The sequence below is a fragment of the Oncorhynchus gorbuscha genome, linkage group LG03, assembly GCF_021184085.1.
Source record: "Oncorhynchus gorbuscha isolate QuinsamMale2020 ecotype Even-year linkage group LG03, OgorEven_v1.0, whole genome shotgun sequence".
Taxonomy (NCBI): Eukaryota; Metazoa; Chordata; class Actinopteri; order Salmoniformes; family Salmonidae; genus Oncorhynchus; species Oncorhynchus gorbuscha.
In genome coordinates, this window is record NC_060175.1 from 17,416,715 (window position 1) to 17,488,803 (window position 72,089).

Genomic DNA, 72,089 nt, shown 5'->3' on the forward strand with positions numbered 1-72,089 from the left:
TGACACACCGCACCAGACCATGACGGACCCTCCACCTCCAAACCGCTCCCGCTCCAGAGGCCTCCATCTAACGCTCATTCCTTCAACGATGAACGCGAATCCGACCATCACCCCTGGTGAGACAAAACCATGACTCATCAGTGAAGAGCACTTTTTGACAGTCCTGTCTGGTCCAGCGACAGTGGGTTTGTGCCCATAGACAACGTTGTTGCCGGTGATATCTGGTGAGGACCTGTTTTACAACAGGCCTACAAGCCCTCAGTCCAGCCTTTCTCAGCCTATTGCGGACAGTCTGAGCACTGATGGAGTGATTGTGCGTTCCTGGTGTAACTTGGGCAGTTGTTGCCATTCTGCACCTGTCCCGCAAGTGTGATGTTCGGATTTACCGATCCTGTGCAGGTGTTGTTTCACGTGGTCTGCCACTGCGAGGATGATCAGCTGTCCATCCTGTAGCGCTGTCTTAGACATCTCACAGTACAGACATTGCAATTTATTGCCCTAGCCACATCTGCAGTCCTTATGCCTCCTTGCAGCATGCCTAAATCATGTTCACACAGATGAGCAGGGACCCTGAGCATCTTTCTTTTGGTGTTTTTCAGAGTCAGTAGAAAGGCCTCTTTACTGTCCTAAGTTTTCATAACTGTGACCTTAATTGCCTACCGTTTGTAAGCTGTTAGTGTCTTAACATGCACCCGTGGAACAGTTGTTAATTAATTGTTTATGGGTCATTGAACAAGCATTAGAAACAGTGTTTAAACGCTTTACAATGAAGTTATTTGGATTTTTACTAATTATCTTTGAAAGACAGACAGGGTCCCGAAAAAGGGACGTTTCTTTTTTTGCTGAGTTTAGTTCCTGAGTCACTGATGCAGGATGAGTCGGTGACAGCTCAAGGAAGTCTAAAAACATTTAGTTTGACTTGTAATAAACCAAACGGCATTACCTGTTCAGTTTTCAATGCAAAGTACTAAGAATACTGTATATGTCCATTGAATGTAATCAAGTTAATGACTGATGATTGTTTGAGTCTAAGATGAACAAAAACCTGTACTTCTAGTCGAACATGTTTCAACACAAGACTCCATTACAACAGAGGCGGTTAGGGTCATTATTTGCAGAGGCAGGAATAACATGACTTGTCATTGTGAGTCACAGAAGTTGTTGGCTGTTTTCTGGTAACAATCACAGAGCACGTAAAGTTCGAGGTCACTTTATCTAGCCCGCCTTGGCTACATTTCCTTCTGTACCATAAAGGTTTGGGAGAAAATCGGAGACCAAATGTTAAGTGGTTTTGGGGTCTTTGTACAGTATGTTTGCAATCCTTGACAACTTCATTCTCAGTGAGAGGAAAAGGCCTTGTTCTTTATAATTATGGGCCCTAATCTCAAAAATAGAGAACAGGACTAGAAATGTTTACTTACAAATTTATTCAACCCCTTTGGACTATTCAGGTATGTTGCCACAGATTTCTAGTAACTAACATGAATTACTCCACCTTAAATAAACTCTGGGAACACTGATTAACAGGGATGGTGCTCTGTTTGTTTGAAAAGCGCTCAATGATAAACAGACAAAATAATTTAATCATATCTCCGTTAGATTGCTTTTCAATTCAACTGAGGGACTACAAAGCTAATTAAAATACATAGTCCAGAGTTGCCATGGCAGCATGTGCAGGTGACACCGTTTACACACCCAAGCGAAAGACAGAACCACTAAACCCAACAAAAGCTTCACACCAGTCCAGGCTCTTTTGATCATGACCGCCACTAACTGGATGAATAGGACATAGCAATTGATACACAAATCTGAACGGAAATACCCCATTATACATTTTTCAAAACATCCTTGTCTGAGATATAGGGGAATGAATGGGAGCCCACTTCAACGTGGTTTGATCGACTGTGGACGACGAATGAAGAGGATTAAAATAATCTCATCACTATGAAAACCACACACCCACCTTGTACTGAAAAACAGTTCTCAGCAAACAGCATATTGGTTTTCCTAAAGATATACCTCAGTTCAACTGTTTATATACAAATTCCCCCCTCCCAATACACCTACTAATGGTTTATGATACACAAGTAATGAAATGCTGATATAGTCTAGTCACAGATCTGTTTGTGCCAGGACAAACCTGGTCTGAGTGGAAGCCACATTGCTGGTCCTTTCCAGTAAGGAGGAAACGTCATAGCACACTGATAAGACTTTTCACACACCCGATTCCCGGTTATGTACTCTGATCTTATCTCAGGAAACTAAGGTTGCTAAGGAACGGCCAAACACCCGATATTTCCTTAGGTACTTTCCCGTAAACCGGACATACTCTTCTCACATGCACAAGATTACTCCATCAACCACTAAACCCACTAGGAAACCACATGGAACAGGTCGTTTCATGATAGAAGCTAAAATAAAAGTAACATCTTAAATTTCACTGACACAAACAAAAGAGTCAAGACGATAGTTTGCATGTTGACATGGTCTTTCAAGACTTTAATCAAAAGTGATCTAGAAAAACGGTGATACCAGTGAAGCAGTCATTAATACATTTTGACCGGTGTCACTGCTCAACAGTAGGCAGAAAATAACTCTTAAATACTGTCCTCTACCAGATTGGATACATTTTACATACACAACGCAGAGGCAAACAAAACAGCAAGATCAAACTGATACAAAAGAAGCATTTATTTCATTATCCACTGAAAACTTTTAAAGTGTGTGTGCGTGTGTGTCAAATATATACAATAAATCACTACAATTCATGTTTTATGTATTCAGTCATTGGGGTTACTAACAGTGTTTTCTGAAGCAGGACAGAGATTTGAATCATGGAGGTTCTTTCTTTTGACTTCTCCTACATGCACCTTTTTGGTTCACACTTTGGTAGAAGTTGGAACTGGGAGTTTCCTTTAAAGTCGACGATCCCGATGTGGAGAAACGGCAAGTTCGACACCACGAGAAATACTGATATTTTAAAAAATCCATTGCACCACATTAAACTTGATTTCAATTTTCCATTTCTGAGATATCGGACAATATACACTTCTGATGAGAAATAATGCCTGGAATGTTGATGGCTTGCCAGAGAAGAGACGTGATGACAAAAGAAAATAAACACATCTTAGGACATAGTAAACTTCCACCGAGTAAAAATGATCAGGCATTTCCACCACACTGGATCAGAGAATTATTGTATCCATTCAGCTGTTAACATACTACAGGAGTCATTATACGCAAGTGTGTGTAGATGTGTGTGTGTGTATGTGTACATGTGTGTGCAGGTGTTTAAGTTTGGACGAAGGGTTCGGTTCACCCCTGGTGTCTTTGGACAGAGGGACATCAGTTCTAGCCCACCACAGTGATTGGGTTAAGGGCCAGCACGTCAAACAGCACTCACCCATCCCTAGAGATGGGTGGTGCACCTCTGAGGAAGACACACACAGGGTGCATTGTGAAAGCAGCAGAGTAACCCCGCTATTTAGCAGGCTGTCCCATAGATAGTTAATCACCTCATATGTCTTTTATGTCCACACTACAGGCCCCCCTCAGAGCATTTATTGGCTCAATCTTTCCGACAGTATTATACTGACCCACTGTTTCCCCACCCTTATTCCCAAATGTGTGGTTTCATCCGTTCAGACTCCCCCCCACCTTATTGGTTTTTCCTGAGAAGCGATTGGTCTTGGGTATAGAATTTGAGGGGGCCAGGTTGGTGCAGAGCTACGAGGTGAGAGATCTAAGATGGAAAACAGGACAGCCCATTAAACAAGCAGGGTTTAACCTCAGCAGCCCGTCTGGGTGATGTCACCGCCTGAGCTCTTGGTCACCTCCATGGTGGTGAAGATCTGGAAGAAAAGAATAAGCAGAAAGACTGTTGATCTGCATCATAGCAAGGTAGCACGACTCATTCGCAATAATTGTTTTAAATGGTCAGAGCCAAGCTCAAACCATAGAGATGGATAGAGAGTGTGCTTGCAACAAAATACTGATGTCATTAGCCTTGAACATTACCTAGTTACCTATGACAGGGGTTCTCAAAGTGGGGTACGCAGACAAAGTACTGCAGGGGTCTGCTGCCAGATCTCTATATAGATATACAGTGCCTTGCGAAAGTATTCGGCCCCCTTGAACTTTGACCTTTTGCCACATTTCAGGCTTCAAACAAAGATATAAAACTGTATTTTTTTGTGAAGAATCAACAACAAGTGGGACACAATCATGAAGTGGAACGACATTTATTGGATATTTCAAACTTTTTTAACAAATCAAAAACTGAAATATTGGGCTTGCAAAATTATTCAGCCCCCTTAAGTTAATACTTTGTAGCGCCACCTTTTGCTGCGATTACAGCTTTAAGTCGCTTGGGGTATGTCTATCAGTTTTGCACATCGAGAGACTGACATTTTTTCCCATTCCTCCTTGCAAAACAGCTCGAGCTCAGTGAGGTTGGATGGAGAGCATTTGTGAACAGCAGTTTTCAGTTCTTTCCACAGATTCTCGATTGGATTCAGGTCTGGACTTTGACTTGGCCATTCTAACACCTGGATATGTTTATTTTTGAACCATTCCATTGTAGATTTTGCTTTATGTTTTGGATCATTGTCTTGTTGGAAGACAAATCTCCGTCCCAGTCTCAGGTCTTTTGCAGACTCCATCAGGTTTTCTTCCAGAATGGTCCTGTATTTGGCTCCATCCATCTTCCCATCAATTTTAACCATCTTCCCTGTCCCTGCTGAAGAATAGCAGGCCCAAACCATGATGATGCCACCACCATGTTTGACAGTGGGGATGGTGTGTTTAGGGTGTTGCTTTTACACCAAACATAACGTTTTGCATTGTTGCCAAAAAGTTCAATTTTGGTTTAATCTGACCAGAGCACCTTCTTCCACATGTTTGGTGTGTCTCCCAGGTGGCTTGTGGCAAACTTTAAACGACACTTTTTATGGATATCTTTAAGAAATGGCTTTCTTCTTGCCACTCTTCCATAAAGGCCAGATTTGTGCAATATACAACTGATTGTTGTCCTATGGACAGAGTCTCCCACCTCAGCTGTAGATCTCTGCAGTTCATCCAGAGTGATCATGGGCCTCTTGGCTGCATCTCTGATCAGTCTTCTCCTTGTATGAGCTGAAAGTTCAGAAGGACGGCCAGTTCTTGGTAGATTTGCAGTGGTCTGATACTCCTTCCATGTCAATATTATCGCTTGCACAGTGCTCCTTGGGATGTTTAAAGCTTGGGAAATCTTTTTGTATCCAAATCCGGCTTTAAACTTCTTCACAACAGTATCTCGGACCTGCCTGGTGTGTTCCTTGTTCTTCATGATGCTCTCTGCGCTTTTAACGCACCTCTGAGACTATCACAGTGCAGGTGCATTTATACGGAGACTTGATTACACACAGGTGGATTGTATTTATCATCATTAGTCATTTAGGTCAACATTGGATCATTCAGAGATCCTCACTGAACTTCTGGAGAGTTTGCTGCACTGAAAGTAAAGGGGGCTGAATAATTTTGCACGCCCAATTTTTCAGTTTTTGATTTGTTAAAAAAGTTTGAAATATCCAATAAATGTCATTCCACTTCATGATTGTGTCCCACTTGTTGTTGATTCTTCGCAAAAGGTCGCAAAGTTCAAGGGGGCCGAATACTTTCGCAAGGCACAGTATATATATTTTGTTATTTAAAAAAGGTACTAAAAGATTAAATGGACTTTGGCCAAGAAATCTGTGAAATAAATGTAGAGGGTGTAACACAATGCAATATAATATTATGAATCTACAATGCATGTTGTTAACCCTGGGAAACATGGGCCTGGGGGCTCACTGGGTTAACTGAGTATGAAGCCACTTTTTTGCACTGTGGAGGGACTTACTATACCTGCCACACACACACACACACACATACATACATACATACATACATACATACATACATACATACATACATACACATACATACATACATACATACATACATACATACATACATACATACATACATACATACATACATACATACATACATACATACATACATACATACATACATACATACATACATACATACATACATACATACATACATACATACATACATATATATATATATATATATATATATACACATATATATATACACACACACACACATGAAATGCAAACTGCAGCTGGTCTGGGATCAGTCTTACCTCAGCGCAGGTGGGGTGTATGCCGACAGTGTTGTCCAGCTGCTCTTTGGTCAGGCCACATTTCATGGCCACGCCGTATCCCTGCGTCACCTCTCCCGCATTGGGCCCCAAGTAATGGAACCCGATCACGCGGTCCTGCAGGGAGACAGAGAAGGGTGTTACAGGGTCTGATAGTACATTACCGATACACTTGATCTATTTTGTTATGTTAGGCAGACCCTGCATGGAGGAACTTGTGTTCGTCTTCAACATGTTGAATTTCACATTCTAGAATAGCTTTCAGAAACAAGTGACAATGGGTTCGCATTGTCAGGGTGGCAGCCTTTTGTTCCCAGTTTTATTTATTTAACTAGGTAGGCCAGTTGAGAACAAGTTCTCATTTACAATGAGTTTTATTTGTCTGGCTCCCAGACATCCTCTGTTTTCAATGTGAGAAAGTCTGAACTCTATATGGCGAAACAGGTGACAATAATTGCTGTATCTATGAATTAAAACAGGTAGTCAGGTAAGTTTGGAAAGAAGGTGTTCTTACATTGTCCAATTTATTACAGATGATCTTTGAGTAGCACTTGTTGTTGTCCCTGTTGGGGACAGTGAACTCCAGAGGCCAGAAGAGACTGTGGTACACCTACACAGTTAACAAGGACATTAAAATGCACATACCGTAATGGAAGAATAACATGCATTTTATTAATAAGGGGGGAGAAAAAAAATGTCTGTTAAGCATCAGTTAGAAATCATAAGTGAACACAGAACCAGGACTCTGGTTTCCCACTGTCTAATAGCTAGCCATTTTAGCTGGTGTGTCAAAGGCTTTGTTTCAGTGTCCACATTTCAACTGGTATGCTAGCTAAGGTGCATATGTGAGCAGAGCCAAAATGTCAGTTGATATCGGTCCAATATGTATTATTCAGTGCCAGTGGGCTGCGAGTGTGTGTGATGTGGCTGAAGTACCAATCAGCGCCTAAAACTAACTTTGGCTACCAGCCACTGTGGCAGGTAGATATATATATATATCTATTTTTTAATCTACCAGTCACTCAAGATTATTTTAACCAGCCAATTTTGTGTTTCCATAATTACATTTTTTGTTTTACATTATTTTTTAAAGATTGACATGCTTAGTAATCTTTCTAAAACAAGAAATGTATTACTAGTAAGATAATGTGGTATATTGCTCAACTCAATTTTATGTGACCTGTATTTTAACCAAAATATCACAGAGAAAAAAACGCAACTGCCCCTTTAAGCTTACCTAGGTAACAGGGCCAATAGTCATGTGTGCCTGTGAGGAATCTCAATAGCAAGGGCCAATTGCTGTCTCTTTGCCAGCAGTAAAAGCAAACTCAAACATTGAAAAACAATGTAGCGTATATAATGTATACTGAACAAAAATATAAAAACACAGCATGTAAATGTGTTGGTCCCACATTTCATGATGAAATAAAAGATCCCATCAAATCTTCCAAAGCTTATTTCTCAAACTTTGGGCACAAATTTGTTGACATCCGTGTTAGTGAGCATTTCTCCTTTCCCAAGATAACCCATCCACCTGACAGGTGTGGCATATCAAGAAACTGATTAAACAGCAGGGTCATTACACAGGTGCAACTTGTGCTGGGGGCGAAAAAATGTAAACCACTAAATGTGCAGTTTTGCCACACTCAAGTTGAGAGCGTGCCAGATAATTGAATGTTCATTTATTTCTCTACCATAAGCCACCTCCAATATAATTGGAGAATTTGGCAGTTGTCCAACCAGCCTCACAACGTGCAACCAGCTACCCGGACAGCTGATGAAACAGAGTATCTCTGTCTGTAATAAAGTCCTTGTAGGGTTAAACTCATTGATTGGCTGGGCCTGGAGCCCCAGTGGGTGGGCCTATGCCCTCCAAGGCCCACCCATGGCTCCATCCCTGCCCAGTTAGGCCCTAATCTATGGATTTCACAAAACAAATTTAGGGATTTGTGATTTCCTTGTATGAACTAAGTCAGTAAGATCTTTGAAATTGTTGCATGTTGTGTTTATATTTTTTGTTCAGTATAAATAGCCAAGAAACAAGGAAAGTCTCTATTCAGTACACTTCAGTAAATTAGACCAACTAATGCGCATTGCTTCTAAAAACAAATATTTCTTGCTCGCACAAGCCCCCGGTGTTGCTGCACGAAAAGGGATAGCTATAATGTTAGGATTCTTATTTCTTTGTGAATTACCAAATAGGAAACAAAACGGCAGAAATGCTTCGACAACATCTACTGCAGCATTTATTTTGCTATAAAATCACAACTCACATTTGGCCATACTTGACTTTTGACTATTTTTATGAAATACTCCCATTGTAGAGTCCCGAGTGTGACCAACGTGGACGGTGAATTAAGACATTCTTACTCACAAATGCCAAAATCTACACATATTTGGCAGGGTGTTCATTTTTGGCCAGGTTACCAGTAGTCTGGAAGTGGAGCATGTGTTGCGTCAGTAGCTACCTCCAGGTTGTCTTGGCCGTACAGCTCCATAGCTTTCTCCTCAGACAGCCCACAGGCACCATACTCCAGAGGGGTGAACACCGTGGTGGGAACATTCACGTAGTCACACTGCACACAGAATTCAACCGCAATTAATAACAATTTACAATCTGTACCAGGTGGTGTCACAGAGGTTCACCAGGCAAAATAACCTACTGTATGATAGAAGCTAGGGAAAATCTGTACATGGTTTCTTCTAGTTTACACATTTTAGGTGGGGCGCAAAGACCCCACCACATAACACCAACATCCATATTTTCTTCTGAAAGAAACAAGCGACTCTTCTCAAAGCATAGGCACAGAGATAGTACTGCCGGAGGGTTACACTGTCAATCTGCTATGGTCTAGCAATAGAAAATGGCAACTCCTAGGGGGTAAATTGAAGGCCTGCTGTCTGACAGTTACCTTGAGCGAGGCGCCCGCGTACAGACGGCGTGCCAGCAGCTTGCCAGCCTGGATAGCCACGGGCGTCAGCTCCCACTTGCCCTCCAGGATGTCTCCGATGGCGTAGATGTGCGGCACGTTGGTCTGCTCCTCGTCGTTCACCGGGATCTTACCATTCCTGGGGAAGGTGGAGAAAGAGTGGAAGCTTAGCGAGGGGACATATATTTTTTATAAAATAACAACAATCACCAAAATATACAACGAAACAGTCAGGGAGAATCTGAAATTCATTCAGATACTATAAGAACACGACAAACCATGGCAAATGTGTAGAATTGCATGAGGTTAGCTTTAAAAATGCAAAAGTTCTCAGCCCCATGGCAAAATAAGCTTTAAAGACGACAGCATTTTAGTGGGCTATGCCCACATCACGCCCCCCACCTAAACCCCATTTTGATCCTGGAAAAAACGGTGTACCATTGTATTTGCATAATCTGATATCTGACCATGCAAAACAACTCTGACCAGGTCTAGTGTGTTTGGACAGAATGTGTGTGCCTCTATACAAGAGAATACTATACCACAATGAACTTCTCAAGTCACATTAAAAACGAGTAATTTCTCTGTTATTCATTAGACATTTCGCTTTTGTCAATAAACACTCCTGCACGACACGTAGCGCAACCCCGTACACGACACGTAGCGCAACCCCGTACACGACACGTAGCGCAACCCCGTACACGACACGTAGCGCAACCCCGTACACGACACGTAGCGCAACCCCGGTGGCCCTTTAGCCGTGTGTCTGTCAGCCCCGTGTTAAAATGCCGCTAGGGTCCCAGTCACATGGCTGACTCAGAGGTGCAGTCACTCCTAAACCTGCCGATTGCCTTATCCCTACGGCCTAAAGCACTTTATGGCATAACCAAACACCATGTTAGGAACAAATCATCCTCAATCCAGTTTACATGATTGTGAAGAAGTCCAAGGTTAAGATACAGTTGTGTCCTAATGTTACAGCATTTTACATTTGAGTAATTTAGCAGACGCTCTTATCCAGAGCAATTCCCATACATAGAAATTCAATACATTTTCCTATATTATTTTCCCCTAACCCTACCACCCCTCCCCTAATTGGAGTAAACTAATGAAGCACAAAAATCCCAACAGTGCCAGTGCCAGTTCCCCCCCCCCCTCTCTCAGGGGTGGCAATAGTGCTGAATCACCATGACTGGAGTCTTAAAGGTACAAGCACATCTTGTCTACATCTCCTTGGTGACGGCTGAAAGTGCGAATCGGTGGATGAATGAAATAAGGGAGAGAAAATAAAAGGAAGGAAACTTACTTGGGGTTGACTTTGACCCCGGCTTGATCCAGGCCGATCTTTCCTGTACAGGCATCGCGCCCCACAGCTATCAACACCTGAGTGAGGAGAAGCAAGTCACCTGGTTAACAGGACATTTCTCCAGCATGTCATTAAAACAAAGCAGGAATTATTCAATTTAACTGACAAAACATTTTTTTTTTAACAAATGCTCCAAGATGGACAACCCTGCAGAGTTAATTCCTAATGCAACATGTTTAAGTAGTATATTTTCAGATTTAACTCTTAGTTTCAGCCATAAGTGCTAGATTTACTTTGGGACTCCCAATCTATATTGGATATTGAGCATTATAGTGATGGCTACGTACAGTATTGTACTCTCCCTCGATGGTCTCGTCTCCCTCCGTGCTCTTGGCTGTCACCTTCAGCCTCCCAGGAGTACCTGCCTCCAGCTCCTCCACCTGGCATGTGTACACACACACAATTTTTTTTATATCTAGTTACAAAATGGCTTTAATGTTACAATGGCCAGGGCCGGGTGAAATGAAGGAATCTTTTTCTGAAAGAGCAAGTGGTTTTTCATTCAGTTTGCCCATACAGGCTAACAGCCATCAAAGTTAGACTTAAACTGATGACAACCCTTTAGATAGAGAGCAAAATATTACACAACTTCCCTGATGACAGAGCAATTTAGTACCAGGCATGTCCAAGCCATTACAGCTGAGGAAAGACACAAGATCCTTGTACACAGATCTTTGTTTAAATTATTTTAAATACTAGCTGTACTTCATTGAGTTTACCTGTTGAAATGGAACCAATATCTACTATCCACCTGGCATTTCAGGCAGCCAAAAGCTAAACGAAATATTTCAAAAAAGATTTTAACCCATGTATGGTAGTAGATAAGTCACGTTGACGCACCTTGACGGGGACGTACTTCCGGAGGAACTTTACGCCATGCTCCTCCATGTGCTTGCCGGCACGGTTGGCCATTTCCTGGTCGAAGCCCCTCAGGAGGATGGAGCGTACCATGACTGTCACATCCAGGCCCAGGCCCGCCAGAAAACCCCCGCACTCCAGCGCCACGTAGGACGCCCCGATCACCAGGGTCTTGCCAGGGCAGTGGGGCAGAGAGAACAGGTCGTCGCTGCGTAAAAAGGATGGAAACACACAGGAGGAGCAGCCAGAGTAGAGTGCACCTCCGTTAAAACCATAAAGCTCTTAGATGTATCAATGCCAAAATTCACCCATTATTTCTGCAATAAGCATGTGAAATACTTGAATGTCAGATTGATTCACTAAACAAAGTTATATCCTTAAAAATGTCAGCAGTTAATCTCCCAAACAATACACAGAAAGACTGGTTATGTAGTCTGAAATGAGCCGGGGTCTTTATGAGACCAGTAGATAAGTATGTAATCTGAGAATTTAGTTATTCAGTCACAATTAGGGCTGACCCCATTTAGTCAACTGGTCGATTGTTTGGTCGATAGGCTGTTGGTCGACCAAAATTTCTTTAGTCGAGCAAGTAGCAAAAAAAGAAGAAAATAATCATGGTGTATAAGACACCTGCCTGATTGGCACCCGTCTGAATGGACTAATCCATTGCGGAGGACATGGGGATGGCACAGTCCATCACTAAGACGCACTATTGAAATTGTATATGTTATATTATACAACACAAATAAATTATATTATTTTTTAACAAATGCGCCTTCTCCCACGTTGGAAAGCGGTCGCTGTCAGAACAACATGAACCTGTTTGGCAGAGACATAATAGGCACACCGTGCTGGCTCCTTACCTTTTTCTTGATCTCAAGTATTTTCCACAATTAGTCAAATTTATTCCACACATCTAACTTACTCTTTACCTCATGGGCAACCAGTAAACATTCCCCCGTTTCGAGTTTGTCACGTCCTCTCCATTTTGCGGTCACACGTTAGTGTTAAGGGTTTGTAATAACCAATTTATTGATGTAATTATGACATGCTATAGGTCAGGTCCTATTGGTCACATACGCATACGTGTCACGTAAAAAGAGCAAGTGTTGAGGGAAAAGGGAAGGTTTTGCCTAAACAAATTTTGGTAACAAATTTTCAGTCAGAAATGGCTGTTCCGGAAGTGTGATCACACTCTCCGCAGCCAATGTGAGTAAGATCTTTAAACAGGTCAACATTCACAAGGCCGCAGGGCAGAATGGATTACCAGGATATATACTGCGAGCATGCGCTGACCAACTGGCAAGTGTCTTCACTGACATTTTCAAACTCTACCTGTCTGAGTCTAATACAAACATGTTTCAAGCAGACCACCATAGTGCCTGTGCCCAAGAACACTAAGGTACCTGCCTAAATGACTACGGACCCGTAGCGCTCACATCTGTAGCCATGAAGTGCTTCACTATTATCCCAGAAACCCTAGACAATTTGCATACCGCCCCAATAGATCCACAGATGATGCAATCTCAATCGCACTCCACACTGCCTTTTCCCACCTGGACAAAAGGAACACCTATGTGAGAATACTATTCATTGACTACATGACTAAATGTGTGGGGAGAACTGAAAAAGCATGTGTGAGCAAGGAGCCCTACAAACCTGTCAGGAGGAATGGGCCAAAATTCACCCAACTTATTGTGGGAAGCTTGTGGAAGGCTACCTGAAACGTTTGACCCAAGTTCAACAATTTAAAGGCAATGCTACCAAATACTAATGGAGTGTATGTAAAACTTCTGACCCACTGGGAATGTGATAAAGAAATAAAAGCTGAAATAAATAATTCTCTCTACTATTATTCTGACATTTCACATTCTTAAAATAAAGTGGTGATCCTAACTGACCTAAGACAGGGAATTCTTACGAGGATTAAATGTGAGGAACTGTGAAATACTGAGTTTAAATGTATTTGGCTAAGGTGTATGTAAACTTCCGACTTCAACTGTGTACACACACACACGCTTTAACCTGTACAGTCTTGCTAGAGCTGGGTCATATTCACTAGGCTCCAAACAGAAGGACACATCCAAACAGGGAGGGATTACCTGATCTTGTCCAATTACAAATACTTGTTTTTCCATTCCCATTGCAAAAGGTTTTGCCACAGTGTGCACTACTGAATACAACCCTGCAGTGTATTTGTCTCTATTGTGGTGATGAGGGCTTTCCCCTGGCTGGACGGCAGTCTAAATGGATTGTGGGTTAAATAATGCCTGCGGTGTACTGTGAGGGAAGGGTCTCACCTGGTGATGCAGTACTCTTTGTCTCCGGGGATGCTCAGGTAACGCGGCCTCTCGCCTGTCGCCAGGATAAACTTTGCGGCCGTATGGAAGGTCTCCTTCCCTCGCTTGTTGGTCGCCTGGTAGGTGGAGTGGGTAAGTACGGTGTTAAACATTCTTCACAGATTTATTTCTCTCCTACACAAAATAATTTCCATTAAAATCAACACCTAGACTCATCTCATCTGTTGAGTGTGGTTAACAAGAATCAATGTGTCAAGTCAAGGGTGTGCATTTTAGAACCTCCCATGGGAGACAATAGCTGCTTTACCAAGTGCTGTGAAGTGTGTTTGTACAGAGCCATTAAATATCTTTGGGATTGGTTTGATTAGGTTAAGCCAAGGAACTAACATGAAGCAAGTTACAGCTCATTTGTTATTTGGAATCAAGACTTTTGCCAGAAATGCATCTTAGTAATCGTTAACTTTTATTCTGCTGGAGCGAGAAGTAAGAAGCATTCATTTTTTCACTTCATTTTAATTTTTCTTTACTCCGTTGTTGGGTTTGTTGTCTCTTGAATCCTGTCGGATTCTTTTTATGAAAAATGTATTGAGAATATAGTTTCAGAATAGATCATGTGCTTTGAATCTTAAAAAGTTCACATCCATTTTCATACCGAATTGACTGCCTTCTAAAATGGGTCAAATTTGAAGGCAGTAACTTCTGTATGAGAATGGAAGTCAATTTCGTATGAAAATGAAAGGTAGTCAATTCATTAACAACTGTTGTCAAAGATCTGCTTGTAAACTCAAAGGGCCGACCCACCTTGATTTTGTGCGACTCAATGAACTCAGCGTAGGAGTTGATGTAGTTGACGTTCTTGTCGCGCAGCGCCACCCGGTAGCCCCAGTTCAACGAGCCAATGTAGTTGTTCACCGCAGTCTTCATTGTCTCCCAGTTGTGCTTCACTAAGAACCAGATGAAAATTAAAGTCAACAATGACCACACAAGTCTTAAGTTCTTTATTACCATTACTGAAAAAGCCACTGAAAATGTAACATTGACATTTCCGTGACCTTAAGTTACCGCAGGCTCATGAAGAGGGCTTAAACAAGAATGTTTTTAAATCAGAAAGTGACTTATGCCTTCACATGTTTCATTCCTAGCACTGGCCGTGGCTCTGTTCCCAATACCCTTACTACTTTGGTTGTGTTGGGTAGAGGTGGGCATTTGACGGTTCCGAGTACGCACATTATAAAAATATTTTCAAGAGTACTCGGAACAGGGGGAGAAAAAATTAATCTACTTTAGAACAAAGGGAAGACCTGACTGGAAGAAAAAAACATTTGGGAATTTATCTATGCCAACAGCACACAACAATGCTAATTTATCATAACCATTAGCGATTACAAACCTTAATGGCCTCATACTGTATATTGAGTCAATAAAAAAGCAAGTGCCATTTTAAGATTAATTTACTGAAACCGTAATATCAACTGGTTATATATTATGGAACACAATCTTCAAAAAGGCAGTGGCACTTCCTTGAAGACTATGGCTGAGCAATGGCATAGCCTTGTTTTGTTAATTTAGCAGATAACACACTCGTTTTGAGCCGTTATCACTGTCAAGACAAACCTATTACATAGCAACACAGGAGGTCGATGGCACCTTAATAGAGGACAGGCTTGTGGTGATGGCTGGAGCGGAATGGTATGAAATGGGTTTCATGCGTTTGATGCCATTTCATTACATCCTCCCCTTAGCAGCCTCTACTGTTAATAGCAAAATACATTAAATATAGCAGAATAAAATAGAACCAAATATTTTTCCAAATGAATGAAAAAGTTGCCAGTGCGAAGTAATGCGCGTCTGGAATAGTTCTTCTCAAAAGCTGATAATATGAAACAGGGCTTAGTTTGGAGCGTTGAAATAGTTTTTTTTTCACGGTTACAAAACAAAAATCTGGTCTTCCTTTCCCTATATGCCTACAGACGTACAATGTAGTTTATTTTTCCTGTCTAAATGGATGAATAATTCCACATGGAACACTGCATGGTGATGAATTACAGCCACAACATGTTTGTTTGGGGAGTAGGACTAGGCTTAATGATTAAGGAAAATACACTTATCAAAATCACGTTTTGCAAATTTTCAGTGCGGAACCTGTTTAGGGGGTTATAGACCAGGCTAACCAATTCTAAAAATGACACTAGCAGTTTGAAAAGTAGCCTAAGCGGAAAATAAACATGATGAAATTATTCCAAACTGCAACTCGTTGTTGGAAACTGTTGTTATTTGTCAAGGAATGTAGCTTGTGTATCCCACCAGCTAAAGGCATTTTTTATGCCCACCATATTTAATAGGAATTTATTTCTGTAGGCCTAATGGGAGCTTGTGTGCAAACTCCGCATGCGTGTAGAGGGAGTGGTCCTAATGCAATTGAGGGAGTGAGAAGTGAACTGTGATGCTTGCAAATGCACATGTAGAAATGGAACACTAGAGTCAAAGCAAATGAACTTTAGCTGTGTTTGATTACACACACACTTAGTTCATTTTAGTATACTGTAATGAACGGTATCCATTCAGTTGAGCATACTAGCGCTTCCCCTGTCTACCAGAAGTTGATGCTGTTCCTCTGCAACCTCTTGCTAGCATAGCAAATGACTAGCTAGACATTTTATGACTTTCGTGTCTTATTCAAATCCAATCTGGAGTGCCAGAGTGCTCTTTGGGCGTTCGTAAATTCAGAGCGTTTCACTCTGCCAGGCAGTGTCACTGGACGCACCTCACAACGGCAGTCAAGCACCCACCCAAGCTAACTGGCTAGCTACTTCAAGACACAAATTAGACATTTTTACTTGCCCTAGCAGAGCTGGTTAGGCTGTTTTCAAGTTATCTAGAGCGGTGGTGACTAACTGTGCTGCTGGCAACAATTTAATTACGCCTTTTTGCCAACGATAACTGACACCAGCCATATTCAACTGGTGTTGAGTGTTCGTAAAATTCATCAGTCATTCTGTGCACTGGCACACACGGACGAGAGTGCTCTGAAATCAGAGTAGAAAGCCACAGCGAATGTACGAACGCAATACTGGACCTTGTAAACCATACATTTTCTCTGACACCTAAAAGCACTCGTTACATTTTGAATGCTTAGCAGGACAGGAAAATGGTACAATTCAAGCACTTGACCAGGGATGTTCTCTTGACATCTACTGCCTCTGATCTGGAGGACTCACTAAACACAAATGCTTTGTTTGTAAATGATGTGTTGGAGTGTGCCCCTGGCTATCTGTAAATTAAAAAAGAATGGTGCCACCTGTTTTGCTTAACATACGGAATTTGAAATGATTTATACTTTCACTTTTGACACTTAAATATATTTAAAACCCAATACTTTTAGACTTTTACTCAAGTAGTATTTAACTGGGTACTTTTACTTTGACAATTTTCTATTAACGTATCATTACTTTAACTCAAGTACGACAATAGGGTACTTTTTCCACCACTGCAATTGAGTGCAAGAAATGCAGAAATTATAGATGTGCTGAAATTTGTTTTGGTTGAATTGAACAGTATAAAACAATCATGAAGAAAGACTCATTGAAATCACTTAGAATGTGTGTGTTGCCACCCTGGGATCACTAACTACTCATAAAGCAAATGTACAACTTTTATTATTCAAAAACTAAAAACAGTCAAATACCATCCAAATTTTAAAAAAATACTGTGATATTTTGGGAATATCGCCCAGCCCTAGTTCGAAGTATTAGTAGCCAACTAACGTTAGGTAGCTAGATAAGATACAGGTACATACTGCTGTAATTATATTCTGTACGGTTTGTAAGAATAGCGTAGCTAAGAAATTGGTAACTTATTTGCTCAACATTTTAACATTTGTAATAATTAGTTAAAGCAGTGGATATGCATCAACTCTCGTTGGACTTCGGCTGCATATTTTCCGCCATTTAATTCAAATCTGAAAACGTTGTGACGCACGGAAATAGTGTCCACTGCTTGTATATTTGGTATTTTGGTGACTGTAGTACGATATCCGGGAACTTTTGGCATACTGACTATATCCATACTATCACCAATAAGCATGCTATGTACTCAATTTGTTACAAATAGTACAGTTAGTATGAGTATTGGAACACAGCCGTTGTCTTCAAGCCACAAAGCACACTCCACCAAACAATTTTACAGTACTTAAAATGTTTTTGTTATCGCTGGTTAGAGATGGAGTTTTAACGTCCGTTCGAGTACTCATGCCCGTCCCTAGTGTTGGGCATGCATTCCAAGTGACTAAAATGGACATTGGAACCTAAACTGCTGACGTTTGACCCAGACGCCAACCCAATTATTACCCGTCTCCTCCGGCAACTCCCAGCCAAACTTGCGGGCGTCCTGTATGGAAGTCCCTAGCAGGGCTGTCTGGTGCATCAGCTTCTTGGGGATGCAGCCCACGTTCACGCATGTGCCACCCAGGCCTGTCCCGAGCCAAAGAAACACAAAATCACACATTTGGAGATTTAATTTATCCACATTGACACATGCAGACATGTTGTTACTGATAACAGCAGAATTCTGCAAGCCATTATGAGTTGTGCTTCGGTGGGCCTGCAGCAGTGTGCTGTAGGGGATATGTTTGACACGCGCGACAGAACTCTTCAATGTCTGAAGAGTGTGACACGTGAAGCTCTACACACCCCATGTGTTCCCTTTCGGCGTGGGCACCACATAGTCCAACACCATCACCTTCTTGCCCAGCAACGCTGCCTCCTATGCCAGAAGAAGCACAAAAGGTCAGACGGCCATTTAGACAACTTGATTAAGAAAACCACTGGTCAACTAGCTCAGCTTTTATACTTAGTTTTATTGCTGTGATAATGAGCCATCTGAAATCCTCCCCGTGGCGCTCTGAAAATATTACTAGCCATCGTATTCTTGCTTCCTCCGTCCTAACTTCACCTCCAAGCTCTTTAGAGGAGGAACCTTGGGCCCTCTCCTCCAATGCACTTTGAGAGGAATTGAGGAAACAAGGACAGAGGACACATGGCTTGTACAGCTAGAAACGTCCTCAGACCGAGCCAATGATGGACTGGACTTACAGCCTTCCTTCATGGGCCTCGATACGACACTAGAAAGGTGCAGGTCTGGAGGTAAGGTTGGTTTGGAAAGCGTTATCTGGGAGGCTCTCACCTTTGAGCATGCTAGCCCTCCTGAGCCGCCCCCGATGACGATGAGGTCATAGTCGTATACCTCATTCTCCCCGCACAGCAGCTGCTGCAGGACACCATCTTTGTGGGCCTGAGAAGAGGACGACAGGTGGTCAGACACGATGGCGAAAACAATATTAACCCAGCCATCTTAAAGGGCACAAACATTTCTGCTTCTGGTGGGAAATAGACAAGTGAAATACAGTAAGGACACCAGCATGCTAATTTATGGTCCCAAAATGGGTCGTCTTGAAAAGTGTGCATGTCTACAAGTGTCGAAAGGTAGCCTAGTGGTTAAGAACGTTGGGCCAGTAACCAAAAGGTCGCTGGTTAGAATCCTTGCGCAGACTAGGTGAAGAAAATAATTTGCTCAATGTGCCCTTGAGCAAGGCACTTATCCAGAGCAACCTATAGGAGTGATTACAGTTAAGAGTGTCTGCTAAATGACTAAAATGTAAAAAAGGTATTCTACATTCAACAGCGATGCTGACACCATTCATGCCGGAGGGATATTCTCCGTGCCACATGTCAGAAATAAACCAGCATTTGCTAGAAAAGGGTAGGAGACAGAACACGTGGTGATATTGTCAGGATTATAATGTATCAGGAGAATGTTGCTGGCTTCAAGTGAAATATACACCATTGTGTCATGCTGTCAAAGTGCCAGCTTATGAAAAGCATGACCAGGCAAAAGAAATGGTTTCATTAGCTAAATTGCAGCTCAGTGTAGAGGGAAGAGAAGACTAGGTTTGGGTGTTCTTAAGTAGCCATTTTGATGTAAAAAGACAAATGTAGTGCATTTAGATGTAAATTGGCTTAACCATACTTGACCCAAATAGATCCACTCAACCCTTGTTTCTGGCAAACAGACAAAGACTCTTTCGTAATATTGCATCACAATTAAAACCTGTGGTGGGCATAATTTACTACACGTTAAAATGCAAGGGGAACGTATGAATAACACAAAGGTATCTTTGTTGCCAAAACCTGAGATTTTAGCCTAAGTTCGACATACGCTTGAATCTCAAGACAGGAAAGAACCCAAGACTAAAAGTCAGTGGCACTTGCAAAACCACGAGTGAAATGAGAATGATCCGGGTTCATGAAAGCTGCTGCGCCAATCCATACCTTCATTGTTTTGTCACAGCCACCGACGTGTGTCTTGTTGATGAAGACATTGGGGACAGTTTTCTGCCCGGTCATCTCAAGCAGCAGTTCTTGATAGTTTGATCCATCCTCTGGACACAACCATTAAGAGATGTTAGCAGAGTAGCAGCTACACGTACATGAAATTAATCATTCATCCTACTCTTCCTGTCATATCGCTGACATGAACACTAGTCATATACATGACAGCCTCTGCAGTCTATAATGTAAATGTACTTTGGTTCTGCAAACAAACAGAGCGTGTTTAAATAAATTGCATAATTCAGTACTGAAAGATATTTTCTATGCATTTGCCAGAGCAATAGTTATGCAATGCACAGTGTGTATTTATACCAGAACAGCTGTGACTGGTAAGAGATCAAATGGCAATGGGCAGAACGAGAGAGCGACTCAGCACGTTTTGTGGTGGCCCGTAACGTTGAAAGTGCATTCCGTGGTAAAACATAACATCTTCACCATGTAAAAACACTGTATATATTTGCAGAAAAGGCACCCATTAGCCTCTTTTTACCTTTCGATCAACCATCGACATTTAATAGCAGACAAAGCAATAAGGAAAAGCTAAAAGGTGAGCATGAGGAAACAAACTTAGTACAATAATAGGTCCTATACATGTACTACATCACCCAAATTAGTGGATTTGTCCATTTCAGCCACACCCGTTGCTGACCGGTGGATAAAATCATTTATGTGACGATTACAATAGTTGTAGACCTTACAGTGAAATGCTTACTTAGAAGCCCTTAACCAACAATGCAGTTTTAATAAAATCCCCCAAAAAGTAACAGATAAGAATAACAAATAATTAAAGTGCTGCAGTAAATAACAATAGCGGGGCTTTATACAGGGGATACCAGTACAGAGTCAATGTGGAGGCTTTATACAGGGGATACCAGTACAGAGTCAATGTGGAGGCTATATACAGGGGATACCAGTACAGAGTCAATGTGGAGGCTTTATACAGGGGATACCAGTACAGAGTCAATGTGGAGGCTTTATACAGGGGATACCAGTACAGAGTCAATGTGGAGGCTTTATACAGGGGATACCAGTACAGTCAATGTGGAGGCTTTATACAGGGGATACCAGTATAGAGTCAATGTGGAGGCTTTATACATGGGATACCAGTACAGAGTCAATGTGGAGGCTTTATACAGGGGATACCAGTACAGAGTCAATGTGTCAATGTGCAGGAGGCACCGGTGTCAAGGTAGTAGAGGTAATTATGTACATGTAGGTTGAGTTATTAAAGTGGCTATGCATAGACAATAACAGAGAGTAGCAGCAGCGTGGGGGGGGGGGGGGGGTTGTCAATGCAAATAGTCTGTGTAGCCATTTGATTAGATGTTCAGGAGGCTTGACCCCCAATGATGGGGTTCCATGGCCGGCCCAGCACATTTCATGAAGCTCCCGACGAACAGTTATTGTGCAGACGTTGCTTCTAGAGGAATTTTGGAAATCGGTAGTGAGTGTTGCAACTGAGAACAAGCTATTTTTTTACACGCTTCAGCACTCTGCTGTCCCGTTCTGTGAGCTTGTGTGGCTGAGCCATTCTACTGCCATAGTTGGTCTACGGAGATTGTGTGTTCGATGTTATACAATCTCCATAGACCAACACTGGCAATAGAATGGCCTTACTGAAGAGCTCTGTGACTTTCAATGTGGCACCGTCATAGGATGCCACCTTTCTATCAAGTCAATTCGGGAACTTTCTGCCCTGCCACGGTCAACTGTAAGTGCAGTTATTGTGAAGTCAAAACGTCTAGGAGCAACAACGGCTCAGCCGCGAATTGGTAGGCCACACAAGCTCACAGAATGGGACAGCAGAGTGCTGAAGCGTGTATACATTTTTTTCTCTTGTTCTCAGTTGCAACACTCACTACAGAGTTCCAAAATTCCTCTGGAAGCAACATCCGCACAATAACTGTTCATCTGGAGCTTCATAAAATGGGGTTCCATGGCCGTGCAGCCACACACAAGCCTAAGATCACCATGCGCAATGCCAAGCGTCGGTTGGAGTAGTGTCAAGCTCACCACCATTGGATTAGTGGAAACGCATTCAAGTGATGAATTACGCTTCACCATCTGGCAGTCTGACGGACGAATGCATAGTGCCAATTGTAATGTTTGGTGTAGGAGGAATAGTGATCTGGTGCAGGAGGAATAGTGATCTGGTGTGGTTTTTCATGGTTTGGGCAAGGCCCCTTTGTTCCATTGAAGGGAAATCTTAACTCTACACATTCTAGACAATTCTGTGCTTTAAACTTTATGCCAACAGTTTGGGGAAGACCCTTTCCTATTTCAGCATGTCAATGCCCCCATGCACAAAGCAAGGTCCATACAGAAATGGTTTGTTGAGATCAGTGTGGAAGAACTTGACTGGGCCTGCACAGAGCCGAACTCAACCCCATTAAACACCTTTGGGATGAATTGTGACACCGACTGCGAGCCAGGCCTAATCACCCAACATCAGTGCCCAACCTCACTAATGCTCGTGGCTGAATGGAAGCAAGTCCCCGCAGCAATGTTCCAAGTAACATCTAGTGGAAATCCTTCCCAGAAGAGTGGAGGCTGTTATAGCAACAAAGGTGGGACCAACTCCATATTAATGCACATGATTTTGGAATGAGATGTTTGACAAGCAGGTGTCCACATAATTTTGGTCATGTAGTGTACATGTACTGCAAATGTTTGTATGTTCGTTGATGAAACGTTGATCCTTAAGAGTACTCAAGACCTTTGGAACCTCGATTGAAGGCAATTTGGCAATTCAATGATATCCCAAAATGTTTGTGTGTGTATATTACATCACTGTTATTAAAACGTAACGTAGCAAGCGTAGAAAGATGCGACTATGAGGATTTGAAAAAAAGTCACATGAAAAGGTATGTGCTCTGCTCTGTTTCCTGCGCAGGCTGCACAGACTTCAGTCTCTCATTCACAATGACAAGCACTCGATAATATTACATTTACATTTACATGATGTGTGGAATATTTTGTATTCATCCTTAACCTGCACTGGAATAGTGAACGGAGGTTGTGTTTGGCTACATTTGTAATATGCCAGGTAGGCGACACAGGATTTATGTGCTTAATATAGCAGCACGAGAAAGCTGGGATCCTTTTATAAATAGCGGCCAGTCAAAAGTCAGTTTTCACACGTGACTGCATGGGCTTATGAGAACACATTCCCTAGGTTCTGTAGGTTATGGGCTCTCCAACCCTGTTCCAGGGGTCCCATCCCTATAGGCTACACTTAAAGTTATTTGGCCACTTCAGTTGTGATGCAAACCTTATCAAAACATATCTGCCTATGGGCTAGGCTACAAGATGCATGCAACAATGATTTGAAAAGTATAAATAAATAAAATGCATGTGCCTTTTCTTGACAACACACACTGGACATCAAGTGATAATATTCTCACCCAGCGAGAGGGGGGGGGGGGGGGGGCAACAACCCTTATGCACTTGAATAGCGAATAGTGTACACTTCTCCTGTGTTTCATTTTCATGCCAGCCAGGTAGATTACTCCGGTTGTAAAGCGAAGCAATGTGCTTAATATTAGGAAAGTTTTGACAAATAATAGGCCTGGCCTATAGAAAGCTGATGGGCTCTTCCACTTTTTAATAGAGCCATCAAAATGATGTCTTCATGCAACTGCATAGCCTATAGAAATGTTTCACAACATGGTCTTATAGGAACACTTATTTCATTCCATGCATCACCAGCTATGTGGAGCTGGCTCTCCCTGCGCAACAGCTGATCATCCTATTCCACTCAAACTCTGAATGCCAGGGCTCTCATGAAGTGTTTGATTTTCGATTTAATTTGCATTGATGTCAGCGTGATTAGAGGGACAATAGAGCGCTGAGTACAAGGCAAGTTTGGTAGGCAACTAATGACCATCTGAGCGCAGTTTTGGAGAAGCCTAGTTACCGTGACTTTACTGCCGGTAACAGTCACCCCAGACCTAGTTGGTACAATTGTGATCATACCAATCAATGACAACTACATGTGGTGTGACAGGCATAAATTGAGACTATACAGTGCAGAGTACACCCGTATTCCAAGACAGAAGCTTGACATCCTTACCAATTAAATCCAACTCCACCACATTGCAGTTCACGTTCAGCTCCTTGAACAGATCCTTTACCTGGAAAGAAAAACAGATATGCTGCTTGAACCCCGTCTGTCTGTCTGTGCGTGATTATCCATGGGCTATTACGAGCGATATACCTCGCTAGCCAGCGTGGTAGTCATCCAGCTAACTTTAGGTACACACAACGGGGAGATGAGTGGTGCCTCAGTCAATACATGGTTATAACGGAAAGCTAAAACACTTGTTAGTAACAAAAAAGCAATTAAAAGTTAGTTATGTTAAGTTTTCTAACATTAGCCCAAGAAAACTACCTAGCTATGGACCCGAGGACAATCTTCCCTAGACCCGACTAGTATCCTAACAGGTCCGGGTCTATACCCGATTGGGTGGACCCGTGAAGAACTCTACTTGCGGGAGAATGTGGCTAATTTACTCGCGGGAGAAATAAGTAAGACAATAGCTAGCTAGCCAGCTAGTTAGTTAGTTAAGACAAAAAGTAAACGCATATGTTGGACTTACCTTCACACAAAATGGACAGTTGCTTTTACTGAATACCAACACTTGATTAGAATCAATAAGCTCCTGTATCCGAGATTTTAGTTCATTCCTCCCGGTGTCATTGTCGATGGGAGGCATTTTCGGACTATTTCTGTCTGACTTGCCTCTTGGCAGCTTCAATTTGTGTCTAACAATGGAAGAGAGGAGCGAAACTCCCTCCAACTGGTTGTACTTGCGAATCACAGATAAAGACAAACTAGCTAGCTTCCTGGACCACTTGAGGTATGATATGGACTACAATTCCAACGGGACAACTTTCGTCCTCATGTCATTTCAGCGCCCGCCCAGTACATCAACACAGCGAAAAGTCGTGCGTAATTTTAGGGCCTGCCTACAGTCACGAATGTCGAAACCACGCCTATTTCTGCTAATAGTTTTCTTAAAATAAAATCCGAATTTAAACCTAACCTTAACCACACTGCTAACCTTAAATGAAGACAACAACAACAACAACAAAATAGTTGTCATTAATTTTTAAGATATAGACAATTTTGACTTCGTGGCTGTGGTATCTAGTGAAAACCCTGTGTGCTTGTGCGTGCGTAAAGATCAGTGTTTGCTTTCCTAAATAAATACTAACACTTGTTTCAAACATGATTCTGTAGAAATGTATTTATATGTGATCCAACCACATTATAAAATGAAACTGATGAAGCAGTGAAATTTATATAGATAATGCATGTAATATTATCGTTACAATATGAATTCATAAAATTATTGGAAGACCAACAGGCAATATTTTCAGACAGCTAAAACATTACATTCGGCGGCGTTCTGGGGGTCCTAAACCCCGGTATTTTGGTCATGTCTAGACGTAATCCCGTTTGTGTCGTCACAGGTTGATTTTTGGAGGGCAATTTAGCTAACCCTAACCTTTTTCCTAACCTTAACCCAATTCTCCTAACCCGCTACGTAAAGTCAATTTTGACAAAACCGTATCCCTTCAAGACTAAACCGACTAAATCTTCAATATATCTTCTTAAAATCTTATTTTAAACCTAACCAGAGAAGAACAGAAGCCTCAATCAATATAATAATGTATGACCTAACCCTAACCACACTGCTAACCTTATGCCTAACCCTAACCTAAAATTAAGACCAAAAAAATAATTTTACATTTGATCTATTTTTATGATATAGCCAATTTGGACATTGCCGCTTTCCCATCTAGTGGGAACCCTTTCTGGGTTTACTAGACCAACACTGTTAATGCAATGCAGTATCATTGGGATGTCCCTACACTATAAACCCTAACCTTAACCCTTACCTAACCCTAATCTTAATATTTTTAAATGTCAACTTCAATGGAGGGTAGGGACGTCCCAAGGATTCTGGATAGCAAGGGAAAATTGATGGGGAGAGCAAAAAAAAAAAAACATAAATATGTATTTGCATCGTTCTATATACTACATCTGTTTACACATGTATGTATTACTCAGGATAAGGATTTTTTAAAGTCTTAGACCATAAACTTAAATTCTCTGGATCTGTACTTTTTTATGATACATTATTTTTTTGATATATGGCCGATATAATCCATTGCAATAAGAAAGCATAACTCAGACCCAATGTTTTGGCTCATAGCACCGTCTGCTGGAAAGCAAGTATACATCACTTTCCCACTCCCAGTGTCCCAACCATAAAATGAGCTTTAAACAGTAAATTAAACCACATACTCTCTTTTCATTATTGTTTAAATTAATTATTTATAACTTAAAATGTTCACTAGTAAATCACATATCATCATCACCCACCCCCACCCCCCTCAATTAAGGAGAATGAGCTTCGAACACACCGACTGTGTTTTGCGTTTTGGTACACCAGAAGTACATTAACGCTTCAAACACACCGACTTTTTGCGTCTTGGTACACCAGAAGTACATTAACGCTTCAAACACACCGACTTTTTGCGTCTTGGTACACCAGAAGTACATTATCGCTTCAAACACACCGACCTTTTGCGTCTTGGTACACCAGAAGTACATTAACGCTTCAAACACACCGACTTTTTGCGTCTTGGTACACCAGAAGTACATTATCGCTTCAAACACACCGACTTTTTGCGTCTTGGTACACCAGAAGTACATTATCGCTTCAAACACACCGACTTTTTGCGTCTTGGTACACCAGAAGCACATTAACGCTTCAAACACAACGACTGTGAAATGCGTTTTGGTACACCAGTACATTATTTTCCAATGGAACGCTGTGTTTGCCTTGCAGCATTGCATTGCAGAGGCAGTTGCAGTGTGTTCAAATTGTATGCATAGACTTGACAGAAAGTAGCAAAATGTGAATGTTACATTTTTGTTGAACACATATGCAGTAAAAAAAATGTGGGATTACATAATAAAAACAGTTTGATTGCATACTTTCTTTACATATTTTATTCATTTATTTGCCAAGTAGCATACATATTATTTATTCGATGACATCTACAATTTTATTGTCAGAGCCTATAATATAATTTACTCCCAAAATGCATAGTTTTGGAGCGAAATGCAATAATAAATACTCAAGATAGCAAAGAGTAGTCTCTTTCAACAATGAGACTAACGTTGAGGAAGGTGGTTTTGTTGTTGGACTGGGACCAGCCCCGCCGAAAGCGCAGGTCTGTGTGGGTCCAGAGATGGTTGAAGTCCCGAAAGCATGCAGGGGAGATCCACCGTCTCATTCAAGTGCTTCAACTATTTCGAGAGGAATTTCGAAGTTACTTTCGTCTGGATTGAAGCGAGTTCGATCACCTACTCCAGATGGTTGGAGCCAGGATTGCCTGGATGGATAACAACTACCGGGAGTCCATTAGCCCAGTTGCAAGCCTGGAGACCGGGAGTCCATTAGCCCAGTTGAACGCCTGACGATTTGACTCCGGTAAACTAAATTCAAGTGAAATTTTAAAGCCTTTGATACCGTAATTGATTGATATTAGATATATATATATATATTATTTTATTTAAACTTTATTTAACCAGGTAGGCCAGTTGAGAACAAGTTCTCATTTACAACTGCGACCTGGCCAAGATAAAGAAAAGCAGTGTTGACAAAAACAACAACACAGAGTTACACAAAAACAAATGTACAGTGAATAACACAATATAAAAATCTATGTACAGTGTGTGCAAATGTAGAAGAGTAGGGAGGCAAGGCAATAAATAGGCCATAGAGTTGAAATAATTTCAATTTAGAATTAACACTGGAGTGATAGATGTGCAGATTATGATGTGCAAGTAGAGATACTGGGGCACAAAAGAGCAAGAGGATAAGTAACAATATGGGGATGAGGTAGTTGGGTGTGCTATTTACAAATTGGCTGTGTACAGGTACAGTGATCGGTAAGCTGCTCTGACAGCTGATGCTTAAAGTTAGAGGGAGATATAAGACTCCAGCTGCAGTGCAATTTGTTGCAAATTGCAATTTTTGCAATTTGTTCCAGTCATTGGCAGCAGAGAACTGGAAGGAAAGGCGGCCAAAGTAAGTGTTGGCTTTGGGGATGACCAGGGAAATATACCTGCTGGAGCACGTGCTATGGGTGGGTGTTGCTATATGCTGTTGCTATGGTGACCAGAGAAAAGGTAGGGCTTTACCTAGCATAGACTTATAGATGACCTGGAGCCAGTGAGTTTGGCGACGAATATGTAGTGAGGGCCAGCCAACGAGTGCATACAGGTCGCAGTGGTGGGTAGTATATGGGGCTTTGGTGACAAAACGGATGGCACTGTGATAGACTCCATCCAATTTGCTGAGTGTTGGAGGCTATTTGTAAATGCAATTGCCGAAGTCGAGGATCGGTAGGATAGTCAGTTTCACGAGGGTATGTTTGGCAGCATGAGTGAAGGAGGCTTTGCTGCGAAATAGGAAGCCGATTCTAGATTTAATTTGGGATTGGAGATGTTTAATGTGAGTCTGGAAGGAGAAGGAGAGTTTACAGTCTAACCAGACACCTAGGTATTTGTAGTTGTCCACATATTCTAAGTCAGAACCGTCCAGAGTAGTGATGCTAGTCGGGCAGGAGGGTGTGGGCAGCAATCGGAGCATGCACTTAGTTTTACTAGCATTTAAAAGCAGTTGGAGGCCACGGAAGGAGTGTTGTATGGCATTGAAGCTCGTTTGGATGTTTGTTAGCACAGTGTCCAAAGAAAGGCCAGATGTATACAGAATGGTGTCATCTGCGTAGAGGTGGATCAGAGAATCACCAGCAGCAAGAGCAACGTCATTGATATATACAGAGAAAATAGTCGGCCTGAGAATTGAACCCTGTGGCACCCCCATAGAGACTACCAGAGGTCCAGACAACAGGCCCTCCGATTTGACACACTGAACTCTATCTGAGAAGTAGTTGGTGATCCAGGCGAGGCAGTCATTTGAGAAGCCAAGGCTATTGAGTCTGTCGTTAAGAATGTGGTGGTTTACAGAGTCGAAAGCCTTTTCCCAAAGTTGGTTTAAAATCCCTTTTTAATGATGCAATGTTACTAAATGAAAAGAACGTTGGGGTGCCTTCTGCCCCGATGAAGGTAGGCTAGGTAGGCAAGGACCCCTTGTTGTTCAAGAGAGTTACAGTCATTCATTACATTCCTGTTGAAATCATGTAGTCTTAGAAAAAAGGGTTTAAAAAAGTGCTGCAAAAAAGGTTCACTGTTATAAGCTTTTTGATGAATTTAATAAAAATTCCCAAAATTACAGGGCTTAACTTCCCATGGAAAATTTCCGGAAAAAATCTGGAAATTTACCGGAAAGTTTCCGACCCTTTGCAACCCTAATCTGTGTAGATGAAGGTGGAGGAGACAGGTTAAAGAAGGATTTTGAAGCATTGAGACAATTGAGACATGGATTGTGTATGTGTGCCATTCAGAGGATGAACAGGCAATACAAAATACTTAAGTGCGGGGTATGGTATTAGGTGCCAGGCACACTGGTTTGTGTCAAGAACTGAAATGCTGCTGGGTTTTCTGTGTATATCAAGAATGGTCCACCACCCAAAGGATATCCACCCAACAAGCATTAGAGTCAACATGGGCCAGCAACCCTGTGGAATGCATTCAACACCTTGTAGAGTCCATGCCCCGACAAATTGAGTCTGTTCTGGGGGGGAAAAGGGGTGCAATTTAATATTAGGAAGGTGTACAGTTTACAGTTTATAAAAAACTGGAAACTCCAGAAGGGTGCGATTGCAGTCCACAATTCGGGGAGTTCCTGCATCTGCAAGAACCCTTTCTTTATAATTCTATTGGTTCATTTTTAAGCTAGGTACACGAGCAGGATGCACTCCAGTACAGTCGGTGGCAGTAATGCACCTTAACATTGGAAGAAGAGGCGGGGGTGACAACAGTAGCATAGATAGAACAAGGAGCAGTTAGAGTAATTTATAAATATGTAGCTTTGACAGTGTCCAGGAGCTTTGACAGTGTCCTTTGTCCCCACCCATCAGGCACCACTTTCCAGAAGTTCTGTTAACAATGGCAGGTGTTCAGCAGGCGGTCTAAGATACTGTGTGCTAAGTAGAAGGACTACAGTAGGCAGGTGAAATATTTATTTTACTAGGCAAGTCAGTTAAGAACAAATTCTTATTTACAATGACAGCCTAGGAACAGTGGGTTAACTGCCTTGTACAGAGGTAGAAGGACATGTTTTTACCTTGTCAGCTCAGGGATTTGGTCTAACAACATTTCAGTTACTGGCCCAATGCTCTAACCACTAGGCTACCTGCCACCCAATGCCCTAATGGCTGGCTGCAATCACACTCTATTCGGAAAATCACGTTTTTAGCTAATTTACCATGATGTCACCAGGGCTGCCTTCAGAAGTTTTGTACGTTGACGTTTTTACGTTCTGGGATATTCAATTGAATGGAAACAGTGGTGTCCTCAACGTCCAGTTTAAAAACGGGGAGGGGTTGGGTTGTGGATTAGAGAATGATGTCAGCATGGCCTCTTCTCTTTTAAAACGTCACTCATTGCTTCAAACCACACCCATCAAACGAGAGGAAACATGCCTCAAGAACGTTTTGGGGGTGGAAAAGTGTCGTTCAGTACCAACCATTCAAGCGAACTGAACCCACCTCTAGATATAGAACAGGAATAGAACAACAAATTAACGTTTTGTATTTTTCAGGTGATTAATATATTCATCCTGCGATCTACCTGTGTTAGGTTGCGCAAAAGCATTTCGTGTACTTGCTGATGACGGGATAAGCATGGTGTGAATCACGGAGGTGAGTCAAGTGTAGCCTTTATCATGTTGAAGCAATTTCTTGAATATTGGGTGAATATCTCTAAAGACACCGCCTTCCTGCCGCAACGTAATATTCACTGACTATTTTACAAGTTTGAACAAAAGGATCGAGCATGTTTCATGTTGTTTGTCGACTTATTTTAAAACCAGCACGTTATTACCCGTTTCATTGCAAGATAACATTTTAAACAAGCAGTTAGCTGGCAAAAATATTATATGGGTATACTACAGCTAAGGTGCGTGTGTGTGCTAGAGAGAGTCCTGTCTGAGATCGGTACTGACTCTCCCTCTCCGCTCCCTAAGTAACTCAACAAATATATAAGTACAAGAGCAGCGGCTTAACAAGCGGAATCATACATAGACCGGAGTGAGAAGACACGATGGCAGAGAACAAGATGGGGCCAAACATTGGGACTGGGGCTGGAGGTTTTGCCAAACTGGTACAAAAGTCATTGAATCGAGCTCAGGAGAAGGTAAGCCACTAGTGAACCGCGGCATCTCTGTTACCCTGAAATCAAGATTGCCACAATACTTTAGGCTATTCTACACGACTATCCTTGGTATTTGGGCTACTTGAACTAGTGATGCTCATAAGTTATTGGCCTGTTTATGAATATTGATATGATTATGGTGACAGTATGCCCACGTTGTCTGTTACAGTAATACCATTTCTTCAGACAGTCTATCGATGCTGACTGTTGTCTGGGGGTTTGAGTGTCATCTGTTTGAAGAATCATTATGCTGAATGTAGGCCTTGATGTTTATCTCCCAGCTAAATTTCTTGAAACAAAAACTCAGTTCAAACAATATTCCATTGACCTTTATTTTATAGCTAGCCCATATCAAGTTAGTTGTCTATTCCAATAGAAATCAGCTGAATTAACACGGTAGCCTTTATGGAGGAATTTCCATGGGCTTTGTCAGTATTAGTTTGTTAATTCCTTTTTGTTGATGTTTTTGCAAATGCCATTTCCTGCCTCTGCTGTACACTTCCTCTCCCTTGCTACTCTTACTCTGTGCCTTTGTGGTTCACTGCTTGGCCTGGGTTCTGCTCTGCTAGTTTCACTTTGCTGCCAAAACCCTCAAAACATGACAGCGAGTGTAGTTTGATGTGTTTGTGTCAGATATTGTAAAATTAAATCGGTTGAGTTGTGCCCAAGTTCCATCCTATCATTTGGGGTCAACCACAGAGGTCATTTTTGGGAAGGGGAATGCTGGAAATGATGTTGGCCTCTGTATAGAAAATAGTGTGGCCTTTATCCTATTACAGTTCACTTTTTAACTAGTTGACTAGAATTGTTATGGAATACAACATAGGGCCTAATATAATGTAAGTGCGATTGTTAGTACCTCACACTGATAAACCTCAACAACAGTACCTGTTTAGAGACTCAAGTCTTTTTAATGTTGTCTGAAACCTGTGGATAGGTCACCAGCTGTTTGTTTTCATCTTGTCATAGGTCATGCAGAAGCTGGGTAAGAACATGGAGACAAAAGATGAACAGTTTGAGCAGTACTCCCAGAACCTTCTCAAACAACAGGTACCAATGAAGAAAATTCAGACATCGCCAATCAAAATAAACATTCAACCATGTTATTTTTGCAAAGCCTATTAGATTCTGAGTTCGGACATTTGTTTGTATGTGAAAACTATTTCTAAGATGCATACTTTCAGTTGTTACGAACTTGCACATCATGGTGTGGCTTGCACTACCGGTGCTGGCACAGCAGCAGATTTGTAATAATCTGTGTTCCAGCGGCATAGGCGGTTTACATTTTAAAAATCATTTGAAAGAGTGCTCAGAGAACCAGGTGTTTGAATCAGCGCATGCAGACTTCAATTTTGACCTTACGCCAATTTAACATAAGCAGAGTAAAGATTTGACATGGCTATTGCTATACTTGGCCTACTGCCATAATTAGTGTAATGTCGAATTATTAGTGTGCATGTTAACATACTGACTGATGCATAAAGTTTGTATCGATGTGCAACATATATTAGGTAATGAGTCGTACTTACTGTTGGCTGCTCAAGTCTCTTCTTCCACCAAGTCACTTAAGGACCATATTCACACGACTGAAACCTTTTTGCATTGCTAATTTAATGGATCTAAACTCCAGGCATTTGGATCGGTGGTCTTCCTTGCACTTTGTTTACATTCTTAGTTTTTCCATGTAATTTTACTGGCTGATATGCTGTCAAATGGCTTACTCACTCTAGCCACTGTTCAGTGATATATTCGGTTTATATAATAATAATAATAATAATATATGCCATTTAGCAGACGCTTTTATCCAAAGCGACTTACAGTCATGTGTGCATACATTCTACGTATGGGTGGTCCCGGGGATCGAACCCACTACCCTGGCGTTACAAGCGCCATATATCTTGAAAGGGAGCCATATCTGACGTTTGGTTAACCGTTTAACTGCCCTCAGAGCTGTGTGCCATCTTAAATCTCTGTGTTTTGGGGCATTTGACCAAATCCACATGTTTCATTTGAGAAAAAGTAATTAGTCTAAACATTTTCTCAGAAATAATTTTAATAAATTCCATGACAACCTGTCCATTAACCTCTGACTTCTCAGCTCTGACCAATTTTGTGCATGCCGATAACATGACATGTCACAGGAAGGAGCTCCACCCATAGATAGTTTTCACTCTTATATCGCACTCCTATTGTGAAACAGAGTAGGACGCACCCGTGATATTTTCACCAGACTGTCTTGTTTAAAACAATATCCTCCTTTATACTGAAATGTTTTTAAAGTTATTAGTTTCTCTTGTTCCTTGAAGCACAAAAATAGAACCATTTGACTTGTTTGAAAAGCTCCTCCTTGTTTTTAAAGGGACATAGTGAAATTGAAAATACTTAAGGGTCACTTTTAATACTCATACACTTTGTACTGTTATTGTTTGTGAAATTATTTCCAAAACGTGACTGTACAACTTGAATTGTGAAGTTCCTGGTCTCTTAGACTTTTTATGGGAGATTTATCTTCTGTAAAGGTGAAATCAAACTGGAAAGGGTCTTTTGATGGATGTTCTCACTGTAAGGAAAAAAATAACCCTCTCATAGAATCTTCTATCTTTACAACCAACAGAATGATGGCGGCAGGCTATCTAAAGACGTCAAAGCATACTTCAGTGCAGTGAAAGGTAGGATCTGTCTACATCTCAATCCATAGCAGAGGACTGTTAAACGGTTTAATATAGTAGGAGGGCTATATCTTGTACAGTAGTGTTTAACTTAACACACTGGCTTTTTCCCCCCCCCCTCTTTTAAACTGACCTTTCAAAACCTCACTGGTAGCATAACTACCAGCCATTTAAAAGAGCCGACTCTGCAAATGAATGTGTTATTCATTTGAGCAGGAACAATGTTTTGTTTTTTTGTGCTACCATTTGCATACCACTTCAAGTGAAGCCCATCTTGTTTTGACCTTTAAGTGTAGGTGTAGCCGAATCTGCAGTGTGCCACAAATCCAAAACCACTTTGTCTAAATGTGCCGTCCATGCTGATGTTTGTCATACGAGCTGTGTAAAGGCCAAAAGCTTGGTGCTATTCATCAGTGCACACCAAAGCAAAACGTTTTGCAACAGAAAACAAGCGTTTCTTATTGGAAAATATCAGGTTCTGTTTCCATCAGTTTGGTGCCTAATGAATACAACCCTAGTCTCAAACATTCAACCCACATCCCCAGACTCTGACCCTCTGGTCTAGCTAACAAGGTATCTGCTAGGCAAGCTATCCATCTACACAAATGTCTACTTTCTCACTTCACTCTTCTAAACAATAGCTATTAGCTTTATAGTGTCATCTAAACACATTAGTTTTGCTCTAGTTCACACGTTCCTTCTGTCCTTCTCCACAGTGATGCATGAGACTTCCAAGCGACTGTCCCAGACGTTAAGAGATGTCTACGAACCTGACTGGCAGGGAGGAGAGGACCTATCTGTCATCATGGAGGTGGGCCATAGATGGGTGTTTTCAGACAAGTGGATTTTTTTGAGGAGGAAGAACCCCTGATGAAGATCTATTGACCAAAATGTTGGTCTGAGAACCATTAAATAAGAGGAGAGTATACAGTAATACCAGAGTTTCATTTTTAAAGACTACAGTTAGGCAAAAGTGCTTGTCATGTTTCAGGTGAAGCAGTTCTTTCGGTGTGTATTTATAATAATTGTTAGTATACACTGACATGGTGACTGGATTCATCAGGAAGTCTATAGGGGATTTTCCCACTGTATGATTAAAACCTATCCGATCCAGAAACCATAGATAGATGGCAGCATTCGCGCAAAAATGAAAGCGTGAACCACTGCATTTAACTATGGCACGGTGACTGGGAATATGGTAGAGTACAAACAGTGTAGTTATGCCCTCCGTAAGTCAATCAGAGGCAAAACATCAGTACAGAGACAAAGTGTATTCGCAATTCAACGGCTCAGACACCAGACTTATGTGGCAGGGACTCCAGACAATCATAGATTATAAAGGGAAAACAAGCTATGTTGGGGACATCGTCTTGCTCCCTGAAACAAGCTAAACACCTTCACCCACTTTAAGGGAAACAGTACTGCCGATGCAGGCTACCGTGAACTCTCGTGCTCTGTGGCTGACATGAGTAAGACATTTTAAGTGTGTTAACCCTCGCAAGACTGCCGGTCCAGGTGGCATCCCTAGCCTCGTCTTCAGAGCATGCACAGACGTATTCAATCTCTCCCTATCCCAGTCTGTTGTCCACACTTGCTTCACACTTCGCTTCCAGGAAAGCGAAGGTAACTAAACTAAATGACTATTGCCTGTAGAACTCACTTCTGTCATCATGAAGTGCTTTGAGAGACTAGTCAAGGATCATATCACTTCTACCTTACCTGACACCCTAGACCCACTTCAATTTGCATACCTCCCCAACAGAACCCATCTGGCTAAGAGGAATACTTCTGTAAGAATTATGTTCATTGACTAGAGTTCAGCCTTCAACACCATATTACCCTCCAAGCTCATCATTAACCTTCGGGCCCTGGGTCTGAACCCTGCCCTGTACAACTGGGTCCTGGACTTCCCGACGGGCCGCCCTCAGGTGGTGAGGTTAGGTAGCAACACATCTGCCATGCTGCTCCTCACCGCGGGCCCCACAAGGGTGCATGCTCAGCCCCCCCCTGTACTCCCTATTAACCCATGACTGATTGGCCACGCACGCCTTCAACACAATCATCAAGTTTGCAGACGACACAACAGATGTAGTCCTGATTACCAATGACAAGACAGCCTACAGGGAGGAGGTGAGGGCCCTGGCGGAGTGGTGCCATGAAAATAACCTCCATGTCAATAAAACGAGGGAGCTGATCATGGGAGACAGCATGGGGAGCATGCACCCATCCACATCGAAGGGGCCGCAGTGGAGAAGGTGAAAAGCTTCAAGTTCCCCGTTGTACACCTCGCTGACAATCTGAAATGGTCCATCCACACACACAGTGTGGTGAAGAAGGCATAACAGCGCCTCTTCAAACTCAGGAGACTGAAGAAATTAGTCTTGGCCCCGAAGACCCACTCTAATTTTTACAGATGCACCATTGAGAGCATCCTATTGGGCTATATCACCGCCTGGTATGGCAAATGCAGCGAATGAAACCGCAGGGCTCTCCAAACAGTGGTGCGGTCTGCCCAACACATCACAGGGGGCACACTGCCTGCCCTACAGCACCTGGTGTCATAGGAAGGCCAAGAAAATCATCAAGGACCTCAGCCACCCGAGCCACGGCTTGTTACCCTGCTACCATCCAGAAGGCGAGGTCAGTACAGGTGCATCAAAACTGGGACAAAGACCGAAGCTGTTTTTCAGTCTCAAGGCCACCAGACTGTTAAATAGTCACCACTAGCCGGTACCCTGCCCTGAACTTTAGTCACTGTTATTAGCCGGCTACCACCCGGTATTCAACCATGCACCATAGAGACTGCTACCCTGTGTACAAAGTCATTGAACACTGGTCACTTTGATAATGTTAACATACTGTTTTACACACTTCATATGTTTGTACTGTATTCTAGTCAAGGCCATCCTGTTCAACTATTGCTGTACATATTCTTCAGATATACTAAATATTCTATCCACATATGGTCTATTGTCTAAACATCCCATCTCACTCACAGACGCATAAATAAACAAACAAACAAACTGGTTGGTTCGAGCCCTGCATGCTGATTAGACTGTAAACTCTCCTTCCAGACTCACATTAAGCATCTCCAAGCCAAAATTACACCTAGAATTGGCTTCCTATTTCGCAACAAAGCATCCTTCACTCATGCTGCCAAACATACCCTTGTAAAACTGACTGTCCTACTGATCCTTGACTTCGGCAATATAATTTACAAAATAGCCTCCAACACTCTACTCAGCAAATTGGATGTAGTCTATCACAGTGTCATCTGTTTTATCACCACAGCCCCATATACTACCCACCACTGCAACCTGTATTCTCTCGTTGGTTGGCCCTCGCTTCATATTTGTCGCCAAACCCACTGGCTCCAGGTCATCAATAAGTATTTTCTAGGTAAAGCCCCACCTTAACTCAGCTCACTGGTCACCATAGCAGCACTCACTCGTAGCACGCGCTCCAGCAGGTACAATTGATGTCGGAAGTTTACGTACACTTAGGTTGGAGTCATTAAAACTCGTTTTAAAACCACTTCACAAATGTATTGTTAATGAACTACAGTTTTGGCAAGTCTGTTACAACATCTACATTGTGCATAACACAAGTTATTTTTCCAACAATTGTTTAGACAGATTATTTCACTTATAATTCACTGTATCACAATTCCAGTGGGTCAGAAGTTTACATACACTAAGTTGACTGTGCCTTTAAACAGCTTGGAAAATGACAGAAAATTATGTCATGCTTCTGATAGGCTAATTGACATCATTTGTGTCAATTGGAGGTGTACCTGTGGATGTATTTCAAGGCCTACATTTAAACTCAGTGCCTCTTGCTTGACATCATGGGAAAAACAAAATAAATCAGCCAAGACCTCAGACACAAAATTGCTGGAGGAAACCGGTACAAAAGTATCTATGTTGATTTAACCTGAAAGGCCGCTCAGCAAGGAATAACCACCACTCCAAAACCGCCATATAAAAGCCAGATTACGGTTTGCAACTGCACATGGGGACAAAGATTGTACTTTTTGGGGAAATGTCCTCTGGTCTTATTAAACAAAAATAGAACTGTTTGGCCATAATGACCATCCCAACCGTGAAGCATGGGGGTGGCAGCATCATGTTGTGGGGGTGCTTTGCTGCAGGAGGGACTGGTGCATTTCACAAAATAGGTGGCATCATGAGGTAGGAAAATTATGTGGATATATTGAAGCAACATCTCAAGACATCAGTCAGGAAGTTACAGCTTGGTTGCAAATGGGTCTTCCAAATGGTTAATGACCCCAAGCATACTTCCAAAGTTGTGGCAAAATGACTTAAGGACAACAAAGTCAAGGTATTGGAGTGGCCATCTCAAAGCCCTGACCTCAGTCCTATAGAACATTTGTGGGCAGAACTGAAATGGCGTGTGCGTGCAAGGGGGCCTACAAACCTGACTCCGTTACACCAGCTCTGTCAGGAAGAATGAGCCAAAATTCACCCAACTTATTGTGGGAAGCTTGTGGAAGGCTACCTGAGACATTTGACCCAGGTTAGACAATTTAAAGGTGATGCTACCAAATACACTCCATTAGTATGTAAACTTCTGACCCACTGGGAATGTGATAAATAAATAATTCTCTCTACTAATATTCTGACATTCATTCTTCACATTCTTAAAATAAAGTGGTGATCCTAACTGACCTAAAATGGGGAATTTTTACTAGGATTAAATGTCAGGAATTGTGAAAAACTGAGTTTAAATGTATTTGGCTAAGGTGTATGTGAACTTACAACTTCAATTGTAGACCTTTCTATTGTGTTATTGACTGTACGTTTGTTTATTCCATGTGTAACTCTGTTGTTTTTGTCGCACTGTTTTGCTTTATCTTGGCCAGGTCGCAGTTGTAAATGAGAACTTGTTCTCAACTGGCCTACCTGGTGAAAAAAAAAAAAAAAAAAAATAATAATTGTCTGACAGCCATGGTATATCAGACCGTATACCACGGTTATAACAAAAGGTTTATTTTTACTGCTCTAATTACATTGGTAACCAGTTTATAAAAGCAATAAGGCACCTCTGGTGTTTGTGGTATATGGCCAATATACCACGACTAAGGGCTATATCCAGGCACTCCGCTTTGTGGACGTATACCACACCCCCTCGGGCCTTATTGCTTAAATATTACACACACTCTGTACTCTGAGATTGCTTGTCCTAATATTTCTAATTTCAATTTTTACTTTATAAATGTTGTGTGTATTGTTAGATATTACTGCACTGTTAGAGCTAGGAACACAAGCATTTCACTACACCGACAATAACTGCAATATCTTGCAAATACGTGTATGTGTTCAATAAAATTGTATTTTATTTTGGCAAATGCATTACTGTTGTAAAGTGTAAATAAACATTCAGGCTGCTTTCTAAAATTTGTTTTTACTACAGAGTGAGGACTTGCTGTGGAATGATTATGAAGAGAAACTAACAGACCAGATAGTTCGCACCATGGAGAATTACACTGGACAGTTTCATGAAGTCAAGGTAGCGTCTGCTATAATCTGGTCCGATAGAACTAGTTCACGTCAGAACTCTTCTCTCCACATGTGTTTACATTGCTGATTGGTCCTACAAACAATCATGAGAGACTGGTGCCATGTGGCTCATGGGAATTGTGCTCAGAAATATTGCTTCTCCCCCTGCCTCTTAGGAACGAGTAGCCAAACGTGGTCGGAAGCTCGTAGACTACGATTCCTCACGTCACCACTTGGAGGCGCTGCAGAATGCCAAGAAGAAAGACGATGCCAAAATCACCAAGGTGTGTTAAATTAAATGTAAATTGAATTTATACAGCTGCTTTTGTTGTTCTTTGTCTATGTATTTGGATAAAGACACTGAAAGCATTTGGACTCCATTTCTCTCTGATCAGGCAGAGGAGGAGTTCAACAAAGCCCAGAGTGTGTTTGAGGAAATCAACAAAGAGATGAGGGAGGAGCTTCCTGTTCTCTATCAAAGGTGATGTCAATGGACCCACAGCACATCGGGGTCGTGTTCATTAGGCACCAAACGGGGAAACAGGGAGGGACTACTGTTGCTCTAGTATAACAGAACATTTTCCCTCTTGTCTAAAGCCGGATTGGATGTTACGTGACCGTCTTTCAAAACATTTCCAACCTGAGGGACGTCTTCTATAAGGAAATGAGTGTGGTAAGCCTGTTTTTCCTACATTCTGATATGGATGTTATTCTCCCCAAAATAATAAAACATCACAATATATTTAACACATCTTTATCACAGATCTAAATCATTTACTGTATGTGATGTAGTATAGTGTCTCACTGTTCAGATGAAGAAATGTACTGCAAGTCAACTGGTATTGACTAATAGAATAACCACGCTTGATTGCAGCTGAACCATGAGCTTTACAGCGTGATGAAGAAGCTGGAGACTCAGCATTCAGGAAAAGCTTTTATCATCAAGGGCCTTAACAGGTCAGTGTTTCAGATGACCATAAGAATCCACCACATTTGTTTAACCCCTTATAGTCTTTAGTTTTCTTCTCATCAAGTCTAGAATCTGGGATCTAAGAATGTCCAACCTGCTAACCAGCCAGATCATCTCACCCTCTATATCAGGGGTGTCAAACATACGGCCCGCGGGCCGGAACCGGCCCCCAAGGAGGTTTGATCAGGCCCGCAGGATAATTTGAAAGTGGAAAAAATGCATAAAAGACATGGAATTAATATTTTTAATTCGCTGCAATTCATGGATTATCCGCTAAGGGGCGCACTCTTTCCATCAGAGTAGAAGACAAGCCGCATCACTGAGACAGACTGAAAACAGCAGACGGTATCAATGCGCCATCTGCTGCTTGTTACGACGTTGTTAATACCTTGGTCTCTACCTCTCCGCTACACCATCATTAGCCAAAATGTCGTTATCCAAACGGAGAAAAGTAGATAAGGAGTGTAGAATTTTCAAAGAAAAATGGACCACGTCCTATTTATTTACAGAGATGCACGGAAAACCTTTGTGCTTGGTGTGTTTGCAACAAGTTTCGGTATTGAAGGAATATAATATTCGACGCCACTACGAGACTCATCACAGCGAAAAATATGACGGCTTGCAAGGACAACTGAGAAGAGATAAGATTAACGAATTGCTGGCGGGTCTGAGGAAACAGCAGTCAACTTTCATCCAGAGCCGAGAAGTCAGTGAAGCAGCGGTAAAAGCCAGCTACCTAATTGCTAGCGAAATAGCATTAGCATCGAAGCCGTATTCCGACGGTGACTTTGTTAAACGATGCATGATGAAGGCGGCTGAACTTGTATGTCCCGAGAAGCGACAAGCTTTTGCCAATATTAGCCTGACGAGGAATACTATAGCAGAGAGGATTTCGGAACTATCGGCAGATTTAGACAGTCAATTGAAACAGAGAGTCAAGTCATTTATTGCATTTTCCGTGGCAATTGACGAGAGCACTGACATCACAGACGTGGCCCAACTGGCCATATTTATTCGAGGAGTTGATGAGACATTGACTGTTACTGAAGAGTTTCTTGAGTTGGTGCCAATGATGGACACCACAACAGCCGAGGACATTTTCGGCTCTGTCGTTGCTGCATTGGACAGAGTTGGAGTGGACTGGTCCCGCGCTGTCAGCCTGGCTACAGACGGCGCGCCATCCATGGTCGGAAAGAAAGCAGGTGCCGCGACAAAGTTCAAAGACAAAGTACAAGCCCTTAATGGAGGAGATCGTTTCTGGACATTTCACTGTATTTTGCACCAGGAGGCATTGTGTTGCAAGTCGCTGAAAATGGACCACGTCATGGAGGTGGTTGTTCGCACTGTAAATTTCATCCGGTCCAGAGGTCTGAACCATCGTCAGTTTGACAAACTTCTCAGCGACAGCAACATTACCCACAGCCTGCCATACCACACTGAAGTGAGATGGTTAAGCCGAGGCGCTGTGCTGAGGCATTTCTTTGATCTACGAGAGGAAATCGGACAGTTCATGGAGAAAAAAGGAAAACCGGTGTTGGAATTACAATCTCAGGAATGGCTACGGGACCTTGCATTCTTGGTTGATATTACTGAACACTTGAACAATCTGAACAAAATGTTGCAAGGCCGCAAAAAGTTGTCACACAGTTTTCTGACAACATACATGCATTTAAGTTGAAGCTGACTTTGTGGGAGATGCAACTGGCAAATGGCAACCCTGCTCATTTCCCCTGTCTGAGAGATGTGTGTGTGACCAGACCTGATGCGGACATGAAACGGTACAAAGACAAAATTGCAGGACTACTGCGGGAGTTTGAGAAACGTTTTCAGGTATTTGGTGAACTTGAGACAGAATTTTCAGTTTTTCGCTCACCTTTCACAGTTAAAGCTTCTGATCTGCCGGTCGAAATTCAGCTAGAGATAATTGATTTGCAGTGTGATGCAGATTTGAAGGGCAAATTTGCCTCTGTAGGTCTGGACAGATTTTATCAGTATCTACTACCAGGTTACCCCAAATTAACAGCCCTGGCTGCTAAAATTTTGTGCATGTTTGGGACAACCTACCTTTGTGAACAAATTTTCTCAGTGATGAATATCAATAAAACAAAAATGCGTTCAAGGCTCACAAACAAGCACTTAAATGACATTCTGAAAGTGACAGCTAGTCAGGACATGACACCTGGTGTTGATGCACTTGTACAGGCCAAAAGATGCCAAGTTTCAGGTACAAATACAAGTCCAGACTAGACTAACACCTTTAAAATGCTGCCTTAGATACTGTTTGCATTGAAAGAATACAGCTCTGTGAAGATGAATCCTTACTGTGGTGATTTAAAAAATGTGCACTTTAATGTTAGTCAGCAGCTTCAAAACAAAAGTTGTGTGATGGAATTCTACTGTTCATACAACTCCATACATTTTCAGTATGTATTGTATGTGTATGTATGTTTCATGTATGAAGTTTACAGATTTACAGGACAGGCAACACTTTCTTCATTACACATTTAAAATCACTCTCCTTAGTTTGTAAGGTGTACGCAGGGATTACATTTAGATTTTATATGCGTATGTGTAAGTGGTTTAAAAATTCCTTTCTTTAAAAGTCTCATTTAATCTTAAAGTGCATTACTATATTTTTCAGTACCAATTAAAGTTTTGTGCCTTTGTACAATCAGTGGGATCAGTTGCAATGCATATTTGTGAATGATAAAAGTAAATTGCACATTTGTCTAAGGAAATATGAGGTGTTTCATGAAATGTTTTGTAAAAGGATAGTTCCTTAAATTTCAATATTTTCCTAATGTTCTTGTGCTTCTTTACACCAAAACAAAGGAAAGACATGTTATTTTGGTTATTTATAGCAGAGTATGGTATAATTTTAATGGTCCGGCCCACTTGACATCTCCCTAGGCCGTATGTGGCCCACGATGCGAAATGAGTTTGACACCCCTGCTCTATATCCTCTCTTAGCACCAAGTCCAAGAAGAGAACATCCCTGGTCATCTCAGCGCCCATCCCCTGTAACACAGCCTTCCCCTCGGAACACACAGCTCTCCACGCATCCACAGCCCCGGAGAACGGCAAAGAGACCTGTAGCCAGAGCATCCCTGAGGAGCCCGCTGCCATCTCAGGAGAGGCTAACGAGGGCACTGGCACTGCGTACCCCTGCGTCTTCACCTCCGACCTCTCGGACGAGTTGAGCTCCAACGGCACCACTACACCCAACAGACGGTCGGCGTGTGACAGCGGCAACGGGGTCGGGAGTGACGTCGCTTCAGAGGGTCTGAGTGACCTCCAAGATGGCGGTGCTTTGGAAGAGCAGGGCCTTAGCCAATTGCAGAACTCCTCTGTCATAGAAGAGCAGGTTCAAAGTTCAGAGGTGACCTCTGGAGGTGAGGTCATTACCAGTCAGAAGGCTGTGGCTGAGTCCACAGAGAGCAAAGTCCTACATGACTCTGACCAGGCTAATCTTCCAGAGCATGGCAAAGCCAAGGCTCCACCGCGTCCTGCGCCACAACTTTCCTTACCCCACTCTGAGAGGCACTCCTTCCCCCCTGCAGAGGCCAGCCAAGTGGAGGTGGTGGAAGAGAAGGGAGAAGGAGTTTCCCAGGTGCTGCAGGCAGGTGACACCGAGAGCACTGGAAATGACTCGGACTCCCAGAATCCACCTGGTTTCATTTACAAGGTTATTCCCTTTGCTAGTAATGGTATTCTCTTTATAATATATTATAGTGTGGTGAGTGCAGAGGGGAGAACAAGTATTTGATACACTGCTGATTTTGCAGGTTTTCCTACTTACGAAGCATGTAGAGGTGTGTAATTTTTTTTATCATAGGTACACTTCAACTGTGAGAGATGGAATCTAAAACAAAAATCCAGAAAATCACATTGTATGATTTTTAAGTAATTAATTTGCATTTTATTGCATGACATAAGTACTTGATAGATCAGAAAAGCAGAACTTAATATTTGGTACGGAAACCTTTGTTTGCAATTACAGAGACCATACGTTTCCTGTAGTTCTTGGCCAGGTTTGCACACACTGCAGCAGGGATTTTGGCCCACTCCTCCATACAGACCTTCTCCAGATCCTTCACGTTTCGGGGCTGTCGCTGGACAATACGGACTTTCAGCTGCCCCCAAAGATTTTCTATTGGGTTCAGGTCTGGAGACTGGCTAGGCCACTCCAGGACCTTGAGATGCTTCTTACGGAGCCACTCCTTAGTTGCCCTGGCTGTGTGTTTCGGGTCGTGGTCATGCTGGAAGCCACGACCCATCTTCAATGCTCTTACTGAGGGAAGGAGGTTGTTGGCCAAGATTCCGCGATACATGGCCCCATCCATCCTCCCCTCAATACGATGCAGTCGCCCTGTCCCCTTTGCAGAAAAGCATCCCCAAAGAATGATAATATAATATATGCCATTTAGCGGACGCTTTTATCCAAAGCGACTTACAGTCATGTGTGCATACATTCTACGTATGGGTGGTCCCGGGAATCGAACCCACTACCCTGGCGTTACAAGCGCCATGCTCTACCAACTGAGCTACAGAAGGACCACAATGTTTCCACCTCCATGCTTCACGGTGTTCTTGGGGTTGTACTCATCCTTCTTCTTCCTCCAAACACGGCGAGTGGAGTTTAGACCAAAAAGCTCTAATTTTGTCTCATCAGACCACATAACCTTCTCCCATTCCTCCTCTGGATCATCCAGATGGTCATTGGGAAACTTCAGATGGGCCTGGACATGCGCTGGCTTGAGCAGGGGGACCTTGCATGTGCTGCAGGGTTTTAATCCATGACTGCGTAGTGTGTTACTAATGGTTTTCTTTGAGACTGTGGTCCTAGCTCTCTTCAGGTCATTGACCAGGTCCTGCCGTGTAGTTCTGGGCTGATCCCTCACCTTCCTCATGATCATTGATGCCCCACGAGGTGAGATCTTGCATGGAGCCCCAGACCGAGGGTGACTGACCATCATCTTGAACCTCTTCCATTTTCTAATAATTGCGCCAACAGTTGTTGCCTTCTCACCAAGCTGCTTGCCTATTGTCCTGTAGCCCATCCCAGCCTTGTGTAGGTCTATAATTTTATCCCTGATGTCCTTACACAGCTCTCTGTTCTTGGCCATTGTGGAGAGGTTAGTCTGTTTTATTGAGTGTGTGGACAGGTGCAGTTAATACAGGTAATGAGTGGAGAACAGGCGGGCTTCTTAAAGAAAAACTAACAGGTCTGTGAGAGCTGGAATTCTTACTGGTTGGTAGGTGATCAAATACTTATGTCATGCAATAAAAAATGAATTACTTAAAAATCATTCAATGTGATTTCTCTGGATTTTTGAAGTGTACCTATGATAAAAAATGACAGACCTCCACATGCTTTGCAAGTAGGAAAACCTGCAAAATCGGCAGTTATCAAATACTTGTTCTCCCCACTGTATATAGAGTCCATTGTCCTAACATTCTTTAAAATGCAGATGTTAGTCAATCAATTATGAAGGCCATGTTATTGGATAAAGTGAGAAGACCTTAGTGTTTCACATGCCTGAAGTGGTGTAAATATAAATGTGTTAATTGATGAACGAATGGCCAGCTCAGTGCATTAGGTATCTATTGCCAGCACATCCTTTATGGGCCCAGTCCTAACTTGAGATTCCATTGACATCAGTTCATAATTTACAATGCAAACAAGTTAAGCTTGAGCCTTACATGAGGGAAATGAAGTTCTTAGCATTTCAGTTCAAAATGTTAGATGTTGATGAAACATTTGTGCTGAGTATTTGTCTAACAGAGTTGTTTATGTGGTGGTGTGATATCAGGGAGTGGCGCTCGAGGGTCATATTTCAGAAGACGGCACACTGCAGTATGACGTGGAAGACCTGATTCTTATCCTCGCCGACACAGAGGTGTGTGTGTGCATGTATATACAATATTTGTATTCATGTTAGCCTGTCTCGTTGTTATAGTTTAACTTCCAAATAGGACCACTAAGTAAGTAATACTAAAGGTCATAGTCTTAAACTGAGCACTGAATTTGAACGGTGCATCAGACTGTAACACTGAATTTGAACGGTGCATCAGACTGTAACACTGAATTTGAACGGTGCATCAGACTGTAACACTGAATTTGAACGGTGCATCAGACTGTAACACTGAATTTGAACGGTGCATCAGACTGTAACACTGAATTTGAACGGTGCATCAGACTGTAACACTGAATTTGAACGGTGCATCAGACTGTAACACTGAATTTGAACGGTGCATCAGACTGTAACACTGAATTTGAACGGTGCATCAGACTGTAACACCGAATTTGAACGGTGCATCAGACTGTAACACCGAATTTGAACGGTGCATCAGACTGTAACACCGAATTTGAACGGTGCATCAGACTGTAACACTGAATTTGAACGGTGCATCAGACTGTAACACCGAATTTGAACGGTGCATCAGACTGTAACACCGAATTTGAACGGTGCATCAGATCAGACTGTAACTGTAACACTGAATTTGAACGGTGCATCAGACTGTAACACTGAATTTGAACGGTGCATCAGACTGTAACACTGAATTTGAACGGTGCATCAGACTGTAACACTGAATTTGAACGGTGCATCAGACTGTAACACTGAATTTGAACGGTGCATCAGACTGTAACACTGAATTTGAACGGTGCATCAGACTGTAACACTGAATTTGAACGGTGCATCAGACTGTAACACTGAATTTGAACGGTGCATCAGACTGTAACACCGAATTTGAAAACAGTTTCCCCACATGCATGTCACTTTAGAATTATTGGGATTTTCAGCACATTATGTAGCAAGTTGAGCCAACATATGGTATTGCTTTGATTTTGGTGACACTTTCATGGTTCCCTTTTTATCAAGATTGCAGAAATGATCCTTTATTCACAAAGCGTCCCAGAGTAGGAGTGCTGATCTAGGATCAGTTTAGTCTTTTAGGACATAATGAATGAGAACGGGGACCTGATTCTAGATCAGCACTCCTACTTTGAGACGTGTAATGAAAATTGGCCCTGATCTCTCTTAAAAGATGAGTAACATGGTGTGTTTTTGTTAACTTTGACCTCACTACAGCAGGAAGGCATGGCCAAGGTGGTGAGGGAGAAGACATGTATTGAGCAGGGAGATCTGCCAGAATGAGCCAATTTGTACCTGTCATTCCTGTCTTCCCCTCGAGCTGTGGTGACCCATTCAGTGTTCATGTGCTAGTCAGAACACATCCGACTTGCTAACTGGTTGTCGTTATACACGTGCTGCGCTCAACCAGTGAGCAAATTGGAGTTCCGATTAGCACAGCGGCACACATAATGGCAATGGACGGAGATGGTATGGGTGTGGAGGACTTCGTAAGAAGAGAAAGAGGAAAAACAGGAACACAAGCCCTATTAATCACACGCTTCCATGTCTCAACTTGTTGGAAGATAACGATGAGTGTCATACTTACCGAGAGAATGTTCTTTTGTTAACACGTTTTTGATACACTGTATTTTGGCCTTGTTTGTGTTAACATTGTGTAAGTCTCGAAACTGTGAAATGTATAGAAACCATTTTTTTTATATTGATGCCATTGAAAGAGTTGTAGTTTAATAAAGTTATGTGAGAGAGGAGTGGTGTTGTTGAAATAGCAAAAATAATAGTATTTTTACTGTTCTAATAGGCTGCATGGGTCTGCTTTAGATTTACTACTTAAGCAATAAGCCAGAGGAGGTGTGGTATATGGACAATATACCACGGCTAAGGGCTGTCCTGATGCACGGCACAACGCACAGTGCCTGGCCACATCCCTGAGGTGTGGTATACTGGCCAAATATATGACAAACCGCCTGAGGTGCCTTATTGCTATTATAAACTGGTTACCAACGTAATTCGAGCAGTAAGAATATTTTCTGTCATACCCGTTGTATACAGTCTGCTATACCACTGCTGAAAGCCAATGAACATTCAGGTCTTGAACCACCCAGTTTCTAATATTCCATATTCCCATGAGTAGTCAAGCCCCTGTGTGTCACATGTTACAACACCAGGTGGCGCTAGTGGTCTAACAAACTACAGAGATGACCCATTTTCACTTGAGGTGCTTTCCCATTCTTTTTTTTGTTGTTGCAGTGATTGTGAATATTAGTGTCAACTTCGTGGCCGACCTTGAAACTTGGTGGGATAACCTCATTTTGTACCAGATGCAACCTATGTCGAGAGAGAAACGGAGGATACACTGTCAATTCATTTAGGATCATTCCAAAGAATCTGACAATAGGTACTCTAAATGGGTTATTTATTCATTAATATATAGTTACCATTTATTTGACTATTTTTCTAAACCGCTGCATTCTATATTTTCAAATTAACATTTTTCTAAATGTAATACAGGATATCAAAAGTATTGAGACAAAACTGTAAAATCCAGACATTTAAATGCTCTTTAAAGTTAAAGCTGCAAAAAAGTTAAAGGTTATTGTACTATTTACTTAATATACAGTATCAGTCAAAAGTTTGGACACACCTGCTCATACCAGGGTTTTCCTTAGTAAAAAAAAAATGTTTTCTACATTTTAGAATGATAGTGAAGATATCAACTATGAAATAACACACATGGACTCATGTAGTAACCAAAAAAAGTGTTATTTTAATTTGTTTGTTTTATATTTGAGATTCTTCAAAGTAGCCAACCTTTGACAGCTTTGCACACTCTTGGCATTCTCTCAACCAACTTCATGAGGTAGTCACCTGGAATGCATTTCAATTAACATTTTAAACACCTTGCTTAAAAGTTAACTTGTGGAATTTCATTCCTTAATGCGTTTGAGCTAATCAGTTGTGTTGTGACAAGGTAGGGCAGGAAACAGAAGAAAGCCCTATTTGGTAAAAGACCAAGTCCATATTATGGCAATAACAGCTCAAATAAGCAAAGAGTCCATTGTTACTTTAAGACAATTAAGACCTCAATCTAGACAATTGTAAGAACTTTGAAAATGTCTTCAAGTGCAGTCGCAAAACCATCAAGCGCTACGATGAAACTGGCTCTCATGAGGACCGCCACAGGAAAGGAAGACCCAGAGTTACCTCTGCTGCAGAAGTCAACTGCACCTCAGATTGCGGCCCAAATGAATTCTTCAACTGTTCAGAGGCGACTGCGTGAATCAGGCCTTAATGGTCAAATTGCTGCAAAGAAACCACTGCTAAAGGACACCAATAACAAGAAGAGACTTGCTTGGGCCAAAAAAACACGATCAATGGACATTAGACTGGAAATCTGTCCGAGTCCAAATGGGAGATTTTGGTTTCCAACCGCCGTGTCTTTGTGAGATGCATAGTAGGTGAACGGATGATATCTGCATGTGTGGATCCCACCGTGACGCATGGAACTAAATTACTATCACCCCGTTGCACTCACTTCTGTCATCATGAAGTGCTTTGAGAGACTAGTCAAGCATCATATCACCTCCACCCTACCTGATACCCTAGACCCACTTCAATTTGCTTACCGCCCCAATAGGTTCACTGGCGATGCAATCGCCATCACACTGCCTGCCCTATTCCATCTGGACAAGAGGAATACCTATGTAAGAATGCTGTTTGCTGACTACAGCTCAGCATTTAACACCAGAGTACCCTCCAAACTCGCCATTAAACTCGAGACACTGGGTCTCGACCCCGCCCTGTGCAACTGGGTCCTGGACTTTCTGACAGGCCGCCCATAGGTGGTGAAGGTGGGAAACATCTCCATCCTGCTGATCCTCAACACGTGGGCCCCACAAGGTTGCTTTCTCAGCCCTCTCCTGTACTCCCTGTTCACCCATGACTGCGTGGCCATGCACGCTTCAAACTCAATCATTAAGTTTGCAGATGACACTACAGTGATAGGCTTGATTACCAACAATGACGAGACGGCGTACAGGGATAAGGTGTGAAAATAAACTCTCAACATCAACAAAACACAGGAGATGATCGTGGACTTCAGGAGACAGCACGAGGGAGACACACCCCCCATCCTCGTCGATGGGACAGTAGTGGAGAAGGTGGGAAGTTTTGAGTTCTTCGCATACACATCACAGACAAACTGAAATGGTCCACCCACACAGACAGTGTGGTGAAGAAGGTGCAACAGTGCCTCTTCAACATCAGGAGGCTGAAGAAATTTGGCTTGTCATCTAAAACACTCACAAACTTTTATAGATGCAAAATCGAGAGCATCCTGTCGGGCTGTATCACCTCCTTGTATGGCAGCTGCTCCGCCCACAACCGGAAGGCTCTCCAGAGGGTAGTGAGGTCTGCACAACGCATCACTGGGGGCAAACTACCTGCCCTCCAGGACACCTACACCACCTGATGTCACAAGAAGGCCAAAAAGATCATCAAGGACAACAACCACCCGAGCCACTGCCTGTTCACCCCGCTATCATCCAGAAGGCGAGGTCAGTACAGGTGCATCAAAGCTGGGGCTGAGAGACTGAAAAACAGCTTCTATCTCAAGGCCATCAGACTGTTAAACAGCCATCACTAACATTGAGGCTGCTGCCAACATACAGACTCAAATCTCTGGCAACTTAAATAAATGGACTTAATAAAGGTATCACTAGTCACTTTAAATATCGCCACTTTAATAATGTTTACATATCCTACATTATCTCATATGTATATACTGTATTCTATTCCATCTACTGCATCTTGCCTATGCCGCACGGTCATCGCTCATTCATATATTTATATGTACATATTCTTATTCATCCCTTTATGTTTCTGTGTATAAGGTAGTTGTTGTGAATTTGTTCGATTTACATTTACATTTAAGTCATTTAGCAGACGCTCTTATCCAGAGCGAATTTACTTGTTAGATATTACTCCATTGTCGGAACTAGAATCACAAGCATTTCACTACACTCGCATTAACATCTGCTAAACATGTGCATGTGACCAATACATTTTGATTTGAGTTGGAGGTGTGGAGGTGCTTGCTGGTGACACTGTCTGATTTGAAAAAAGTCCAACTGTACTGGTTAATCTAAGTTCAACCAGCTTTGTAAATGTATTAGGGTAACACTTCAACTTAAATATATTGACTTAAACTGGCTAAAAGTTTGTTACATCAATCTTATTTCAGCATAATAAACAGTTTCCCGTGTGTATCAAGAATGGTCCACCACCCAAAGGACATCCAGCCAACTTGACAAAGGGTAGATGCATTGGAGTCAACATGGGCCAGCATCCCTGTGGAACGCTTTCGACACCTTGTAGAGTCTGTGCCCTGACGAGTTGAGGCTGTTCTGAGGGCAAAAGGGTTGGTTCAACACAATATTAGGAAGGTGTTCCTAATGTTTGGTATTATCGGTGTATATACTGTATTTTATGAATAACTTCTATCCAACGGTAATGTTTATTTACAGGGCTAATGGTGACTACTTCTAAACTTCCAAAGATCCAATCAACCTTGGATGAATGATTGTATACCTAGCTACACATTGAAATGGTGTCCTTTTGTAGGGTAAATTAGTCAATCAATCAAATGTATTTATAAAGCCCTTTTTACATCAGCAGATGTCACAAAGTGCTTATGCAGAAACCCAGCCTAAAAGCCCAAACAGCAAGCAATGCAGATGTAGAAGCACGGTGGCTAGGAAAAACTCCATAGAAAGGCCAAAACCTAGAGAGGAACCAGGCTCTGAGAGGTGGCCAGTCTTCTTCTGGCTGTGCCGGGTGGAGGTAACAGTACATGGACAAGATGTTCAAACATTTATAGATGACCAGCAGGGTCAGATGTCAATGTACCTAGCCTACATAATAGACCCAACCTCACTGAGAATTTACTTTAACATACAGCTTATGTAAGAAAAGTTAGTTACTTTCAACTATTCAATGATATTTAAGTAGTCTACGCAAATTAGTGTGGAAGCTGATCAGTGTCTAAATGGGTTTGTTTCAGCTGAGCTATCAAGTAAACACAGCTTTTCCAAAGCTAAGCAGGGTACATACAATAGAGGTAGGCATTTTTTTCTGAATTCCCAGTTGTCTTGAAAGCACAATTTTGCACAGATACTGGTTCAGTTTTGCACTTGCTTTCCAGGAAGGCGACTGAGTTGTCTTCCTCAGTAGAAATCCCCTTGTGACAGCTGTTCCAAGGTAATGGTGGAAAACATTTTGTTCATCAGTTTTTTTTGTGACGTGGTAATGACATTATAAATTACAGAAGTTATTTGAAATCTGGTTTGACACAGTTGGAGTGCTGTGTTGAAGGAGACAACAGGAGTAGGCAACACCAGCTTTACCAGAATCCAATCTCTTCCCCAATGGTAACATTTCAGTCTCGTATTGCTAGCTTAGGTAGCCTACAACAACCATCAATAAATTAGTCAGTCTAAACTGCAGGAAGCCATTTGAGGCCAGAGTACATGTTGATAACAGCTACAGGCGCCTTATCAATTTCCTCGCAAATTCCGCCCTATGGTTTAAGCACATTTCCTTCAGTTAAAGAGCAACGAGGTAATCTATGTTGCTACATCTATGCAGCAGTTCCTCTTTCATAAGGGAAAAACAGGAAACATTTTGTTCAAGTAAAATCTGCTCCTTTCACTGTTGAGCAGGTTTTCCATTGGCTGACAAACTGGTAGAATACAGTATTTCAGACATAGACTGGTTGAGAGTAAAGAAGTCTGAGGCCACCAAGCCTTCCCCTCTGGTCACTATCAGCCAGAAGACATAGACATTGGTTGGGAGACTTAGAATGGTGTTGGTTACTAAAGGATTAAATTGGATCCTGCAACAGCAGCCTTCAAAAGGACAGTGGCAGTAGTTATGAAGTTATTTGCTGTCGAAGTATTATTTTATTGATATTGCTTCGTGATGGTTATAGTGGACACTGCATAAATATAGATATTTTTCCATTGTAGAATTAAGCAATAAGACATGAGGTGGTGTGGTATAGGGCCAATATACTACGGCTAAAGGCTGTTCTTAGTCAAGAAGCAACGCAGACCACAAAACCCAGAGGTGCCTTATTGCCATTATAAACTGGTTATCAACGTAATTAGAGCAGTAAAAACAAATGTTTTGTCATACCCGTGGTATATGGTCTGATATACCACAGCTTTCAGCCAATCAGCATTCAGGGCTCGAACCACCCAATTTATAAGAACAGTTTAGGTGCCTGATCTACCAAACTGACTGTATCAGAATGTAATTTACATCAACCCTAAAAAAAACTAAGCTCAACCAAAATCAAACATGAAAACGTACATGCTTTTAATTAATGAAAAATATAGAGTACAATATTTGAAATCTCAAAATGGGAAATTTGTCAAATGAAAATGCTATGTTAATTTAAGAATTCAGTCTAAAAGAACACTTTACTACATTTATGAAAGTCTCTAACAATATTATTGCCCAATTTATACAAAGCCATTTTTATATTTAAAAAAAAGAATATAGGACAAAACACACATCACGGCAAGAGAGACAACACAACACTACACAAAGAGAGACCTATAAGACAACAACATAGCAAGGTAGCAACACATAACACAGCCCCCTCTCTCTCTCGTTCTCTCTTTTCTCTCAGAGGACCTGAGTTCTAGGACCATGCCTCAGGACTACCTGGTCTGATGACTCCTTGCTGTCCCCAGTCCACCTGGTTGTGCTGCTGCTCCAGTTTCAACTGTTCTGCCTGCGGCTATGGAACCCTGATCTGTTTACCGGATGTGCTACCTTGTCCCGGACCTGCTGTTTTCGACTCTCTCTCTACCGCACCTGCTATCTCTAACTCTGAATGATTGGATATGAAAAGCCAACTGACATTTACTCCTGAGGTGCTGACTAGTGGCACTCTCTACAACCACTGTGATTTATTATTATTTGACCCTGTTGGTAATCTATGAACGTTTGAACATCTTGTCCATGTACTGTTGTAACCTTCGACCGGCACAGCCAGAAGAGGACTGGCCACCCCTCAGAGCCTGGTTCCTCTCTAGGTTTCTTCCTAGGTTCCTGCCTTTCTAGGGAGTTTTTCCTAGCCATCGTGCTTCTACATCTGCATTGCTTGCTGTTTGGGGTTTTAGGCTGGGTTTCTGCATAAGCACTTTGTAACATCGGCTTATATAAAAAAGGGCTTTATAAATACATTTGATTGTTTGGTAGCAACAAAACATGACAACAGCATGGTAGCAACACAACATGGTAGCAGCACAAAACATGGTACAAACATTATTGGGCACAGACAACAGAACATTGACAAGAAGGTAGAGACAACAATACATCACGCAAACCAGTCACAACTTTCAGTAAGTGTGTCCATGATTGATTCTTTGAATGAAGACACAGAGAAAACTGTTCAGTTTGAGTGTTTCTTGCAGCTCGCGACCCAGGGATGTGTGTGCTTTGGGGACCTTTAACAGAATGTGACTGGCAGAACGGGTGTTGTATGTGGAGGATGAGGGCTGCAATAGATATCTCAGATAGGGGGAGTGAGGCCTAAGAGGGTTTTATAAATAAGCATCAACCAGGAGGTCTTGTGACGGGTATACAGAGATGATCAGTTTACATAGGAGTATAGAGTGCAGTGATGTGTCCTATAAGGTAGAGACAAATTGGTGGCAAATCTGATGGCCGAATGGTAAAGAACATCTAGCCGCTCGAGAGCACCCTAACCTGCCCATCTAAAAAGAATGTCTCTGTAGTTTAGCATGGGTAGGATGGTCATCTGAATCAGGGTTAGTTTGGCAGCTGGGGTGAAAGAGGAGCGATTACGATAGAGGAAACCAAGTCTAGATTTAACTTTAGCCTGCAGCTTTGATATGTGCTGAGAGAAGGACAGTGTACCATCTAGCCATGCTCCTAAGTACTTGTATGAGGTGACTACCTCAAGCTCTAAACCCACAGAAGTAGTAATCACACCTGTGGGGAGAGGGGCATTCTTCTTACAAACCACATGACCTTTGTTTTGGAGGTGTTCAGTACAAGGTTAAGGGCAGAGAAAGCTTGTTGGATGCTAGGAAAGCTTTGTTGTAGTGCGTTTAACACAAAATCCGTGGAGGGGCCAGCTGAGTATAAGACTGTATTATCTGCAAATAAATGGATGAGAGAGCTTCCTACTGCCTGAGCTATGTTGTTGAAGTAAATTGAGAAGAGCGTGGGGCCTAGGATTGAGGCTTGGGGTACTCCCTTGGTGACAGGCAGTGGCTGAGACAGCTGATGTTCTAACTTTATACACTGCACTCTGGGGCGGCAGTTAGCCTAGTGGTTAGAGCGTTGGACTAGTAACCGAAAGGTTGCAAGGTCAAAATTTGTCATTCTGCCCCTTAACAAGGCAGTTAACCCACTGTTCCTAGGCTGTCATTTTAATAAGAATTTGCTCTCTTTGGGATAGGGGGCAGTATTTTAACATCCGGATGAAAAGCGTGCCCAAAGTAAACTGCCTGCTTCTCAGGCCCAGAAGCTAGGATATGCATATAATTGGTAGATTTGGATAGAAACACTCTAACGTTTCTAAAACTGTTAACATGATGTCTGTGAGTATAACAGAACATATTTGGCAGGCTAAACCCCTAGGACAAACCATCCATAAAAAATTTGAGATGACTGTGTTTTCTATTGGATTCCTATGGAAATCTAGATTTATGAGGCACCTGGTTGCAGTTCCTATGGCTTCCACTAGATGTCAACAGTCTTTAGAAATTGGTTGATGTTTATCCTTTGAGAAATGAAGATGTACAGCTGTTCAGAATGAGTGTCAAGCCAAGTGTACTCTTTTGTTTGGTGCGCGCATCAGGTCACGAGCTCCACGTTGATTTTATCCGCTATTGAACACAGTATATTCCGTCTTAAATTTGATCGATTATTTACGTTTTAGGATACCTAAGGATGGATTAGGAAAGTTGTTTGAAATGTTTGGAACAAGTTTACAGTTAACTTATTAGATCATTTGTAGTCATGTTGGGCAAGTTGGAACTGGTGTTTTTCTGAAGCAAACGCGCCAAATAAATTGACATTTTGGGGATATAAAAAAGTAGTTTATCGAACAAAAGGATAATTTGTGATGTCTCTGGGACATATTGGAGTGCCAACAGAAGAAGATATTCAAAGGTAAGGCATGAATTATATAGTTATTTCTGACTTTCGTGTTGCACCTGCTTGGTTGAAATATGATTTTCATGTGTTTGTATGGTGGGGTGCTGTCCTCAGATAATCGCATGGTTTCTTTCGCCATAAAGCCTTGTTAATCCAGCCACAGTGGCTGGATTAACAAGAAGTTAAGATTTAATTTGGTGTATTGCACTTGTAATTTTATGAAAGTTAAATATTTTTAATAATTTAATTTGAATTTCGCGCTCTGCAATTTCACCAGATGTTGTCGAAAGGAACGTCTATCCGTATTAACTTACTTGCCTAGTTAAATAAAGGTAAAATAAAAATAAATAAAACTCTTGAGCGAGGTAGTTAGCAAACCAGGCCAAAGATCTCTCAGAGACACTAATACTCCAATAGCCGGCCCACAAGAATGGAATGGTCTACCGTATCAAAAGCTTTAGACAAGTCAATAAAAATAGCAGCACAACATGGCTTAGAATCAAGGGCAATGGTGACATCATTGAGGACCTTTAAGGTTGCAGTGACACATCCATAACCTGAGTGTAAACCAGATTGCATACCAGAGAGAAAGCCAGACATCAAGAAAGCCAGTCAGTTGATTACTGACAAGTTTTTCCAACACTTTTGATAGACAGTGCAAAAGACAAAAATAGGCCTATAACAGTTAGGATCAGTTTGATCTTCCCCTTTAAATAAAGGATGAACCGTGGCTGCCTTCCAAGCAATGGGAACCTCCCCAGAGAGGACAGACAGGTTAAAATGTCAGAGATAGGCTTGGTGATGATAGGGGTAGCAACCTTAAAGAAGGGTCAATTTTAAGGAGCTCCTTTAGCACCTCTGACTCAGTGACTGTCTGCAGGGAGAAACTTTGTAGCGGGGCAGGGGAAGAAGAGGGAGGAGCGTCGGGGCTAGTCGCATTAGAAGGGGTGGGAGATTAGGAAATGTTGGATGGACAAGGAGCCATGGCTGAGTCAAATAGGAATCTTGACATAATGAAGTGGTGATTAAAGAGCTCTCTTCTTGGTAGAGACATGCAAGGTCATCTGTACATCATTCAGCAAACTAATACAGCCCATCGCCTGATGTATTGTATGCTAAATCAGAGGAAAGCAGCCTCCATGACTGTTGTCATTAGTACATTAGGAGCTTTTTAAGTTCTGTACACTAAAAAAGGGGTACCAAAGGGGTTCTTTGGCTGTCCCCATAGAAGAACTTGTTTTGGTTCCAGATAGAACCCTTTTGGGTTCCAGGTAGAACCCTCTGTGAAAATAGTTTTACCTGGAACTTACAAGGGTTTTCCAAACTTGTTCCTATGGGGACAGCCAAATAACCAGTTTAGATAGCAGATTGTTGATGTATGTATAATGCATTTGATACAATGGTTGCGATACAACTACTAGTTTTTCCAAAACATATAACACAATATTGGGTGGTATCTAAGACTAAATGTGTGAGGTAACAGTACATGGACAAGATGTTCAAACATTTATAGATGACCAGCAGGGTCAGATGTCAATGTACCTAGCCTACATAATAGACCCAACCTCACTGAGAATTTACTTTAACATACAGCTTGTGTAAGAAAAGTTAGTTACTTTCAACTATTCAATGATATTTAAGTAGTCTATGCAAATTAGTGTGGAAGCTGATCAGTGTCTAAATGGGTTTGTTTCAGCTGAGCTATCAAGTAAACACAGCTTTTCCAAAGCTAAGCAAGGTACATACAATAGAGGTAGGCATTTTTTTCTGAATTCCCAGTTGTCTTGAAAGCACAATTTTGCACAGATACTGGTCCAGTTTTGCACTTGCTTTCCAGGAAGGCGACTGAGTTGTCTTCCTCAGTAGAAATCCCCTTGTGACAGCTGTTCCAAGGTAATGGTGGTTGCGATACAACTACTAGTTTTTCCAAAACATATAACACAATATTGGGTGGTATCTAAGACTAAATGTGTTTTTAATTCTCTGCACAAAGGTCTCAAAAGAAGGAATTCACCAGTTAACCTTACTCAAGATGTGATATTATTACCAGTCTGGGTGGAGGAGGCCACCACCATCAACTCTAAAATATATCTTAAAAGTTTGCCTCGACTGCAGTAATAGGGATAATTATTTAAGTACACATGTATGGGTGGTTTCCTGGACACAGATTAAGCCTAGTCCTGGAATAAAAAACATTTTCAACGGAGATTCTCTATTATATATTAGTCTAGGACTGTGCTCGGGAAACCGTCCCGCAGTGTAATGGTGAATGGATGATGATTGTGTAATGGTAATGTACATGAAGATGTCTTCGTCTCTAGACTCAAACAAAAGTAAACAAACTTCAAACTTTCCTCCATCTTGATCTATGCAATAATCTCCTCACTAACAGGTATCTAAATAGGAGATGTACTTGTACTGCAGAATGTTAACAAATGTTGTGTTTTTCTTCTCCCCCAAGCATCTCCAGGCAAGTCATGTCAGGATCTGTGAATACCTAGACAGTGACTTCAGCTAACAGAACAGATGTTGAAACCTGGTGTTACACGCTTGTATGTTGCTCTTTTAATAGCCCTAACCCTGTGGTTTCCTGTGTGTGTGTGTGTGTGTGTGTGTGTGTGTGTGTGTGTGTGTGTGTGTGTGTGTGTGTGTGTGTGTGTGTGTGTGTGTGTGTGTGTGTGTGTGTGTGTGTGTGTGTGTGTGTGTGTGTGTGTGTGTGTGTGTGTGTGTGTGTGTGTGTGCGGGCGGGGGGGTGTCATGCCATGTGTCTGTGTCATGCCTCCTATCACTTTGTTCTGATTAAACACAGACATGAGCCTGTCATGCTGGTGTGAGTATAACAGGGGGATGCACGAGAGCACGGGTTAAGACATAACAAAGTTGGGTCATACAGCCATTTGACTGTTCAAATATCTATTTTTATTGCTGACAATGTAGACAACTTTTCAAATCCTTCTATTTGTGTGTAATCTCTGTAACAATGATTTATAAGGCATGTACTGCAGAGGAAACACAGGGATGGTCCGAGGTGGTGTGTGTGTTACCACTTTTGACTGTAAAAACAGGCACCAATAATATCCTCTAGATATTTTGAGGTTCACAAAACTAGCCAGAGTAAAATAAGATCCCATATACTTAATAGGTTACATTACAAAATAATGAGTAATTGCAGTGAAAGCTCAGTAAGATTTAATCACTGTAACCTGGGCCTATAAATCAAAAACTGAAAATATAATGTATACCAACACAAAATTAGCCTTTTTTTCTCCATTTTTGAAAGGCCTACATCTCAGTAGCACACACATACACCAAATCTGGTTTGGATTGCGCAGAAACCTCCCCAGTTTTTTATATCCAAAGCTCCACCCCAAAATAAGTTTGCCATGAACTCCCTTTATGAGTCCTACACTGCTAGTATGAGAGGGAGATGCAGAGTGAAACGGGATCCTATTCCATTCACAATTAATTCATTTATATGTTGGAATATGCATTACCAAAATATCAGGCAGGCGTTTCACACCTCATAGCAGGTTAATTATTTTCTTGCGATTCGACGCACAAAAGAGATGGGCACTGGACGGCGACTTTCAGCAATTGCAGTCAACTCAATCCTGCGAAATCCAGGTTATTGCGCCCGGTTCGTTGTAATTGCAGTTGTTTTTATCCAGGTGTGCGCAACGTTTAATTTAGAAACAGAAAACCGGATCGTCTACTCTGGACCTAAGGGATCTTTTTTCGGTTATTCCGTGGATTTTTTCTACAATAATGCATCTAGGTGAGTGCGCATTAATCTTACCACTCAGTGGTGTTTTAGGAAAATGTCACCACAATATACACAATTCCTTTCACTTCAAAAGTGATTTAAATTATTCCGTACTATTTTATATTCTTGTCATTCAATGTAGTCTAATTTCACCCATGGTCTACACGACATTGTATCATGTTATTGGCCTATATGCTACCACTGGGGCTTAGCCTACTATTTCGATTTGAATAACGGTTAACAGGGAACCCGCAATGGACAAGCGCAGGTTGATGCTTATTGTCATGAATCTTGCTCTGGGGGCAGAACTGAGAGATTCCTGCTAGATAGGCCAGCTGCAAAGTAGAAATGTTCTATGTCGAAAAAATAATAATAAAATCAAAAATTGGATTTTTGGTGTTAATTAAAGGTTAGGGTTAGACATCAGGGTTGCCAGTGTGGTTAAGGTTACGGTTAAGGTTAGGTTTAAAATCAGATTTTATGACTTTGTGGCTGTGCCAGCTAGTGACTAATCTGCAGAGCTGCCTCCAGAGTTTCAGATTCATGACAATAAATGCCAACCCGTTTACTCTCATGGGGTGATATCTTCTTCAATGGAAGCTCCACACGAAAAAAGGATCGTTTTTATTAGTCCATTCCTAAATGTTTTGCATGTCAGCAGTCAAGTTTTCAAGATATCGGACTTTCAAGAAGCAAATTGTCATCGGCCACATCATCATGTTAAGTAGGCTATTTTCCATTAGATTATTTTGTGGTATATTCCAGACAGACATATTCAGCATTTTTGCGGATTTGGATCAAATAAAGTGAAAATGTAAACCATTGGATGAATAGGGATTCCATGGACTTTGAATATCCCCCCGCCCCTTTCTGGAATTGTATTATATACAAAAATAGAAATGCAACAATTTCAAAGATTTTACTGAGTTACAGTTGTTATAAGGAAATCAGTCAATTGAAATTTATTAATTAGGCCCTAATCTATGGATTTCACATGACTGGGAATACAGATATGCACCTGTTGGTCACAGATACCTTAAAAAAAGGTAGGGGCGTGGATCAGAAAACCAGTCAATATCTGGTGTGACCACTATTTGCCTCAAGCAGCGCAACACATCTCCTTGGCGTAGAGTTGATCAGGCTGTTGATTGTGGCCTGTGGAATGTTGTCCCACTCCTCTTCAATGGCTGTGTGAAGTTGCTGGATATGGGTGGGAACTGGAACACGCTGTTGTGCACATTGATCCAGAGCATTCTAAACTTGCTCAATGGGTGACATGTCTGGTGAGTATACAGGCCATGGAAAGAACTGGGCCATTTTCAGTTTTGAGGAATTGTGTACAGATCCTTGCGACATGGAGCCATGCATTATCACTCTGAAACATGAGTTGATGGCAGCGGAAGAATGGCAAGACAATGGGCCTCAGGATCCCGTCACAGCATCTCTATGCATTCAAATTGCAATAGATAAAATGCTATTGTGTTCGTTGTCCATAGCTTATGCCTGCCCATACCATAACTGCACCGCCACCATGGGGCTCTCTGTTTACAACCTTGACATTAGCAAACCACTCGCCATACACGTGGTCTGCGGTTGTGAGGATGGTTGGATGTACTGCCAAATTATCTAAAACGACATTGGAGGCGGCTTATGGTAGAGAAATTAACATTAAATTATTTGGCAACAGCTCTGGTGGACTTTCCTGCAGTCAGCATGCCAATTGAACGATCCTTCAAATATCCGTGGCATTGTGGTGTGTGACAACACTGCACATTTTCTTGACCCCATCACAAGGCACACCTGTGTAATGATCATGCTGTTGAATCAGCTTCTTGATATGCTACACCTGTTGCCCAAATTTGGAGAGAAATGAGCTTTTTGTGTATATGGAAAATGTTTGGGATCCTTTTCTGAGCTCATGAGATATGGGACCAACACTTTACACTATTCACTTTTCTCAAATTTATGGATTCATGGGTGCTATTAGCCTACAGTAGAAGGGAAAGTCTCATGCAGGCCTAGTTTACAATGGGATAACTCTAGAGATATAACTTAGACATAATCGTTAGGCCTATAATGTCAGGAGTTAGGTTACAATGCTCATTTTGCTAATAGATAATAAAGACGACCCATTTACTCAAATCTGAGGGTCACCATTGACATCGGGGCTGAGCTGATCGATGTTTAAACACATTTTTAGAGGCTAGGCCTATATCAACTCTCCTGTCACAGCTTTCCTTCTACTGTCCTCAGAGGCAGAGTTGTTTTGATGCCATTGACTTAATAAATGTTCCCATTTTCTGACACCAGCAGCGAGGAAATTGTTTGTCTTACTCCGTTGGGGGGAGGGACAGATGTGTGTTGTGGAGTCATTACCAAGATGTTGATTCAGTCCAATTGTATGAGTCAGCTCTTTTTCTCTGGTGCTTTATAAGCTTGTCAGGACAGGACAACGGTAGCCTTTGTGCTGAAATAAACTAAATCTTTGAATAGTTATCTATTTTTATTGTTTTGATTTCACAAACTTGATCATATGACTGTTGATTGCTCCTGACATGTTTTGGGTCATTTTAGTCAAGTTGGAGTTGGTGGAAAACGGTTGATGTCACAGGGGGACAAATAGAGTGACATGCCTTTTTTTCTCACTTGCCCGAAAAGGCTCTCCTCAAATTCATTGCATGCCACAAGTTAGATTGTGTTGTCCCTTACAGGCGGTTGCCAGAGTTTGCTGTTTTTCAGCATGCCAAAGTTGTTTATGTGCCTCAGCGACATCCACGGTGTGAGTCATTGACCCTAGTTAACACAGAACCCCCAGTGTTTTGGTACAGAGGGTGTCTGGCAATAATATGTGATCTGCAATGTTAATGCAGTGTTTCCCCTACGTTAAAGTGTGGTGCTCATTCTCGTCATTTATTCCATTTCCACAGATTGTTGCCATTTGACCCTTAATAGCCCAATACTCCATTGAAATGTGTTCTGTGCTTAGCCTCCTTGGTGGAATAATATCTGAATTCATTAAATGTAGGACATGTAGCCTGCACTTCGTCTTTAGGATTGTGGAGAGATGTTTGAGCCCACTGGAGGTAGACCAGACCAGAATGTCCCACTATATATACAGTATATATACACTGCTCAAAAAAATAAAGGGAACACTAAAATAACACATCCTAGATCTGAATGAATGAAATATTCTTATTAAATATTTTTTTCTTTACATAGTTGAATGTGCTGACAACAAAATCACACAAAAGTTATCAATGGAAATCAAATTTATCAACACATGGAGGTCTGGATTTGGAGTCACACTCAAAATTAAAGTGGAAAACCACACTACAGGCTGATCCAACTTTGATGTAATGTCCTTAAAACAAGTCAAATGATGCTCAGTAGTGTGTGTGGCCTCCACGTGCCTGTATGACCTCCCTACAACGCCTGAGCATGCTCCTGATGAGGTGGCGGATGGTCTCCTGAGGGATCTCCTCCCAGACCTGGACTAAAGCATCCGCCAACTCCTGGACAGTCTGTGGTGCAACGTGGTGTTGGTGGATGGAGCGAGACATGATGACCCAGATGTGCTCAATTGGATTCAGGTCTGGGGAACGGGCGGGCCAGTCCATAGCATCAATGCCTTCCTCTTGCAGAAACTGCTGACACACTCCAGCCACATGAGGTCTAGCATTGTCTTGCATTAGGAGGAACCCAGGGCCAACCGCACCAGCATATGGTCTCACAAGGGGTCTGAGGATCTCATCTCGGTACCTAATGGCAGTCAGGCTACCTCTGGCAAGCACATGGAAGAAATGCCACCCCACACCAAAGAAATGCCACCCCACACCATGTCTGACCCACCGCCAAACCGGTCATGCTGGAGGATGTTGCAGGCAGCAGAATGTTGACGTGATCCACTTCCTTATGTCTGAAACACAGGCTTCCAGGGAGGGCAATTTTGGGGCTTCACCATGATTCATCGAAATGTACAGCTGTATATTGTCCGCATAGCAGTGAAAGTTAACATTATATTTCCGAATGACATCACCAAGAGGTAAATACAGTATATAGTGAAAATAATAGTGGTCCTAAAACGGAACCTTGAAGAACACCGACATTTACAGTTGATTTGTCAGAGGACAAACCATTCACAGAAACAAACGGATATATTTTCAACAGATAAGATCTAAACCAGGCCAGAACTTGTCCGTGTAGACCAATTTGAGTTTCCAATCTCTCCAAAAGAATGTGGTGATCGATGGTATCAAAAGCAGCACTAAGGTCTAGGAGCACGAGGACAGATGCAGAGCCTTGGTCTGACGCCATTAAAAGTCAATTTACCACTTTCACGAGTGCAGTCTCAATGCTATGATGGGGTCTAAAACCAGACTCAAGCGTTTCGTATACATTGTTTGTCTTCAGGAAGGCAGTAGGTTGCTACGCAACAGCTTTTTCAAAATGTTTTGAGAGGAATGGGAGATTCAATATTGGCTGATAGTTTTCTATATTTTTGTATCGGGGACATGATCCTAGATTAGCTGTCCTAAAATGAAAAACTTTGTAAATGCCTTTTGAGTGAGACAAGATCACTCACCTATATGTTAAAGGATCCATGAAGGGAGGGAAGTATATGTGGCCAAATCATTGCTCAAATCAGTTAAAAAACAACAACCGAAGATGAATAGATCAAAAGTACTCATTGCTTCATGTACTCCCACTATTTTTGGCCGACCGTGCACTAATACTGTGTTTTGTCTTCTGTTTTTATTCTACAGTTTCAGTATTCTGATTGGTGCTCCCAAAGCTAACACCAGCCAAACGAACATCATCGAAGGTGGATCTGTGTACTTGTGTCCCTGGAGCCAGGACCAATCGGATTGCAGTGTTGTCAATTTTGATAATGAAGGTAAGGTTCCTGGCTGAATAACCTGGTGGAATGAGTTGGTGTGAATGTGTGGAAAAGCAGCTCATCGATGTTTCTTCCTTGTGTAAAGAATGATGAGTTTCCCCATTCCCCATTTTGAAATCCAAGATGGCGTAGCAGTCAGGCGTCTTTTGTCTTCGTCTTGTCGTGTCCCGTGTATATATATTTTTATATTTTTTTCTTCGCATATATTACTTAAAAATATATTTTTCTTGACCCCAACTTCAACATACTCTCATGCAACCCGCCTCACCAAATGTGGTATGGATCTGCTATTTTCTCTACTTCAGAACCGGAACCCCCAACAGAAAGCTAGCCAGCTAACTAGCTACTAGCTAGTAGTCAGCTAGCCACTGCTAGCGGTCATCAGCTAGCATTCAGCCCAGACAACTCCTGCCAGTCTGCACAACGCGATTCAAGCCAGAGTGTATAGGACTCCTTATTCTCCATATCCCCGGATTCCTACCGCAAGCTCTGGACCTCTTCACCTGGATCATCGCAGCTAGCTAGCTGCTATCCGATTGGCTTCTCCTGGCTAAACTCTCTGTCCCGAAGCAAGCACCAATTAGGCTGAAGCTAGCCTATGCTAGGCCCATCTCCCGGCTAGCTGAAGAGGTCCATCAGCCACTCCTTGGGCTACAACACCTATTTTTCCAATTGGCCTGTACCCCTTTTATTGCCCCACCGATCCATCACGACTGGACTACCAACGTAATCCGCCCGAGGGGGTTTTTCAACTGGCTCCCCCGTCACGACATCCCCTGAATGCCCATCTGCTAGCCTGCTAGCCGCGGCCCGCTAGCTGTCTAGAGCACTCCGGACTGCTAGCTGAAGTAGTCCATCAGCCATTTTTGGGGGGGCTACTATACCTATTTTGATAATTGGCCTGGACCCTTTTACTACAAGGAACCCTGCTGATCCATCACGACTGATCGCCCGATGTAACCGCACGAAAGGGATACAACTGACTTCTTCCGTCGCAACATCCCTCTAAGGCCCTTCTGATAGCCCCGGCCTGCTAGCTACCTGAATAACCGTGTCTCCAGCTCACCCAGCTACTCACTGGACCCAATGATCACTCGGCTACACATGCCTCTCTCTAATGTCAATATGCCTTGTCCATTGCTGTTTTGGTTAGTAATTATTGCCTTGTTTCACTGTAGAGCCTCTAGCCCTGCTCAATACGCCTTAGCTAACCCTTTAGTTCCACCTTCCACACATGCGGTGACCTCATCTGGTTTAAATTATGTTTCTAGAGACAATATTTCTATCATCGTCACTCAATGCATAGGTTTATCTCCACTGTATTCACATCCTACCATATCTTTGTCTGTACATTATGCCTTGAATCTATTATACCGTGCCCAGAAACCTGTTCCTTTTACTCTCTGTTCCGAACGTACTAGACGACCAGTTCTTATAGCCTTTAGCCGTACCCTTATCATACTCCTCCTCTGTTCCTCTGGTGATGTAGAGGTTAATCCAGGCCCTGCAGTGCCCAGCTCCACTCCCATTCCCCAGGCGCTCTCATTTGTTGACTTCTGTAACCGTAAAAGCCTTGGTTTCATGCATGTTAACATAAGAAGCCTCCTCCCTAAGTTTGTTTTATTCACTGCTTTAGCACACTCTGCCAACCCGGATGCCCTAGCCATGTCTGAATCCTGGCTTAGGAAGAGCACCAAAAACCCTGAAATTTCCCTCCCTAACTATGACACTTTCTGACAAGATAGAACTGCCAAAGGGGGTGGAGTTGCAATCTACAACAGAGATAGCCTGCAGAGTTCTGTCTTACTATCCAGGTCTGTGCCCAAAAAATTTGAGCTTCTACTTTTAAAAATCCACCTTTCCAGTCTCCCACCGTTGCCGTTTGCTATAGACCACCTGGCCCCAGCTGTGCATCCTAACCAAGCTGCCCCCCAAATACAACTATGCTGTCTTCAATCAGGATCTCACTGATCACTGCCTCATTGCCTGCGTCCGTAATGTGTCTGTGTCTGACCACCCCTCATCACTGTCAAACGCTCCATAAAACACTTCAGCGAGCAGGCCTTTCTAATCGACCTGGTCCGGGTATCTTGGATGAATATCGACCTCATTCCGTCAGTAGAGGATGCCTGGTTATTCTTTAAAAGTGCTTTCCTCACTATCTTAAATAAGCATGCCCCATTCAAAAAATGTAGAACCAGGAACAGATATAGCCCTTGGTTCACTCCAGACCTGACTGCCCTTGACCAGCACAAAAACATCCTGTGGCGTACTGCATTAACATCGCATAGCCCGCGCGATATACAACCTTTTAGGTACGTTAGGAACTAATATGCAAAGGCAGTTAGGAAAGCAAAGGCTAGCTTTTTCAAACCGAAATTTGCATCCTGTAGCACAAACTCCCAAAAGTTCTGGGACACTATAAAGTCCATGGAGAATAAGAGCACCTCCTTCCAGCTGCCCACTGCACTGAGGCTAGGAAACACTGTCACCACCAATAAATCCATGATAATCGAGAATTTCAATAAGCATTATTCTACGGCTAGCCATGCTTTCTACTTGGCTACCCCCACCCCGATCAACAGCCCTGCACCCCCCACAGCAACTTGCCCAAGCCTCCTCCATTTCTCTTTCACCCAAATCCAGATAGCTGATGTTCTAAAAGAGCTGGAAAATCTGGACCCCTACAAATCAGTCGGGCTAGACAATCTGGACCCTCTCTTTCTAAAATGATCTGCCGAAATTGTTGTAACTCCTATTACTAGCCCCCCCTAGGAAGAAGTAAACATTTCGCACCCCCCAACTCTCCGCCGCGACTGTAAATAGTATAATTTGTCTATAAAAAATGTATAAGTACACCTCTGCATAACATTGTATCCATTGTATTTGATACTGAAAAATAAAATAAAATAGCACAATATATGAAACACTTTGACCTATAAAACAAAAATGAATAAAACGATTTGTGCTGATTTAAAAAAAATCTAAATGAGGAAGTCAGGATTAATTGCTACAATGAGCACATTTTACAGAGCACAGTTCAATGTTTAGCTGGGACCTGTACTTGGTCTTCAGTGCAGCAACAGCAGAGAAGCCAGTCTCACAAAGATAAGATGTTGCAAAAGGAAGAAGAATGCCCATGGCCCTCTGCCCGAAGAGTGGATACTGCCTCTCTACATTCAGCCAGAATTCACCCAGTGTCTGTGATGTGAACCTCAGTCTCAATGTGGAGTCAGGCGTCATTTCAATGAACTGGTCCTCCTCTGCAGAGCTGAAACTAGTTGGAGCTGGTGCATTGAAAGGATCTCTCACCCAGTTATATTGGGAACTGTTTTCAGGAAAGTACTTTTATTTTTGCAGCACTTGCATCATCCAGCATGACAGAGACCAGGTCTAATGCTGCAGGCAGTATCAGCTCCTCTGCTATGGGTTTTTGCACTGAGCAATTTGGTACGCCACCTTATATGATGCTAACAGTGCTCGCTGGTTTACTGAAGTAGCATTCACAAAGCGGGAGGATTGTTGGCAATATTCGGCACGTTTTCGCTGAAAAAATTCAAGCGGCTTATCAGCGTGATTGGGGTGTAATGTCTCCAAGTGTCGCCTTAATTTATTTGGCTTCATGCTGTCCGCTGCCAACAATTTTAGACACAGTAAACATACCGGTCTTTCCTCATCCCCCAGTAGTCACAGTGAAGCCAAGTGCTACATACGCTTCGTCATATCTCCTCGTCTCCCACCGTAGTCACAGTGAAGCCAAGCGCTACATACTCTTCGTCATATCTCCTCGTCTCCCACCGTAGTCACAGTGAAGCCAAGCGCTACATACGCTTCGTCATATCTCCTTGTCTCCCACCGTAGTCACAGTGAAGCAAAGCGCTACATACGCTTCGTCATATTTCCTCGTCTCCCACCTTAGTCACAGTGAAGCCAAGCGCTACATACGCTTCATCATATTTCCTCGTCTCCCACCTTAGTCACAGTGAAGCCAAGCGCTACATACGCTTCGTCATATTTCCTCGTCTCCCACCGTAATCACAGTGAAGCCAAGCGCTACATACGCTTCATCATATCTCCTCGTCCTCCACCGTAGTCACAGTGAAGCCAAGTGCTACATACGCTTCATCATATCTCCTCGTCCTCCACCGTAGTCACAGTGAAGCCAAGCGCTACATACGCGTAGTCACAGTGAAGCCAAGCGTCATATCTCCTCGTCCTCCACCGTAGTCACAGTGAAGCCAAGCGCTACATACGCTTCGTCATATCTCCTCGTCCTCCACCGTAGTCACAGTGAAGCCAAGCGCTACATACGCTTCGTCATATCTCCTCGTCCTCCACCGTAGTCACAGTGAAGCCAAGCGCTACATACGCTTCGTCATATCTCCTCGTCCTCCACCGTAGTCACAGTGAAGCCAAGCGCTACATACGCTTCGTCATATTTCCTCGTCTTAGCATTCGGGAGACTTACTTTTGTCTCATTATCTCCGTCTCTCTCCGCCTTTCTTTTCATCTCTGTTAAATATTTTTCCATGGTGTCTCTTAAGGGTTTGTTATCTGCACTTCACATCTCCTGCTCTGTGCTGTGTGCTCTTGTTCGGTGCAAAAAAAACTACTCCCTGCAGCAAAAAAAATGCATGTTCCCCGGGGCCCCCCAGAGGGGCGAGCCCCACTATTTGAGAAGTACTAGCCTGTTCAACCTCTCGTTTGTGTCGTCTGAGATCCCCAAAGATTGGAAAGCTGCTGCGGTTATCCCCCTCTTCAAAGGGGGAAACATTCTAGACCCAAACTGCTACAGACCTATATCTATCCTACACTGCCTTTCTAAGGTCTTCGAAAGCCAAGTTAACAAACAGATCACTGACCATTTCAAATCCCACCGTACCTTCTCCGCTATGCAATCTGGTTTCCGACCTGGTCATGGGTGCACCTCAGCCACTCTCAAGGTCCTAAGTGATATAATCACCGCCATCGATAAGAGACAATACTGTGCAGGGAGTATTTCACCATTCATCGACCTGGCCAAGGCTTTCGACTCTGTCAATCACCACATTCTTATCAGCAGACACAACAGCCTTGGTTTCTCGAATGACTGCCTCACCTGGTTCACCAACTACTTCTCAGACAGAGTTCAGTGTTTCAAATCGGAGGGCCAGTTGTCCGGACCTCTGGCAGTCTCTATTGCGGTGCCACAGGGTTAAATTCTCAGGCCAACTTTTTTCTCTGTATACATCAATGATGTCGCTCTTGCTGCTGGTGATTCTCTGATCCACTTATACACATATGACACAATTCTGTATACTTCTGGCCCTTCTTTGGACACTGTGTTAACAAACCTCTAGACGAGCTTCAATGCCATAAAACTCTCCTTCCGTGGCCAATGCTCTGCAACCAATCACTGACCACACCTGCCCGCCCGTCCAGCATCACTACTCTGGACGGTTCTGACTTAGAATATGTGGACAACTACAAATACCTAGGTGTCTGGCTAGACTGTAAACTCTCCTTGCAGACTCACATTAAGCATCTCATCATCCGCAGAGTACGACCCTGCCTCACACAGGAAGCGGCGCAGGTCCTAATCCAGGCACTTGTCATCTCCCGTCTGGATTACTGCAACTCGCTGTTGGCTGGGCTCCCTGCCTGTGCCATTAAACCCCTACAACTCATCCAGAACGCCGCAGCCCGTCTAGTGTTCAACCTTCCCAAGTTCTCTCACGTCACCCCGCTCCTCCGCTCTCTCCACTGGCTTCCAGTTGAAGCTCGCATCCGCTACAAGACCATGGTGCTTGCCTACGGAGCTGTGAGGGGAACGGCACCTCAGTACCTCCAGGCTCTGATCAGGCCCTACACCCAAATAAGGGCACTGCGTTCATCCACCTCTGGCCTGCCCGCCTCCCTACCACTGAGGAAGTACAGTTCCCGCTCAGCCCAGTCAAAACTGTTCGCTGCTCTGGCTCCCCAATGGTGGAACAAACTCCCTCACGACGCCAGGACAGCGGAGTCAATCACCACCTTCCGGAGACACCTGAAACCCCACCTCTTTAAGGAATACCTAGGATAGGATAAAGTAATCCTTCTCACCTTAAAATATTTAGATGCACTATTGTAAAGTGGTTGTTCCACTGGATGTCATAAGGTGAATGCACCAATTTGTAAGTCGCTCTGGATAAGAGCGTCTGCTAAATGACTTAAATGTAAATGTAAATGTACTTACCCAGAAAGACTCACAGTTGTAATCGCTGCCAAAGGTGATTCTAACATATATTGACTCAGGAGGTTGAGTACTTATCGAATCAACAAATTAGTGTTTTATTGTTCATGACTTCTCTTACAAATGTTAGACATTTTCTTCCACTTTGACATAACAGGGTATTTTGTGTAGATCGTTGACAAAAAAAAAGGCAATTAAATCTCTTAAATTTTAATTCCATTTTGTAACACAACAAGATGTGTAAAAAGTCCAGGTGTGTGAATAGTTTCTGAAGCTAATGTATGCTGTATTCAGACATGAATGCACATAACCTGGATACAAACCTTCTCTTGCACGTAAACTGTTTATACATACACAAATACAGACACATGCACTGCTTACAAACCTATCTGTGATCACAAACACATACTGTGTACACAAAAATGTGTGCTCTATACATCCACCGGCTTATATGCACACAGATATACACCCTTATAAGTACATTCTCGAAATTGAAGGAACAGCTGATGTGATAAATTAATTCAGGAATTAAGATGATAGCCGTTTTACACAGACATGCAGGAAGACACACACACACACA

General features: G+C 42.3%; 2 protein-coding genes and 1 pseudogene across 3 annotated transcripts; 2 read left to right on the forward strand and 1 right to left on the reverse strand.

The window, feature by feature from the left end:
- Positions 1 to 2,470: 2,470 nt before the first annotated feature.
- LOC124026998 (thioredoxin reductase 1, cytoplasmic-like) lies at positions 2,471 to 24,988 on the reverse strand. The gene is made up of 16 exons (XM_046339575.1): positions 24,650 to 24,988; positions 24,124 to 24,184; positions 19,992 to 20,101; positions 18,847 to 18,954; positions 18,354 to 18,426; positions 18,012 to 18,134; positions 14,467 to 14,609; positions 13,666 to 13,781; positions 11,348 to 11,573; positions 10,795 to 10,887; positions 10,448 to 10,524; positions 9,124 to 9,280; positions 8,680 to 8,787; positions 6,726 to 6,821; positions 6,194 to 6,328; positions 2,471 to 3,851 (listed from the first exon to the last, which is right to left on the reverse strand). The coding sequence occupies exons 1-16, from the start codon at positions 24,764 to 24,766 to the stop codon at positions 3,789 to 3,791; spliced, it is 1,806 nt and encodes a 601-aa protein (XP_046195531.1). The 5' UTR covers positions 24,767 to 24,988; the 3' UTR covers positions 2,471 to 3,788.
- Positions 24,989 to 30,643: 5,655 nt separating this feature from the next.
- LOC124027013 (bridging integrator 2-like) lies at positions 30,644 to 48,192 on the forward strand. Of its 2 annotated transcripts, none has more exons than XM_046339578.1 (13): positions 30,644 to 30,896; positions 31,220 to 31,389; positions 32,377 to 32,457; positions 34,022 to 34,076; positions 34,793 to 34,887; positions 39,510 to 39,605; positions 39,772 to 39,879; positions 39,991 to 40,076; positions 40,193 to 40,268; positions 40,470 to 40,552; positions 43,536 to 44,250; positions 46,379 to 46,465; positions 47,660 to 48,192. In XM_046339578.1, exons 2-13 carry the CDS (start codon positions 31,297 to 31,299, stop codon positions 47,723 to 47,725), a joined length of 1,641 nt encoding a protein of 546 aa, XP_046195534.1. In that variant the 5' UTR covers positions 30,644 to 30,896; positions 31,220 to 31,296; the 3' UTR covers positions 47,726 to 48,192. The 2 variants fall into 2 exon arrangements, with proteins under 2 accessions (XP_046195534.1, XP_046195540.1); XM_046339584.1 differs by having other exon boundaries at positions 47,663 to 48,192.
- Positions 48,193 to 60,047: 11,855 nt separating this feature from the next.
- The window catches only part of LOC124027031, a 61,887-nt pseudogene continuing 49,845 nt past the window's right edge, over positions 60,048 to 72,089 (forward strand).

Bases quoted from the DNA above. Each gene is read 5' to 3' on its own strand.
- LOC124026998 (XM_046339575.1), bottom strand. From the start codon at position 24,766: ATGCCTCCCATCGACAATGACACCGGGAGGAATGAACTAAAATCTCGG. The intron at 14,610-18,011 runs GTAATAATTGGG...TCTGGTTCTTAG, and splicing joins GGAGTTGCCGGAGGAGACGG to TGAAGCACAACTGGGAGACA. The intron at 6,822-8,679 runs GTAGCTACTGAC...TTAACTGTGTAG, and splicing joins ACGGCCAAGACAACCTGGAG to GTGTACCACAGTCTCTTCTG.
- LOC124027013 (XM_046339578.1), top strand. From the start codon at position 31,297: ATGGCAGAGAACAAGATGGGGCCAAACATTGGGACTGGGGCTGGAGGT. The intron at 34,077-34,792 runs GTAGGATCTGTC...CCTTCTCCACAG, and splicing joins ATACTTCAGTGCAGTGAAAG to TGATGCATGAGACTTCCAAG. The intron at 39,606-39,771 runs GTAGCGTCTGCT...CCTGCCTCTTAG, and splicing joins GACAGTTTCATGAAGTCAAG to GAACGAGTAGCCAAACGTGG.